This window comes from Pantherophis guttatus, chromosome 2, assembly GCF_059756535.1.
Source record: "Pantherophis guttatus breed Tessera chromosome 2, ASM5975653v1, whole genome shotgun sequence".
NCBI classification, from domain to species: Eukaryota; Metazoa; Chordata; class Lepidosauria; order Squamata; family Colubridae; genus Pantherophis; species Pantherophis guttatus.
The window spans coordinates 138,886,331-138,939,784 of record NC_142064.1 but is presented as its reverse complement, the minus strand read 5'-3'; the positions used below and the strand labels follow the sequence as shown (position 1 = coordinate 138,939,784).

General features: G+C 36.9%; 1 protein-coding gene and 1 long non-coding RNA gene across 2 annotated transcripts; one reads left to right on the top strand and one right to left on the bottom strand.

Annotated features, from left to right (window-relative positions):
* Positions 1-3,647: 3,647 nt before the first annotated feature.
* ACVR1B (activin A receptor type 1B) lies at positions 3,648-46,412 on the top strand. The gene is made up of 9 exons (XM_034412407.3): positions 3,648-4,079; positions 22,649-22,888; positions 24,879-25,127; positions 28,923-29,153; positions 34,388-34,555; positions 35,631-35,787; positions 36,591-36,715; positions 39,013-39,143; positions 40,553-46,412. The coding sequence occupies exons 1-9, from the start codon at positions 3,980-3,982 to the stop codon at positions 40,676-40,678; spliced, it is 1,527 nt and encodes a 508-aa protein (XP_034268298.2). The 5' UTR covers positions 3,648-3,979; the 3' UTR covers positions 40,679-46,412.
* On the bottom strand, positions 27,203-29,138 carry LOC148115354 (uncharacterized). The gene is made up of 2 exons (XR_015732439.1): positions 28,864-29,138; positions 27,203-28,093 (listed from the first exon to the last, which is right to left on the bottom strand). It is a non-coding gene; the product is annotated as an uncharacterized LOC148115354 (long non-coding RNA).
* Positions 46,413-53,454: the final 7,042 nt, after the last annotated feature.

The window sequence follows — 53,454 nt, the reverse complement described above, 5'->3', positions numbered from 1 at the left end:
TGCATTTGCTTAAATAGAGAAGCCTGGATTGAATAGATGAAAAAGAAGTTCCTCCACATATTAATTTGGAAATCTTAAACCAGTATAAGTCTAAGATAATGGTCAATTTGAAAAGTTTCAGGTGTGTGTGTGTGTGACTTGGGATCCTCTGATATCAGCACATACTTGTTTGAAAGGCTAGCCTTATAGCGCTTATGCTTAAACTTCATGCTAAGGCACAAAGCAATATAATTTGTTTTCTTTTGGATCCATGTGCTATGTGAATCCAAATGCAGCTTATACAATAAGCAAATATTGAAATAGCAAAACATGTGAACAGTCCAAATTGACTCCTCACTATTTCAGAACAAGCTGTTTTTCTTAAAAAAAATTGGAGGGGAGGGTAAGGGATCTGGTTGATGTGATTATTTGGAAATATTTTCCCCAATTTCTCCTGTCTTTCTTCACATAGCATGCTTCTTTTTCAGGCATCCCTGGTCTGCAACCTCAGAACCTCTCTTGGCAGGAGTCGTACAGCTAGACAAGCTCTCTGACTTAACTTTGGAGCTCTGGCGTAACTCTGTCCAAATGCACGCAGACTACAAATTCCACAAGTGAATCATGAGCTGAGCTTTCAGAAAGAATTTAAGATAGGGATTTTCTAGAAGGCAACTGCTCCAACAGCACATCTGCTTCCCAAGGGACCAGCAGTAGCACAATATACAGGAATAAATGTGGAACTCCAGGTCTCAAACAGAGCAAATGCATTCTCAGTGCTAACCCATATGGATATATGCGTTTCTGAAGAGCCACCAGTATGGCTTGAAAGACTCAAAGACCAAGGAGCTCTCTCGAGTCTATCCTCCTGACTTTAGCACAGCTCCCTGATCAGTTCAGAAGTTGAGTATCTGAAAATAGCTCTTCAGACTTAAGGATATCCAATGTCATTGTGTCTGCATTTTACACACCATCAACTGTTCATGAAGCACTAAACCACTGGCTTCTGAATCCCACTCAGCACTATTCTAATTTTATGACCATTAATTTTATTTGAAATTGAAATCATTTTCAAGCACATAATTTAATGGTAAGAAAACTTATTTACACAGTGTCTTTATCCATTAACATATCAGTTAACATAGAAAAAACAATTACATGCTACCTTTAAACATATGACAAACTACCTATTTTTTGCAAAAATTACACATATATTGCATTCTATCTTTTTTTTTTTCATGTAATAAGAGCTTGATATTCTGTAGTGGGGGTCTATATACCATGCTAAATTGTGGTTTACTTTAACAATTGCGTATTAAATAAACTACAGTGGCTGAATTCATTCATTAGACTTAACAAATAATTCCAACAGAAGATGTATATGTAGCTCAGGGTTGAACTCTGGAGTCCTTGGTGCTCTCTGAACTTGGTTGTTTGCTTACAGACATTGCATTAAACAAGGAACAAACTCCACACTCAGTAACACTGATGGTGTTATCTAGTCGGGTAATGAAACATCTACAAGCACACAGTCAAACTCAAAGAAGCACTAAGGATTCACAAAAACAAATGAACTTTATGGCTCAGCTCCCTGGTGATCCCAGCCTATTTCTATAAGCAAACACAATTTTTTTTCTCTGTAGCTGAATTCAACACGCAGCCATAAAGCAGATCCAAATCATTGTCAAATACAATAATAAATATGTTTGCTGGATGCTACAATTTTCGGTTAACATTTTCATACCCAGGGAATGTGTTATTTCATTATTTCTTGACCCCTATCTAGGGCATGCAATATTTCACTATTTCAATATTTCCTGATCCAAAACATAAAGTTCTTCACACATGCCTCACCATGTTTTTCAGTCATATGCCAAACAGTAACAATTTGTACATGTGAATAAGCAAGAATGCATAATGGGAATGGTATTCAGTGGAGTTCCACAGTGCTCTATCCTGGGCTGTTTATAGTTTTATTAGTGACCTGAATGAAAAAGTTGAGGAGACAGTTGTTAAATATGCAGATGACACCAAATTATGAGCAGCACCTAGAGAAACAGAAGACTCTAAAAGGCCAAAATGAACAGATGAAATCTTGCAGGTAAAATATATATTTTAAAAGTGAAAGGCACAAGCTTAGGATATGAAAACAGTAATACATGTAAGAAGGATCTGGGTGTTTTAGTAAATCACAAGTTAAACAGGAGCCAGCCATGTAATGCAGCTGCCAAAAACGCAAATACTATATTGTGATGTATTAACAGGAACACATTCATTTTCATTCGTAAGAAAGCACCGTCCCACCCTACTCTGCGTTGGTCAGGTTCCACTTTGAATAGTGGGTCCAGTTCTTGGCCCCACATTGAGAAACAAGTACGAGGTCAAAAAAGGGTCACCAAGATGGTGATGTGGTTGGAAACCAAGACCTATGAAGAACCATTAAGAAACCAGATATTTCTGGAACAGAAAATTGGGTTGGGGGGGGACAGATGCTACCAATCAGCAGACAACTAAGTGGTTGTCACAGAGAAGAAAGGAAGCACCATTGTTCTCTTTTGCTCTAGTCTAGAGGGCAGGATGGGAACCAGTGGGCTGAAATTACAGGTTAGGAATCTCCTGACAGAAAGAGCTGTCTACCACTGGAGATATTCAGACCGAAGTTGGAGAGCTATCTGTCTGAAATGCATTGGTGATTGATCCTCTTGCACCAAGTAAGAGTTTAGAAGTATCTGCAATTGTAGTTGTGCCTGCAACTATTTAATTAATGTTATGGTACAACTCTAGCAAAACAAAAAAATTATATAATACCAGATAACTAAACAAGTCTACTTTTTTTTATCATCCCTCATTGATTTGATGAGCTGGCTTGACAAATTATTTCAAGTGAGAAGAGAATTTCAGATATTTTCTTGGGCTGTGGTGGTCTTACACTGAACAGTTACAAAGTGGCTAAGTTGTGCATGAATATCTTTCTTTATGCAGTCATGGGGGGTGGGGGATACCGCCTGACTTCCCATATTTTCATTATATCCCAAGAGAGGACATCATGAGGAAGATCCTTGGAGGGGGAGCATTGTTGATAGCAGCGTTTGGCCACTGCGAAGGACTGACCATTCAGCCTTGAAAAATCATTAGAATTTATCTTTTTTTCCAGGGAAATCCAATTTTTTTTCCCCAGGGAAATCATCCACCCAATTTCTTCTTACATATTTGGTGGAGAAATATGAAAGATCAATCACACCCAGCATTACTGTGTTATTTCGCACAATCATTAGAGCAACATTTTTTTTTTTAACTGAGCCGCCTGATACAGCAATGTGGGTGTCTGCGGGCATAGAGAGCGTATATGAACCAAATTTTATCACCGCCAACCAATCGTGCAGAAATCTATCTCACCAAAAGGCATCTAAATGTCTTATTAACAATAAAATATGCTCTGCGCTGTCCCTCGGATGGCTTCCGATCTGTGAGTGAGCGAAACGGACCCCGAGACACCAGCTCCTACTCGATGCCTTCGAAGCCCTTACAGGATGCGCTTTGGGGAGATCATCACTTCTCTAGATTCCACCATCCGATGTACACACGCACGTAAAGCAATGATCTCCATAGGCACGCACCCAAAACAACCCTGTACCCGCCTTCCTCATACTCTGGGCACGCCTCGCGCTCTTCTTTGTGTACCGCCACTGATTTACTGTCGGAGGATAATTTACCATTCCGCTCCGCTCCGCTTCCCTCCCTTTCCTCTCCTTTAAAGCCCCAGCACCACATCCCCTTTAAAACCCGGCTGCCTTGTCCTCTGTTACAGCTCGCTCGCTCGCTCACTCGCGCGCGCGCTCTCTCTCTCTCTCCCTCCTTATGTCTAATTCGTCTCGCGCTGCCGCTGCCTTTGCCGCCGTTGTTATTCGCGTCTCCTCGGAGCCCGCGTGAGCTCTACAAGGGGCGAGCGCGAGGCTGTTCTCTCTGCCTCCGGCGCTGCCGTCGCCGCCAGGGAGCCGTTGCCATGGCGGGGGGGCTGGCTCGCGCTGCTCTCCGCGCCCTCCCCCCGCCCGTTGGGCTGGCGCTGCTGGCGCTGGTGTTCGGGGGCCAACGGGGGGCCCAAGGTGAGTGTCGGTGAGGTGGGAAAGGAGCCTGAAGCCAACATGGCGGCCAGTGCTTCGGCGCCGGGCTGGGCGTGGGAGGGTGGGGGAGCCCCCAGCCCCGAGCGGGAACCTTGGGGGCACCTTCCTCCAGGTGTGTGGGGTGGTGGTCTGCGGGAGGGTAAAGGTGCCGCCGCCATGGCTTCCCGGGCCTGTGGGCGGGTGAGAGGAGTCGACCGAGAGTCGGAGGGAATGAGGAAGTCGTCTCCCTTTTTCTTTCCCTCCGTCGGTATTCTACTCCCTTCCTGAAGCCTTTCCCCACAGGGTCGGTTGGGGTTGGGGGGTGGTGTCCCATGCAGAGGTGCTCAGGACTGAGGTGCAGGGCCCTCGCGGGCTTGAGGTAGCGAGGTGCATGCAGGGAATAGGGAAGGTATGGCGGATAAAATGATGGAGGTGTGGGGGAGGAGAGGCTGGAGTTAAGGAGTATTCTGGTAAGTGCGGGTGGCATAGAAAAATCTTGATTTGGCAAGACAACCATCAGAATGTGTGTGTGTGTGTGTTTGGCTTTTGTTTTATTTTGAAGCTGAAAGAGAGGTTTGCTTTGATCCTTTCGTAGTCTTCGGTTCTGTATCTGGGATGCTTTTGATGGGGTTGATGGAGGTCACGTGGCCACGAAGCCAATGAGACTCATTGTTTTCATGAACTGTTGCAGATCACATCTTGTAATTAGTTTTTTAAAAAACACCCAGAAATGGGTACCGTAGCATTGAATTAATATCTATATGAAACTCAGTAAACAGAAACATGGTACTAGAAAGATGTATTAGATTTGAATTCTAAACCTTTTAAATCGGCTATAAGCCTGAGTTCACCCAAAAGCCTGTTAAGCCTAATGACTGAAGATTCCTCTTTGCTGTCTCAAAAGAAAATATCCTCAAATAAGCAAAATTTAATTTTGTGTTTGCAGACTTCTTTGCTAATATTTGTTTATATATGATATATTGTTTATAATATAAAATATATTTCAAAAGAAAAATGTAGGATATTGCCTTAGAGGACATACTATATATTAATAAAGCTTTTGATGAGATATCTATCGATACTTCCATTAGACAGCTGGAAAGCAAAATTAAGAAAAGTGAATGGCTAGAATTCTATTATAAAACGGCAGTCCTGTTTCTGATACGTTAAAAACCTGTGTTGAATTTAGTCTGGGTGAGTTTTGCCATATGGTAACCTGCCTGACTGAATGCTTCAATATGTTCAAATTACTTGGTCAATTTGTAATGAGTTAGTCTATTTCTCGCTGATAGCATGGATGACCAAAATTATGATGAGTGCACATATAGTCATTTAAAGTAATTGTGTACAGTTAATCTGAATGGAAGATTATCTGAAATCTACCTAATATATGCTGCAATGTATTTTATTTTGGGGAAAGAGTGTATGAATCAAAGCATTTAACCAGTTTTCCAGTAACAAAAGTAAATATGATTTATATGTGGAGTATAGAAAATGAATGGGGAGAAAATACACTCTCATGGACATGCTGGGATTATCAAGGAAACTGAGGATGGAAGTTTCAGTCCAGGCAAAAAAAGACATGCTACCTCACACTGTGCAAAATGAGGAGCAGCAATTTGGATAGGTTAATTCACGGGGGGGGGGGGGGGGGGGAGGTAAATAATTTTTGTTAGTCAGTGTGACTAACAGAAGATTTAAAACTGATGCCGCCTTTACAGTGTACTGAGAATATATAGGAATATTGCATTTATGCTTTATATGGGCATCTGACTGGGTGTTGTAGAAATAAACTTTTAAACCGAACCACTTTTGCATGCTTATGCTTAGGACTGGGGAAGGTCTGTTCCCCTACCAAACAGTGCATCTTCACAGCATTATTTTCACTTGGTCATTTACCCCATACCAAGGTGTGCACACACACAAAAAGAACCCCAGTTCAAAATGAAGTAACAAGAAGCAAAGAAAAACAGGTAAAATCAGTCACATGATTTTCACTTAGTGATTGCTTCATGAGGACTACCTCTTATGAAAAGAATAATGCCATTTTAAAAAATAAATAAATTTATATTATCTAAAATTGTTTAAAGACAATAAAATGTCAGTCTTGAATATGTTGGTTCTACCAAATTCAGTACCTGGGTTCATACATCATCCTAAAACATAGTTTAACATTTATTTTTTTCCATAGGTCACTGTTGACACACAGTACAAAGTCAAAATCAGACTTCTAATGTTATTTTTTAAATTGAAATCTGCTTTTCTTACAAATATGTCAAAATAACCAGCAGTTTAAAAAAAAATCAATAAAATCAGCAAGAGGGTCAGCCACAAATAGATTAGCTATATAACGGATACAAATTCAGTTAGTATTAGAATATTTAGGATTTCATCCTGAAATGCTTTTTTAATATGGTAGCAGTTCTTGTGAGCTTGGTAAACAAATTAGCATTATGCTATCTTGTCTCTTAAAGATGAATTGCTAGCAAAAAAATTTTTGAAAAAAGCTAAAAGTTATAAGAATATATGATATAATAAATTCAGACTACAAGATATTCATAATAAGATTTTGGGGGTAGTGACAGTAGTCGTAACTATCTAACATGGAAGGTAAAGATTTTTTATTTTTTACTTTATAGTATTTAATTCCTTCAGTAGCTGCCTACAAGAATGGCAGAGATAGTTAATGTTCTCTTTCTAAGGAGAACTAGAGCTAAGATACTCAATTGTTATAGATAGGATATCAAATAATTTTTAATTTTTAACTTTAATTACAGATAGGTGCCCAACAACAGATGAAAGTGAATTTTAGAAAATTATTGGTGCATTTATAGTTAAATAGCTGCCTATGAAAATCCTCATGCAGATGAAGAAGCTTTTGTCTTTGATATTTTAGACTCCTCTGAAAAGCTTATATTGATTTCCTTGTAATTTATGCTTGTTCAGAAAAATAAACAGGAATGGGGAAATTGACTTGATTATTCTTTGATGGCTTTGTTTGGGTAGATGATTACTAATTTCCAGGAAATGCTGCTGCTTATTTTTGTAATGTTTCTTGATAAAGTGTCCATGTGTTTCTGTAATGACTATGCAGGAGTGTAAACTATGCAAACAGAGTTTGATGTATTTATCAGTGAATGAGATCAAGGAAGGAACTAATTCTGCCCAGTTACAGGTGAAGGGTATCAGTAAGTGAAAGTTATTTACAGGACATATAGCAAACAGCAAGAACTATGAAAGCTTATTCTTTCACTTGCCTGTTTACAGGCAGAATGTGTTTTTTGTTCCTTGCAGAGAAGGGCAGTTTTTAAACTTGTTCTGGTTGCCCTGGATATGTAAGGTTTTTTAAAAGTGTAAATTTAAATAATCTCAATGTACAAAATATAGTTCAGGTTGATGTTTCCTCAGTTTGATTTCACATGATGTTTCCTCATCATATGATTGAGGAAGCTTTATGATGAAAAATTACTCATTTCTTAAAGAAAAAAATAAAACTTAGTATATTGTAATCTTAGTAATTCTTAGAACATGGATGTACATAGCTCAGATTGGTTTTGAATACAACATAATTTATGCTTTATACCTTTCCAAGAAAGGTACCATTTAAACGGAGGCTAAGTGCACTGTCCCAAAAAGCACTGATACTTTAAAAACAACAATAATTCAGCTTGACAGGTAAAATTCTATTTCCCTGTTTCTGGCAACCGGGCAGTCTGTACACTATTGTGAATAAAGTATTTGGTGGGAAACTGCTTTTGCAAGTGATCTCAATTAAAACATCTTACAATATTCAGGGACTGACAGTACAGAATTTGATTACCTTCTGCATAAATCAAGTGGGTTTATTATCAGCGTTGATTCTGAGTTCTTGCATGTCAAGAGGGCAGATAATAAAGGGGTACCTTCTATGAGACCAGCTAAAAGAAACCTATTGAAAGGCAATGAAAACTGAGGTGACAGCCCTATAGTGATTCTGCTGGGATTAAGATGCAATAATATTAGACTCAAGAACAGCAATACCTGTTATTAAGCTTGGAATACTTGGTAAAATTTATTTTAAAGAAAATAATTTAATCATCCAAAAGATTACATATGTAATTGTGAATCAGACCATCCACAGATAAGACAATCCTCAGAATTTCAACTGAAATACCATGAAATATGTTTCATTCACATATAAACTGATCTTTGAATTTTTAACCACAATGACAGGCAGGAAACGTCAAACTGTTACATTATCATTTACAAAATTGCATTTTTAGGCTGTGATGGGCTTTAAAAATCTGAACTATGGTCCGCAGATAAGACGCCCTCAAAATTCGGTTCGCATTTTGGAATCTAATATTCTTGCTTATCCACGAATGTGTTAAGTGTAAGCAAAAAATTATTGAGGTTTTACTGTAGACAGAATATGTATAGAAAAGAGAGTAATGTTTTAACATTGTTCTGTGTTGTATTTTCTTCTGACTGATTTTGTGTGTGTGTGTGTATTCAGGAATCCTGTTTCTACTGATTTTAGATTCCAATAGATGCTTTTCGGTTTAAAAAATAAGATGAAGAATGCTGTGTGAAACTTTGCAGATTATAAAGCTACATTAATCTGTTTGTACATTGGTTTTAAGTTTAAAAGGGGGAAATCTAAAAGTTATTTTAAAATAAGGGATTAATGTAATTCACACTATTAGCTCTGAAAGCTAACAGGTGCATATAACTCTACAATTCAGAAGTATTCAGAACATTCAGAATCCAGATTGAAAGGATATGCTTTTGCTTTTCATGTCCCACTCTTCACAGTTCTGTCTTTATAGATATTGGGTACTGCTAAATTAATTTCATCCTTCATATTTATAAGCTTTAATCACAGAATGTTTTAAGTCTCTAATATAAATGCTGAGTGGGCTGCATTTAACTTGACTTCCTCTCATGAGCTTTTATTGGAGATTTGCTGCCAGATGCAGTTAATAGCTTAGAATGTTGCTTAAATATTAACAGGCAAATATTTAAAGAACAGCTAAAATACAAAAGTAATATTCCAGTAGACAAATTATGTAGACCTAAAATGAAGATGCCTGGAGTTATTCAAATGAATAGATATGTTGTAGCAAGCTGTGGTTCACTTGTTTCACATAGCTACACAAGTCTAATTAGGAGGGGATGTGATTAGGAAGGGATGTGAGGGTGGAGGTCTGTGAAGAGGAGCTGAAAAGATGGATGTACCTGCTCTTAAATGAAACCTATTTCTGTTTATTTGAGCCTGCAGGAGTCATTTTAAAGACCCCTAAAGATGCAATCTTATATCAAGTAATTGTGGGTAAGCCCTTTTAAACACACTGGTAATTTATTCTCAGATGTATTTGCCTTTATCTAGCATTAGAAAGCAGAAGATGTGTACTCTGGTTGACACCAACTTGTAGTATTTATTTAAATTTGTTCTAGTTCCCAGTCATAGTAACATTACTAAATCTTGGACGTGGAAGAATATGAAGGTTTTTAAGGTCCTCTTGCCATCTGAAGCTTAATACTTGGCAACCAGAAAAAGAATGCATTCTGTCACAACTAAATTCCACTCCTGAAAAAGGCTTATTAGGCAGCAGGGTGGATAAAAATCAATGATTTTTAAAAAAAAAAAAATAAAAAAAAAATCAGTTTTTTTTTTTATTTAAATCGGATTTTTTTGATTTAAATCAGATTTATTTTAATAAAAAACTTTTGGGGTAAAAATCTATCGTAAGATAGTTTTCTATTTAAGATACATAAATAATTTAGTTTATTCAGCATGAAATGGAGCTTAGTTATGTAGCACGAGGCTGTATATTCTGCAACACTGGGACTATCGGTGAGTCAACAGTGGGTCAAAGGAGTAGCAGAGATGACAGTTGCTCTTTAAAAATTATGATTTAAATTTACTAGTGATTTAAATCAAGATTTAAATTGTGATTTAAATCAACTCGATTTAAATCAAATCCATCCTGTTAGGCAGCAATATGTTTGGCATTGTGAAGGATATTTTATCCAGGTATTCCACAGTGCCTTGTAGCTGATTTTAGTCATGTGATGATTTAATTTTAAACTATTGATTTCTTTTGAGTACTTTTGCTGAATATTTTTTTACTGAAGTTTACCGTATTTAAAATAACATGGTATTTTAAAATTAATGCAACTCAGGCACTTTTTTTTACTGGACCGATGGGTTTAAATGTATCAACAAAAGGCACTTGTTTTGTTTATTAAAAAAAATAAAGAGAAAAAGGTGAGAATGGCCTTTATTTCCCCACCCAAATTTGTGTCATAACAAGTTGGTGTTCTGTCTGTGATTAAAGTACAGTGTAAGTTCATTTCAGCAAAAATGCATACCTTGTAGATCTCTTGTACAAGAACAAAGCTTTCATTCTGAGGCTCTGAAGCTTAATGTTAAGCTTGTTTAAACAGCTTCTTCAGGGGTTGGGTCTGACTTGCAGCAGAATGTCAGACATAAGCATGCCAAACAGATATAAATACAATTCACAACAAGCTTGTCTTGCACCTTTTTTCCAGTGCATCTTATCAGAGGTGTAGATAAAGATCTTAATCAGTGAGCTTTCCTTATGGTATCCAATGAGAAATTTTCTTTTATTTAATTATATTAGATTATATACTGAGGACCTCTACCTCCACCCTCTATTTAACTGCTAGAAAAAAGTATTTTTTGAATTTTGCATTTGTGTAGGGTTTTTTTTTAATGTTGGATTTGCTCAGACAACCTCAGCTGCAGTCTGAATCATTTTGTTAAAAAAAATATATACTTGCCTCATACATGGTTGTTGATTTATGAACGTTCTCCAAGCTGAAATAATTGGGAGTTTGATTTTAATGATGCAAAAAGATTCATTCTCAGTTACTACGTAGAACTTGAAATGCCAGAATTGTCCCAATGCTTTTTTAACTGGTATTTGCTGGTCATCACTTCTTCCCTGGAAGGGTTGAAACTGATTTAGCTGATTGCTTCTTGTACTGCCAGTATAAGATGTTGTAGACAAAGGAAGAAATCTCATTACATTGCCAGTTTGGGATATTTATTATTTAGCATTTCTTAAATTCCTAAGGTTGTTGTACAGAAATTAAAAGATAAGATGGTATCTGTCCACAGCTTCAGATTCTAATAGACATAGAGCAGAAGGAAGGAGATGAATATATATATTTTTTTTGGAGGAACCACTTCTTCACGGATCATTCTTCCTGGGTGACAAATGGTGCTTTCATTATCCTTACCAGTGCTTCTTACCAGCGGAGAAGTCCAATTCATGCACTTATCTTCTGTGGAGGCTTAACATTTTGCTTTCTGTTAAAAATCCAGATACATTATGGTAGGCAAATATACTTCAAAAATAGTTTTGGAATACACAGCAAACTTTCCATTCTGTGGTTCATTCTATGCATGTTAATTATTGGAAGTGGCATTCATGGTGCTTGGGGATCATCAGGTTATGGGAAGACTGCTCTAGAAAGTCTACAGGAAGTCCTCGACTAACAACCACAATTGAGCCCAACATTTTTGTTGCTAAGTGAAACACTGGGTAAGTGAATTTTATGACCTTTCTTGCCACAGTTGTCAAGTGAATCTCTGCAGTTGTTAAGTTAGTATCGTGGTTGTTAAATGAATCTGGCTTCCCCATTGAGTTTGCTTATCAGAAGGTCACAAAAGGGGATCACATGACCCTGAAGACACTGCAACCATCATAAATATGAATCGGTTGCCAAGCGTCCCAATTTTGATCACGTGACGATGGAGATGCTGCAATGGTTGCAAGTGTGAAAGGCAGTCATAAATCACTTTTTTCAGTGCTGTTGTAACTTTGAACCGTCACTAAATGAACTGTTGTAAGTTGAGGACTACCTGTATTGTTTTTAATTGGCATCTGCATAATATAATTTTGACTCTGAGGAAAAGTAAAATGAAAATAATAGGAAAAGGGTACTATTTTTATCAATCCTACCTATAGAATTATAATAGGAAGGCTATCCATATTTCTAGTGTAGATATCTTCTCATCCTAAGAGACTGTTTCAATGTAGAAGACTTTTTGTACTTGTGGGTGCAGTGGTTAATTATACATGACCTACCCCTAATATGTGGACTGTGGTGATGTGTGTTTTTTTTCTCCAAATTATAGACTATTTTTTTCAGAACTGATAAGTGTATATTGTTTCTCAGTCATTGGTTACTAGACAAAGCTCTGGTTAATTACTAGTGGTACTTTGAGTTGCATTTGTGCCCCATCTCATTTTCAGTATGAAATCTAGACTGGAATAGTTTTCTTGGTCACTAAAGATGGAGCCATCAGAAAACATTTAACTTTACCATTTCTAGTTAAAAGGAACAGCTTGGGTTTTATTCCTCTTCTGTGGAAGAAACCCTTCTTCTTTAGTCTGAATCTGTAATACTGTTACAACCAGTAGTTTCTATTGTTTTTGATCCTTAAATATATTCATGGATTTCCAGAAACCACATTTTTGTGTGTGTGTCTTGGGCTTTCTATTGTTTCACATTAGTTTACCTTATTTCTTGATTTATTTTCAAATGTGAATATTTTTTCACACATTCACATTTTATATATAATTTAAAACAAAATATTAGGATTTTTTTAAAAAATTTGATTTATATGCCGCCCTTCTCCGGGGACTCAGGGCGGTTTACAATGTGTTAAGCAATAGCCTTCATACTTTTGTATATTTATACAAAGTCAGTTTATTGCCCCCACAAACGGTCCTCATTTCACCTACCTTAGAAAGGATGGAAGGCTGAGTCAACCTTGAGCCTGGGGAGATTCGAACTTACAGTAATTGCAGACAGCTGGTGTTAATCACAATGCTTCTAGTCTGCTGAGCCACCAGGCCCTTAAAAATTCTTAATCTCTTTTCTAAAATATTTCTAAAATTTGTTAAGCCGACCAAGCAGTATTAAAGCTGATAATTTTTTTGTAATGAAATTTGCAGAATTATCCATAATCTACTAAAAGATACTTTCAAGTCTAATTTGATTCTTAATGATTGAGTCCATGCAGTTCTTGGAAGTGTTTTGTAAGTGATTTGCCATTATTTTATTCCAGTCAATATGTTTTTCAAATTACCAAACAACTTTACAAGACGTCTGATCCAAGTATAGCCAGCATTGTTTGGCTTCTGAGATTTACTATGGTTAATTAGATTGTGTCATTTGCCAATAGCAAAATATGGCTGGAGAGTCAGTTTGGAATATTGGTTAAGGCATCAGGCTAGAAACCAGGAGACCATAAGTTAGGCACAAATCCAGTTGGGTGACCTTGGCCAGTCACTTTGTTTCAGCCCATGAAGGACGCAGTGGCAAATCACTTCCGAAAAAACTTGGCAAGAAACTGCAGGGACTGTCCAGGCAGTTTCCAAGAATTGGACACAATTAAATACCATTTTATTATAAAAATGGTTCAATTGGGGAGATATAAGATAAAGAATTCTATGTTTTTGAACTAGAGAGATCACATAGCCCATCCATACAAAAATGAACTGTGAACTATGATCTGAGTTAATAACGTAGAGAGCACCATTTTCATTATGTTAACCTAGTAAAATACAATGAATTCAAAATGGTAGGGAAAGAAAATCTTTATAGCTGTGCTTTGGATTCTTGAATTAACCTTCTGTATATTTAACATATGTCTCACACCTTAAAAATTGTTCTGGTGCAAAGCGATGTGAGTTTAAAGTTGTTGCATCTCACTTTTACAATGCGAGTTACTTCTAAACCTTCTTGCAATACTGTATTGCTGTTCATTTATTTTACCAAATAATGTATGCCACAATAATCAGGGATTCTTAGCAGCTCACAAATACAATTCCTAAAATACAAGATAATAATAAAAGGAATACAACATAACTAATAAAAGCTCACTTAAACCCAAACAACAAAGCAATCAGTTCCAATATATCATCCTTTATGTACCAAAGATGCAACAAAACCACTGTCTTAACTGCTTCCCCAAAGATAAAAATAGAGGAGATTAGACTAAATTTGAGGGGCTATGTGTTCCATAAGGCTTGTTTCTGAACCTACTGTAACTCTCCACCTTCATATGAGGGGGGAATCCTCAACAAATCAAACAGGATTATATGTGTTGCAAAAGGAAGGACAGACTGGAAGCCAAATAGAGCATATAAGTCATGTGATAGCTGATGCTTATCATCTGCTGCCTACTGTATAGGTATCACCCAGATTAAATCATCTGCTAACATATTTTGAGGATAAGCAGCCTGTTTATGTTTCTGAAATTCAGTTTGAACTTCTTTTATCCCATCCAGTCCCTCACTCCTCCAAATGCCAAGTTGGAACCTCCACTACATCTCTTTGGAGATATTTAACAGGATATCATCAACATATTGATGATGCTTTACTCCAAATTAATAAGATGATAACTCCTAACACTTTCTTACAGATGTCTAATAGGATAAGAAGAAGGACCAAGCTTTGAGATACTCCACACAGATGAATGGCCAGTTACTTAACTTCTCATTCCATCTCATCCCCACCTCCATTACTTACAACAACCTCCTGCTTAGGAAAGAACAAAACCATAATACAGTGCCTCTAACATCCAATCCTCAGTAGATTGGAATAAGCACTCCAGAATAGCATGATCAGTGGTATATAAATGCCACAGAAAGCCTGGTAGGACCAAAGGCTCACATTTGCTCTGGTCAGATTCTACTCCGGATCCTCACAGGAGTGGCCAATACAGTTTCCCTCCCTTGCCTAGATCTGCAACCAGACAGGAAGGTATCTAAATAATCTACTTCATTCGGGATCCTCTAAATCTGACACTCTGTCGTCATCTTCACAACATTCCCCCCAAAAGAATTGATTGGAATCAAGCAGAAGTAGTTCAATGCAGCTGAACCATCAGAATAGTACCATTGGAAGGCAGCTGGCATTGATATGTAGATAGTTGTCAATTTACTACTAGTTAGAACTGGCAACTTGGTTGTTGAGTAAAGCAGTCATTCAATGACATGCCTACATGATGGTCTCACACAATAACCACAATCCTGGCTCTCCCGGTTGCAGTCATTAAGTGGATGGAGGAAAAGAGCTGACTGCCAAACAAGGGCAGACAGTTCCCCTCTGTGTATGAAAGAGAATTTCAGCAGGGGCAGAGGGGAGAGGTACTCCTGTGCTGGGCTGGAGAAAGGAGGCTCAGATTTTTGTGATCTTTGCAAAGATTGTAGAGATTTGAGCTTTAACTCCTGCCTAGCACAGGAGTTATTCTTCTCTCCCTGTGCATAAATAAGAGAACACTTGTGGGGTGCAGGAGCAAAAGTTGGGTTTTTGGAATCCCCACTTTGTTTTCTCCAGCTCAGCATAGAAGTTCCTCTCTTCTATATGCACAAGGGAATACCTGAATTGGGCTGGAGAAATAAAGCTTAGATCTTCGTGTTCCACTTAAACTTATTTTAAGATTAATTTCTTAGTTAATATAGAGTCAGCATAATGTTATGACCAAATGAGAGGAAAACTGCTCAAAAACATACTCCTTATCTTAACAAAAATTTGGGGGAAGTGCCTACTGTGTTTTATCCAGTTTCTTTGTATTTTCGATAAGCTTTTGACAGACTTATTGTCAGAAATACATTAGCTTAATAACCCATTACACCCCAAACCTTAAATGGACTGTCTGATTCTTTTTCACAAAAAAATAACATTTCTCCTTTATTGTGGTTGGAATGCATACCATCTCTCTATCTTGGAACACTAAATTCTATTTATTCAGTTCCTTTTTTCCCCAGTCCACAAATAGAAAAGATATCTGCCTATAGCAGACAGCAAGGTTGATGTATTAACCTATGTTTATTTTTTGTAAGCTATTTCTTATAGGAAACCATGTTTAACTTTTTTCTTTAGTTTGTAGATTGTCTTACATAGACAAAAATCCACATTTAATGAATGATATATTTGCTATCTGATAATGTAGTCACTTTCCTGCAGCATATTAAAGCTATATGAGGCGGAAACAAAGTTGGAGATGTAAAGATGAGATTATTCTAATAATAATCACAGTAGCCAATAATTACTTGTGTTGATGGCTAATTTTCTGCAAAGATCCCATGATTTATCAAGGGTCTATGGTACTACACTAAAGCTTTTGCTATAGTGGTAATATTGAGAACTACATTTCTTGGTACCACTGCTTCTTGTAGTATCTAGAATATTTCCTTTCAATTGTTTTTCCAAAAAACACTTAACTTGGCAAATATGTTTATTGCTTCAAATCATGTGATGACTCTCTTTTATTATTGTTTTGATGTTATAAGAATGTGTCTGTTTCAGTATATATAAAGGCAAATTGTAGAAGGCACACCAGTGTCCATAAAGAAGCAATGAACTAGTACTTCATAGCTGCAGATGTTCACAGGGTGTGTTTACAATTCATGAAAGTATATAGAAGACCATAATAAACTCTATTGAGGATGAGTTGTGAAGAGATATGATGTAATCCTGTGATGTTCTTGATTTATAGCACTTTCTTGTTGGAATGGGGAACCATTTTTTTCCTTTGTTTAGATAAATCTAACTTTTTGCATTAAGCTGTCCAACGGGTATGTACATGCTCTTTATTCCTTCTGGGAAACAGAATCTGCTGACTATTGTAGAAAGTATGTTATGTTTCTTAGGTTCACACACCTTTTTCCTCGACATTACTAAATTTATCCTCACTGCTTAGATTTAGCTTGACTGTTTTTTCCGTATACCTTGACAGAGAAATGATTTTTGTTCAAAAGGTGAAATTCGATAGCTGCTTTGTGTTTGATTAAAAAGCAGAATGTAGTTGTTTTCCAGTGACATAGCAAGTGGATATTGACTTGTAGAAAGCAAGTGACATTTCACAACATTTGAACTGAAATTATGTGCAGTGTTGGCAAATATTTGTTCCCAAGCCTGATTTTTCTGGCATTCAACCATTGGCAGAGGGGGGATTAATTATTGCTGTGCATATTAATTTTTTCTGCAAAAATTTTCTTCTCCTGCCATTAAGTAGTGTTATACCAGTCAGATTCATTTTCTGTTTTGGAGGAAAGCTGGAAGTTATCACGATATCTAGGAGCAATATCGTTTAGGTGGGAGAACTGAATATAGAAAGACCAAGCAACCCTCTTACAATTCTCCTGTAAAATTCCTCCTCTTCTCCATAACTTATTAGCAATTCTTCCTCCCTCACACATAGGTTTATATTATGAGGGAGAGATAATGGTACCAATTTTTCTAATATAGTTCTCCCTTTATATGAGATTTTGTAAAAGAGGATTAGCATAGTTTAAGTTATAATTGCTGGTGTTTTGCTTGTAAGCTAGCACTCAACTTACAACCACAATTGAGCCCAACATTTTTGTTGCTAAATGAAACACTTGTTAAGTGAATTTTGTCTCATTTTACAACCTTTCTTGCCACAGTTGTTAAGTGAATCTGTGCAATTGTTAAGTTTAGTATCATGTTTATTAAGTGAATGTGGCTTCCCCATTGACTTTGCTTGTCAAAAGGTCACAAAAGGGGATCACATGACCCTGAGATATTGCAGCCTTCATAAATATGCATCAATTGCCAAACATCTGAATTTTGATCATGTGACCATGGAGATGCTGCAACGGTTGTAAGTGTCAAAAATGCTCATAAGTCACTTTTTACAGTGCTGTTGTAACTTTGAATGGTCACTAAATGAACTGTTGTAAGTTGAGGACTACCTGTAGCGTTTTTCTTTGGTTTTTTTGTGTCCTCCAGTCATTGTTGCCTCCTGGACAAATATCTGCAGTTTTCTTGGCAAGGTTTTTCTGGAAATGGTTTGCCGTTGCCTGTTTCCCAGGGCTGAGAGAAAATCACTGACCCAAGATTATCCAGCTTCATGACTAAGGCAGGACTAGAGCTCATGGTCTCCTGGTTTCTAGCTTGGTACCTTGACCACTATCCCAAACTGGCTCTCTGTAATAGCTGTTATGACTTACTAATTTATTTTATTTATTTATTATTTATTAATTTTATTTCTATATCGCCCTTCTCCCGAAGGACTCAGGGCGGTGTACAGCCTGATTAAAAGCACAAAGACAGACAAAATTTAAAAATAATTAAAATTATTAAATGATAGGCTCAATTTAAAACCCCAAATTTAAAATCCCATTTTTAAAAACACAATTAAAATCTTTACCTTGATAGCCCAGCCTGGCGGAACAACAAGGTTTTGAGGGCACAGCGAAATACACGGAGATCAGAGATTTTACAAATTTCTGGGGGCAGCTCATTCCAAAGGGCAGGGGCTCCCACAGAGAAGGCCCTCACCCTGGGTGTCGCCAGCCGACATAATTTGGCCAATGGCACCCTGAGGAGACCCTCTCTGTGGGAGCGGACTGGCCGGTGGGAGGCTACTGGTGACAGAAGACGGTCTCGAAGGTATCCAAGTCCAATGCCATGGAGCTCTTTAAAGGTGGTAACCAACACCTTGAATCGCACCCGGAAGACCACTGGGAGCCAGTGCAGCTCGCGCAGGAGGGGTGTCACGTGGGCACAATGAGTTGCGCCCATAACCACCCGCGCAGCCACATTCTGGACCAGTTGGAGCCTCCGGGTGCTTTTCAAGGGGAGCCCCATGTAGAGAGCATTGCAGTAGTCCAGTCGGGAGGTGACAAGGGCATGAATGACTGTGCGCAAAGCGTCGCGATCCAGAAAGGGCTGCAACTGGCGGATCAGGCGAACCTGATAAAAAGCCCCCCTGGCCACGGCCGTCATGTGTTCTTCTAAAGACAGCCGTGCATCCAGGAGGACACCCAGATTGTGAGCCCTCTCTGGGGGGCGGGGGTAAAGACTCACCCCCAATAGTCAGCGATGGCACCAGCTGACTATATCGCGACGCCGGGAACCACAGCCACTCAGTCTTGGAGGGGTTGAGTCTGAGCCTATTTCTCCCCATCCAGACCCGCACGGCCTCCAGATAGCGGGACATCACATCAAGGGCATCGTTGGGGTGGTCTGGGGTGGAGATGTACAGCTGAGTATCATCAGCGTACAGATGGACTCTCACCCCAAAACCATGGATGATCTCACCCAGCGGCTTCACATAAATGTTGAACAGAAGGGGCGAGAGGACCGACCCCTGCAGCACTCCCCATGCAAGGCGCCTTGAAGTCGACCTCTGCCCCCCTGTCAACACGAACTGCGAGCGGTCGGAGAGGAAGGAGGAGAACCACTGCAAAACAGTGCCCCCTATTCCTAACCCCCTCAACCACTGCAGCATGATACCATGGTCGATGGTATCAAAAGCCGCTGAGAGATCTAACAGGACCAGGACAGAGGAGCAACCCCTGTCCTGAGCCCTCCAGAGATCATCCACCAACGCGACCAATGCTGTTTCTGTGCTGTGCCCCTGCCTGAAGCCCGACTGGTACGGGTCTAGATAGATAGCTTCATCCAGGTGCCCGGGCAGTTGTCGTGCCACCACATTCTCAACAACCTTCGCCACAAAACGAAGGTTGGAGACCGGACGGTAGTTGGCTAATTCAGCCAGGTCCAGGGAAGGCTTCTTGAGGAGGGGCCTCACCACCGCCTCTTTCAAGGCAGCGGGAAAGGCACCCTCACTCAGAGAAGCACTTATAATCCCCTGGAGCCAGCCTCGTGTAACCTCCCAGGAGGCCAGTACCAACCAGGAGGGACACGGGTCCAATAAACATGTGGCGGCACTTATCCTACACAGAACCCTGTCCACATCCTCGGGAGCCACAGGATCAAACTCCTCCCAGATAGTGTTCTCAAGACCTACCCTCGTCTCCTCCCCCGGACTCACCCAGTCGGAGTCCAAGCCTTCCCGAATCCGAGCGACTTTATCATGCAGGAATTGCACAAAATCCTCTGCTTGACCCTGCAAGGGATCTTCCCGCACTCCCCCCCCCCAAAGAAGGGAGTGGGTCACCCTAAACAGAGCGGCTGGGCGGTTCTCTGCAGATGCGATAAGAGCGGAAAAATAGTTAGATTTTGCCGCTTTTATCGCCACTAGGTAGGTCTTGATATAAGTCCTCACCAGTGTCCGGTCGGAATCGGATTGACTAGTCCTCCAAATGCTCTCTAGGCGTCTTTTCCGACGCTTCCTCTCTCTCAGCTCTTTGGAGAACCAAGGAGCCAATTGAGGTCGGCATCGGGTCAGAGGCCGCAAAGGCACAACACGGTCCAAAGCCCCGGCGGCCGCACTCTCCCAGGCGGCCACCAGGTCTTCAGTCGAGTCGTGTGCCAGGGTCTCAGGAAACGGCCCAAGCTCCATCAGGAACCTTTCGGGATCCATCAGGCGCCTGGGACGGAACCATTTAATCGGCTCCGTCTCCCTGCGGCGAAGGAAGCGGCAGGAAAGTCCAAGCGAAGAAGAGAATGATCTGTCCATGACAAGGGTTTAATGTCTAAATCCCCTCTACCAAGATCATTCAACCACTGACCAGAGACGAAAATCAAGTCTGCATTACTAATGTATGCAGAAGTTAAATTGAAGTACAGATATAAATAATAAAAATGTCCTTGAATCAAGATTGACTCCTAATCCTTCCATAGATATGTTCATGTAATTTTCTAAGTAACAGTCTGGAAATTGTTTGTCAATGCCATCTGCTGAATTTTTCTAAAGACTTTCCATTTTAGCTTACAACCTTGATATTTTCTGATAGTTTCCTATCCAAGTATTTAACAAAGACTGACCTTACTTAGCTACCAAACCCAGAAAAAGTTAGCTAACTGCTACCATTTGCTGAGACACGTAAATAATAATATTCATACATAAATGTATTGAGTTATATTTACATGCATATTTATCAAGAAAACAGTAATCCTTCTAAACATAATGGGGTTTACAAATAACTTTTATAGATTGTATTTTAATATTTGAAGATTTTTTCATACTGTTCAGATATTGCATTCACTTCGCTAAACCACATGCTATAGGATAAATTTTGTTTTCTCTTTACTACATCATTTTCATAACATGTCTTTATCTAACCACCATTTGCTATGGCATTGAGTCAAGCAAATTATGATTGCTGTTAACCTCAAACTGGATTAAAGTGGTTTTGTGGTCTACAATTTGAAATTGTTACTAAGAGTAATTTGGTCAGTTAAGATATAAGTATAGTTGGAAGAAACTAAAATACAGGAGAATACTGGTGTTTGAGAAGAGAGAGGAAAGTGAGAATTTTTAAGTATTTTAGTAAACCATTCAGATTTGCCCTTAACCAAATAAATCTTTAGCCATGCTCTGTAAGATAAGCTAACATCAATATCAGTACATTCATAGAAATGCCTTGCCATTGCCTTCTTCCAGGATTTTTTTTTTTTTCACTTTTCAGGATCGCCTACAGGACAAAGATTTCCTGGTGATCTTTCATCCAAGTACCAAGTAGACCTGACTCTGTTTACCTTTCTAAGTGAAACCTTTGTAATATAAGTAAAATCACATGAAAAATAGTATAAGTTACAGATAGTTATGACAAAGCTAGAGGCAAAATTGGCTGGAATTTGCACTATTTCAGAATTGGATAGCTCTTTGTTTCTTTCTGCCATTTCACAAAACAAGCTTGAATCTACAGCATTTTTCTTTGTTCTTTGGCCCCAGTAAAATAGAGAGGGAAGAAAATACCGCTGTGTTTGTTTATTTTGTTTAAATATTTCATGTACTTGCAAATTATTAAATATATTAATTTGTCTGCATATAGCCTTCATCATTTTTAAAAGAAGGAAACTTATTTTTGTTCTAGAGAATTGATGGTTGCCTTGGATAACTTTGCTGAATCTTTCATTTCAGATATTCAGTTGTAATCCTGTTTGGTCATTGATATTCACGCCAATGTTTGAACCTTCTCTTTTCAAGTGGAAGTTCAGTGGAAGTTATTTTGCGTGTTTGTTACAGTAGATTTTCATTATTCCTATTAAAATTCAGCTCACTTACCACAAACAGAACTGCATCTATAGACTTGATGCTTTCAATCTTTAAAAAGTCAGATGGAGCAGAAACAGTGCTAAAATAAATGTATTACTGGCCTTTGTCCAACATAGGATTTTTAATAGTGTTGGTCCTTCATTGCAATAAATGGAATATCTTTGAGTTATTCAAAAATACTTTGTTTTATAGCTCAAGTGTAAAGAAATTAAGTACCTACTTCTAATATCAGATTTCCTTCAAAACTGAATTGACAGAATAACCTTGAAATACGAATCTGCATTCTGTAGAAAGCAGCTGTGCATAAGAGAAATGGGCTTGTCTTATTCCATGGGGACATTTAAACATCAGAACTATAGCGAATAGACATTAATTATTTTGTTCTATAGGCTTCCCACAGAGAGAAAGCCTGTGGAATAAAAACATTGTTCATATAATATTGACCTAATTTTGTTCAAAATATTTTGCAAATGTCATTTGTATTACTTTAAACTGCTAATGGCTCAATTAAAACTTGAAATAATATATAGTTTCATTTCAAAGGTAATATAATTCCAATTAATCCTTCTCATAAGTAGTTTGTCACACAGAATTATTTTTCTCCTTAATTCAGCTTTATTGTGTTTGTGCTCTGACTGCAATCAAGCCAATGCCACATGCGAAACAGATGGTGCCTGTATGGTCTCAATAACAAATGTGAATGGAATGAAGCATCACACCCGGACATGTATTCCTGAAGTAAAGTTGATTCCTGCTGGAAAACCATTTTTCTGCCTTAGTTCAGAAGCTGTACGCAACACACATTGTTGCTACTTTGACTACTGTAACAAAATTGATCTTATGGTACCCAGCGGTAAGTACAATAGATTGAATATGAGAATGTTCTCTGAGTCTTTATAGGCAATTAAAGCAAGCCTGATTATTTTTATGCTGTAGTGATATCAGCCTCAATATATCCTGGTAGTTATTTAGTTATTATTTATCTATTTATTCAATTTAAATAGCTTCCCATCTCAAATTCATGACTCTGAACAACTAACAGTGTTAAAAGAATGCAAATTTAATTAAGAAGACAAAATAAAAATAGAAGCCATTGTAAAAACAAGCCATCAATCACAAGTCAACATAAGCAGTATATGGTATCAACTCCAATTTCTGATCCCTAGATTTAGTGATAAAACTAAGTCTTCAAGGGCTTACAAAACAGTTGATAGGGTCCAGAGCCATTTTAATCTCTATAGGAACTATATTCCAACAATAGGTCAATGAAAAAGAAAAAGCTCCCTTCCTGGATACTCCCAAATGGTATTCATTATTTTATATAATTATTTAAAATTTCTACACTACTCATCTCACCCAAGTGACTTGGGTGGTTTACAGCATCTTAGATAAAAAGCATAGTAAAGCGGCTGATTTTTTTTTAAGTATCAACAACAAAAACTAATTTAATTTTTTTTCCCCCATAAGAGTTTGTGTGCAATTTTCAGAAAAATGTTTTATTTTAATCCTTGAATTCTCTGGGAATATCTAACTGGCCTGAGATATTAGAACTGGATTTATGCCAATGAAGATTGAATTTTAAAAGCTGGAATTGTATTTAATGTTTAAGAGATTATTTGGAAAAGTATATTACTGCATCTGTTTATGGTATCATTTTGTACCAAAACTAATAAAAATTGGTGAAAGTAGAGCCATATGAAATAATCAGTTGAACTTCTAATTAAATGTCACTTTCCATCATATTATAAAATCACAAGCAGGTTTTTAAAAGCCTATTCATTAGCTAGGTTGCAATATTAAATTCTATGGCAATGCTATCAGTCTCTCTTTATGTGTAAAAAGTAAGAAATATTGTTGGAGAAGGGTTTGACTCCCCCTTCTGGCAGTACATTTCATTGCAGCATGCTTATTTTTAGCTAGAGGTTAAGACTGCATGAATGATTTCAGAAAAATAATCTGCTTTTAAAATATGTGGAAATCTTTAACAAAAATTACTAATATACTGTATGCTGAATAAAATATTTCACAAGATTATTCCTTAATCAGTTAGGGAAGATGAAATGGAAAATTGAAAGCAATGCTTAATACTATTTAAATAATCTTTGGAAGTATAGTGGAATCTTTTGTCTTCCGTATTGAACGCTCAAGCTGATCTAAGCTTAATTCTGTTTCCATAAACTATATTTTCAAAAAGTTTCCACTGACAAATATGTTCCTATTAGAGGTACTCAATCTTGCTTTTATTATATTTGGGTATATCTTCATATATATTAAATAAAAGCAGTAAGAAGAATTAGTTTCAGTGATGAAATAATAGTGTTAACTTTCAACAGGAATATAGGACCATGAAAGAAGATAGGTCTATTTTCTTATTTTGAGACAATGTTCTGTTTATTGGCAATATGGGGAAATGATAGGGAGAAACTTTTAAACTACTAAAAACATTATTTCACCTTATTTGGTCTTTGCTGTTTGCAGTTACTTGTTTATATATAATGCTAAACAGAAATTTCATGTTTTGAACATGAATCCTGATTTCCTGTTTTTGGTGCAACAGCAATGGGGGAATAACAGAAATATCTACTTCTACTTTTTTATGATTTTGGTGTAATGGCAAGCTTCCATTTTTAATCAGTAAAAATAAATGTTTCTTATTTCATTTTAGCTGAAGTACATGCATCCCTGAGACTCCAAGTCAGTGTCAATTCCTTTAAGTGTTTACCCTTACTTTTCAGATATATGCCTTCAAATCTATTAAATGTAGACCTATTGATTTTTTTTTAATCCTTAGATATATACTGGGTTTGAATTTGAAGCTTTTCTTTCTTGTCTTCCCTTTCCAGGACATTGGAAGGATAATGAAACTTCTTCAATCTGGGGACCTGTGGAACTGGTGGCTGTCATTGCAGGACCTGTCTTTCTTGTGTTCATCATTATGATTATACTAGTTTTTGTCTTCCATCACCATTCACGTGGATACCACAATCGTCAGCGATTGGACATGGAGGATCCATCTTGTGAGATGTGTCTATCCAAGGACAAGACTCTGCAAGATCTAGTCTATGATTTGTCTACTTCTGGCTCTGGCTCAGGTATAATGTGTCTTTAATATAAAGATATTTAGCTTTATTTTATTATAAACTTCAATATAAATATATAAATAATCTGTATTGTTAACTTAAAAATACCCATGCCTCCTAGAGTTTTTTGCACAACTTCTACCTAAATGGCTATCCAATGTTTTATTTGTACTGGAGTGTTTGCCACAAACTGTAGCTGCAAGGTATTAAAAACTAAAATTACACTTCAGAATAAATTAATTCATTTGTCCCCAAAGCATGCAGTTCATGCTTCCTTTAAATAAGCCATACAGAGCTACAGGTAACTGTATTTGAAATTAAAGGGATATAGTGTTCTATTAGTACTGAGTCTACTGAAGTTAGTGATAAGAATGCTAACAAACAAGATGAAATATTAGTAATTAATAACTTATTCTTTTACAAAACTATTAAGTTTCAATAAATGAGAAAATACAAAAGAACAAAACTTTAAGAAAGAAAATGGGAGAGTCAAGAAAAACTAAGAATACAGGAGGAAAAATATAAAAAAACACGGAAGAGAATAGCTTCTGGCTTTCTTTGATATAGCTATAAATATAAAGTATGGTAACCTTTTACTCTAAATTTCACCATAATACACTTGTACTTCCATAATTATAAACAGTTATAATCATCAGATCCCAAAATAAAAAATTTATTCCTTTCCGTTTCAAGTAAAAAATCCTAAACTGGTTTCCAAAGAGAAACAAAGCTAGATAAACTCCTCTCTTTGATCAAGGCATTCAATTTTGCCATTTCCTTCGATTCCATTAATTTCACTGTCTATTCTTCTGTTGTAAGAATTTGTAAACCCTTCCACCTCTGCAAGCAACAGTTTTGCTGTTATCTTATATAAAAACAAAGTTCTGTTTTCTTTCAGTTTGTCCATCAAACCTAAAAGGAAAATGTCTTATTTCAGTTGTATATTTATTTTAAGAATTATCTGAATTTAAGTACATAATCTGATCCCAATTTTTCTTAGCTTTCTTATAAGTCTATCAAAAATGATAAAAAGTACCTTCACTCTGATTGCATTTCCAACATATATTTATATATCTTTGACAATTTATCCAGGATTAAATACCAATGATACATTATCTTCTAGAAATTCTCTTTCAAATTATACTTCAATGTAATTTCTTTCCGTGCATATATTTATTACCAGTATTTTTTATCAATGAGAATAAAATACAAAACAGAAAAAAACAAATATCCATCAGTAACAAGAACTTGTGTACAAAAAAAAGAAAAAAGACCGAAACATCCAACATTAAACATAAAAAAAAAAAATCTTGGATTTTATTTTTCTTTTCAGCATCCAATCAATGTAATTTCAAACTTTGATTTACCTATTTCCCCCACTGATCAAGCATTATATTGTATCAAAATTGTTTTATCCATGTAATCATATAATCTTTAATCTGGTCAACTTCCATATAAATTTTTATTAAGTTTATACATCTTAGCAACAGCACGTTCATCATTAATCCAGTTCAAAGTCAGGTTTCTCATTTGCAAAATCATACTTTTTATCCAATTTAAACTTTTTTATCACTGAGCATAAGCACTGACAGGTATGAACTTCCTTTATCAATTCTTCTCTTGAATTTAATTTAGATAAATCAACCAGTTTCATGTAACTATCATTTCTGTTTTGAAAAAGCCTTCTTGAGGGACAACAATAGAGGAATTTTAGGGGAGTCATTCTTGGGTTATACCTATTTCAGACCCTCAATTTGGCATAACGGATAAGTGATTGGGGGAGGAGTGCAGTGACGAAGCAGTTAAGACACTGGGCTTGTCAACCAGAAAGCTGACAATTTGAGACCTAAGTACGCATGATGGAATTATTCACCCCAGCTCCTGTCCACCTTGCCGTTCGAAAGCATATAGACACGTAGTTAAAAGGTACCAATTTGGTGGGAAAGTAACGGTGTTCTGTGCACCTCTGCGTATAGTCATGGCAGCCACATGACCACAGAAGCATCTTCGGATAATGCTGGCTCTTAGGCTGTGAATTGGAGATGAGTACTGCCACCTAGAATCAGGCACAACTGGCAGAGAAAATCTTTTATCATTTTAATAAATATTAATATCAGTATTGTCTGAAACAAAAATAGCATCCTGAGTAAAAATTCATCTCCAATACAGGAATTATACCCAACAAGAATAGCTGTATTTGTCCCACCTCAATAAATCTTCTTTAATGTCATTCCACACTCTCCCATAGTTATTCTGAAACAGTATGCAATTCATATTAGTCAATGTAATCCCCAAATATTTAACATTCATCTTAATTTTAAAACCAGTGTTTTTCTCTTGATCTTGTACACTCATTTTTTTAATCAACATCTTTGTTTTTTATTTATTACTGCCTTTCTTATACTTTTATCAGGGTTTTCGGGAATAGCTCTAAGTCTTAAAAAATTTTCTCTCTATGTTTCAATAACATAATATTATCCAGTCTTTTATCCAGCTAAGCATCTCTAGGCCCCATTCTATTTTCCAGAAAGTCCATTTTGTCATTCACTTGTTTAACTTCACCAGTAATTTTATTCAACTTATTGTCCAGTTGTTTTTCCAGCATCTCAAATGTAGTTCCTATAGATTGTGTCATTTTTATTGTAAATTCTTCAAACATAGTCCTAAAGAATTCCAACTCACAGGTCCAAATGCTGTGATTTTTTTGAGCTAGTCAATAATAAACTGATTACTTAAGAGCCGTGGAGGTGCAGGCTAGAATGCAGTATTGCAGGCTAATTCTGTTCAGTTCTCACAGGCTCAAGATTGATTCAGCCTTCCATCCTTCTGAGGTGGGTAAAATGAGGACCCAGATTGTTGGGAGCAACATGCTGACTCTGTAAGCCACTTAGAGAGGGCTGTAAAGCACTATGAAGTGGAATATCTTAGTGCTAGTGCTACTTACAAGTTGATCTGGGCACTCTAGTCAATAGCACCATCTAGTGTCTAAAAATAAATATAAAGGGAAAGGTGTCAGAAAACTTCTTAGATTGCTTATGAGTCCATTTCAATTAGCACAGAATTAAATAGAAAAACGAAGTGTTCTCATGAAAGCCCACCACAAATTGTCCAAGTTCCAAATCCACAGGCATAGATTTGAAACAGTAAGTTTTAATCAATTTGAAAAATCCCCATGTTTCTTTAAGAGAAAAGCAACCAGTAGTACTAATGTTCAGAGACCAATATCCAGGTCCAATTTTTAAATTACACTCAAAGAAAAACTGAGACGCTTCTAAACGAAATATTTCACAATTAGTTGATGAATTGAGTAAAGAGGTAGGGCTTATATCAAGTTTGAAGGTGTGGCGTACCTGAAAAAAAAAACCAGACACTAAAACTGACATACACACCCATTCATTTCTAAAATATCTTATAATCTACTTTTTAATCTAAGAGAGGTCCCAAAGGTGCTTTTTCAAGAGGCAACTGGATTTTCTTGCTTTTCTTTGAAGATGTTTCGCTTCTCATCCAAGAAGTTTCTTTAGCTCTGATTGGATGGTAAGGAATGAAAGGATTTATACTCCTTGTAAGTCATTTGCATCCTTTCAGAGAGTCGTTGAGGCCACTTGGAGGTTTATCTGTATCTTCAGGGTCACCTGAGTAGTGCAAATGTTCCCATTTTGGGGGGGGGGAATGTCACATTGATATCTAGTATAATTATATCAGATGTGTGTGTACTTGAAGGATAATAAAATCAAGGTGAACTTACTGTTCTTGTCATTATCTTCTGCTTTGTCTCTGTTTTCATCCTTCATTCTCTGCTTTCAGGCTTACCACTGTTTGTCCAGCGTACTGTGGCTCGAACAATTGTCCTCCAGGAAATCATTGGCAAAGGTCGCTTTGGGGAAGTGTGGCGTGGCCGATGGCGTGGTGGTGATGTAGCTGTGAAAATTTTCTCATCACGGGAAGAGCGATCATGGTTTAGAGAAGCTGAAATCTATCAAACAGTCATGTTGCGCCATGAGAACATTCTGGGATTTATTGCTGCAGACAACAAAGGTATTTTTTGCTTTGATAAAATAAACAAACAAATGCTTCAATTGCCTTTGAAGCCTAATATTAAGGTATGATAGGTTCATACTTAAATCTAATTTTCCTTTTTTAATGTGTGATTTAGCATGTACTACAAAAGAGGTCACCTTGAAATTAAGACTTATCTCTTGGCATGATCTGTGAATATGCTTTGAGGTTTGTGGCTTCTTGGCTTATTCCAAGTTTTCCTCACCCATACTTACCAATCTGCAGAATATGGCAAAACAGTTTTAAAGCTAAAAAAGGCAGAAAATGCAATTATTACCTTTGCTTGTTCATATGCTTGATTCTGAACTGTTTACAGCAGTGTTTAAAACCACAACTAAATGTGATTTTGAATTCAGTTATTGTGTACTAATGATATAGCAATAGCTATTATATGCTGCTCTGAATTAAACCCAATTAATAGGCTGCATGATTATTTAGCAATAGTGATAAAGTTTGTATATCTGTTGGCTGTATTGATACAATATCATAAAATATTATAGATGCTAGGAATCTAGAAATAGTAACAGTTTTGGCAGGTAATTTTGGGGGAGAGGAGCTTGGATAGAAATAAAAATTTACATTTACTTAAGAAGTGGAGATGTAAACATTGAAGAAAAAAGGAACAATGTCAGATTTAAGAGCAAGAGGGAATACATATTGACAACACGAAGAGGTGGCTGAGGGAACACGAAACACTGGAGAATTATCAAAAATCAAAGGTGGTAATGAATTGGAAGTTCTAATGTTAAAGTTTACATACAGGAGAACAGCCAGGACAATTTTCTGTCATTACAATAGACTGAGATGATGTATAATTAAAAAATTATCTCTTGTGGATTTCATAAACAGTAGGGATTACTTTATTACCCTAACCTAAAATATTCAAGAATGTTAGCCCTTAGGTATTTAAATAAATTGAATTCCAAACATAGATTTGAGCTAAACATCTATCATGGAGGAGGAAAGAAATCAACTTTGGACCTATATCCAAAGGCCTCTTAGAGCCTCTTAAATAGAGGCTCAGTCAGAAGTGTGTAAGAAATTGGAATGATGAATTGTTAATCTCTCAGTCTACTCTCACCATCACAGAGACATCTTTATCCAGGAAAAATACAACTGCTATAATGGCTTAGACTGCAGGATGCAGTGAAAACCGGCACTTTGTTTCACTTCCTACTTTTCACATAAACTGCATGAACAGTTTTTAGCTTCTAGTAAGCAACTATTATAAGAAAAAGAAACTGGTAATTCAAGGTATGATTGACAATTTCCTGTCTAGAATATTACATTCTTCCTTGAGATGGCAACCAGTTCTTGAAGTTTAATTGATTACTTTCATAAAAGTACTTTTTTTATCAGATCTACATTTGAAATTGTGAATATTCTTGAATGTGAGACATTCTAACAAAATATGTTTGATGATAGTTTGGTGCTAGATTAGCTCTTAAGATTCGCTTCCTTTACTCTTCATTGCATTTCCATACCTGGAAACATATCCAGTCAAAAAACAGAAAACAAAATTGAGAAACTGATCTGATCTTGTGCAGTTCATGCAAATGTGTTAAGTTTATCTGGAAACACCTCTGAATATCTGCTTGGCTATCAGTTATTTACAATGTTCACTGTGTGATGAATTCAAGACTGAACAATATTAAAATAACTTGGCAATCTAATTACATTCAAGTGTATGCTGTGAGGCACAGTTAACATCTATAAAAGTATCCAGAAAAGCACATTATTCTGAAGCTCTTCAAGCTTCAATAATCTAATGCTGTATGAAATGACAACATTCCTGCACATTAGTTTTTAACTGCCTTCTAATGGAGCAAAGACTGACATACCCAAGAATCAGCTTTTCTATTTCCATCCCCTAAGCATTATTATTCTCTGCTTTTACGATAAAACAAGCTATATTTTCTGCCTTTTATAGGCACAAAAACAGTCCGCAATCACTATTCTGTGAAGAAAAGTATATAGGCCTGGATTAGTTAGCTGCATTGTACAATGACAAACTTGAACATAAAAACTGGTACAGACTGACTTCCGGCTGACTTCGCAGCGGTATCGGACATGAGGAGCAGGTCTCTGTGCTCCCACACCGACTTCTTGTTGGAGGCTCCAAAAGGGGCTAAAGCTACCCTGTAGGGGTGGTGAAGAAAAGAGGGGCACCCTGTAATTTGGGGAGAGTAGCAACTCTTCTTCTGGACTCTGGGCTTCTTCCCTCTCCCTCGATGAAGAGGCAGCCATCATGGCTGCCACGAAGCTGGGATAGTCGAGGCAACAAAGTAATGTGCAGGAGCGGTGCAGATTAACAGTGATTGGAGCTGGGGAAGAAGATTCCTTTTTATTTAGACCCTAACCTTAAAGAAAAAAAAAAGAGGAAAATCCAGGAAAAGAGACTCTTAGAACTATTTTTTAAAGCAGCAAACTACAGTTGAGAGAAAAATCCTAGACCCGAAAGAAAGGAACTAAGAGGAGAAAAGCGAAAAACCTTTTAAAACAGAAAATCTGGATTTTTAAATTAGGTAGGTGTTGTTTTGAAAAGTCATAACAACTCTGGACTACCTACTTGAATAATGGACTTTGTTCCCAAAAAATGAACTAAATTTGGATTAATTATATTTATAAGACTTGAAACAATGCTGAAACTTAAGCTGAGGGCGCCATCTACTGGTGAATGGAATATACCAGACCCCTACAAGTTTAAAAGAAACTTTTTGATGAGAGAAATAACATAGATCTGGAGGATTGTGGTGACACCTACTGTTTTATAACTAGTTACTTTATGATTACTGGAGATCCTATTAAGAGAATAAGGAAGACTTTTAAGTAAAGCAAAGTGATTTTTGACTTGTGGAAGCTTCCTGGACTACTTAAATGGAATTGATTAACAATAGTCCTTGATGTAAAGGGCTATGATTACTGAACTTTCTGAGGAGTAACATTGGACTAGAATATATTGCTTTTGGATTTGAGTAAGAGTGGGACTTATTAAATTAAGAGAAGATGCTTCATCAGGGGAAAGGAGTGAGATTTCAAGAGAAATGGAATGGATGTTTCAAAGCATTAGGAGCACTATGGAAAAGAATCATAGAGAGATAAAGTACCTAATGCAAGGCATACATGGGAAAATAGAAAATATACTACAACTGATGATGAACGAAGAACAAAGAGTCCAGGAAAGAGAGGAGATAGCAGAAAGAATGGAAGAAAAGACAGAACGGACAAATCAGCAAACAAAACCAAAAGATGGGAAGGAGATGATGATAAAGTTAATAATGACTATTGAAATAAACTAAGGGGAAAGCACTGTCAAGCCTCACAGCACGCTCGACAACGCTACTGCGCGATGACAGCATCTAAGGACATACATACATACATACATACATACATACATACATGGTGACGGTGGCACTGGGTGCAGGCGGTCGTGTGCGGGGTGAGGGGTGGCGGTATCGTGTGCAGCGGGTGTAGGGCATTTCCTAAACAACGCTACGAGAGTACGTTCCAGAACGCACTGATGAGCCACCGCGTTATGAAGAAGGGTGTGGTGGTAATCAACAGGGGCGTGGTATTAAAGGAGGTAATGAACGGGTGGGCTATATAAATGCCCATTTCCAGAGAACCATAGCGCCGATTTCGTTCGTCTTTGCGAATCACAGCGTGTATCTGGAAGCCGACGTGAATAAACCAGCGTACTGTAAAGAGCTGAACTGTGTTTACTGCGTTTTGATTGCGTCTTGCCCGGAACTACTGAGAAGCACTTTAAGAGATTTAAAAATGGAATCAGATAACTGGGAAGATACTTTTGAAAGGGAGATAGGGGTGTGGGTGGATATTCTGGAGATCTGGCAGTTAAGGAGGATAGAGATGGGAGAAATATTCAGTCTGAATGGTGAAGATACAGATGTTGATAGAGATAAAGATCCAAGACAGGAATATGGGAGGCAAGCCAAAAAACGAATAAGAATTGAAGTATTAAAATGGGCAAGAGACAATGGATAGAAATTATTATAGATTATTTTCTTCTTTTTTTCCTAATATAATGATGGCCTGATTATAAATTTATAGAGGAAGAAATAAGAATACACACCTTTGTGTATTAGAATTAGTAATAGTGACGTGATTTAGGGGGAATATTAGCAGATATAATTTTTCCCCTTCCTTTTTATATAATAGAAGTAACAATTTGATGGGAAAGACTAGAGGGTGAAAGATGGTATTACTATGTACGTTTATAACACTATTGGCATTAAAATGGAATATTGTAATATTGAATAATTACCTTAAAAAACCATGTATATAAATTCTAGGATTATATAAATTTGATTAATACAATAGTTATTATGATTATCATTATTGATGTTTGTATCAAAATGAATTATACCCAGGGGCCACACTGTTCATGTATTGATATTGATGTATATTTAAAAATAAAAATTTATTTTTAAAAAACTGGTACAGACCATCTGAGATATTCTTTATAATGTTTATTAAAATTACATAAATATACACAAAATAAATACAAACTAAGAAAAAAGGGGTAAAGTGTAAAGAAAAGGGAAAAATATAAAAAGATATTCCCTTCATCAAAACAAGTGCAATTTCAATAACTTATCACCTTTTCTGTACTACAACAAAAAATATTCCCATATCTCATTGCTTATCTATAAACAAAATTTAAAGCCTTTTCATTTAGTCCTAATCAGCAAAATCCATTGTTATGAGAAAATAACAATGTATATATTTTAACATTAATCAAATAAACCAGTTTCATATTTCTTTCCTTTTAACACAATTCTTTATCACTTTTTCTGAAAATATAACAAAAAATAGGTTGTTCCCATAATTTTATCTCTTATCTATAAATACATATTTAAAAATCAATTTGTCATTGAGTCCTGTTCAAGGAAAATCCATTAAGAGCTAAGTCAACTTTATATTCCTTCCCTTTTTTTAAAAAACATACAATCTCTACCATAATATTTTGATTATTGTGAGGATTAAACTGGAAAAGGAATAGTACAAACTTGCATTAGTATAAATCCCACAATAAATAGTTACACAGATACAGTTAAAATATAACATGTTTCTGAACTATGCTAAATAGCAGCAAGCAGTAATGAATCTGCTGTTGTTCAATGACATCTTAAAAAAAGACCATTGTTATTTTCTTGTTTAAGTATATTTTCCTTTTTTTGTATTGCCAACAGATAATGGCACTTGGACACAATTATGGTTGGTCTCTGATTACCATGAGCATGGCTCTCTGTTTGATTACCTCAACCGATATACTGTTACTATTGAAGGGATGATTAAATTGGCTCTGTCTGCTGCCAGTGGTTTGGCACATCTGCACATGGAAATTGTGGGGACTCAAGGTAAGGGGTACTAATGTACATTTGATAATGAACAGCTGGAAATTAGACAAACTTCTGTTATTATTGATAGACATTAGTTGAAAAAGAGAATAAATTATTTTGATATAAAAGAATTAGCAACAATGTCAGCAACAATGATAATTTATTAAATTTGTGTTCTGCCCAACTCTCAATGACTCCGGATGATTCAATTTTTTTTAAAAATGGCAATAAAATCAATAAAAAATGCCAAGCAAAACAGACTAGAACATGAGTGTCAAACTTGCGGTGTCAAGTTGTGACATTTATTCCCTTTCATGGAGCTGGGGTGGGCGTGGCCTGCATATGGGCCCCCAGTTTGACACCCCTGGACTAGGAGGAATGAAGGAAGCGATCTCATTCTCACTTGCTAAAGGCCTGGGTGAAGAGCCAGGTCTTCATAGCTCCTCAAAATAACAGCAGAACGGAGGCCAGCTGGCTCTCAGGGAAAAAGCATTCCAAAGAGTAGAGTTCGCTACAAAGAAGATGCACTTCCAGGGTCCCAATTGGTCATATTGTTTAATGAAAGGAACCTGCATTATGCCAACCTTGCTGGATTGAATTAGCCTATAGGTTAATATTGAGAAGATTTAGAAATCTGATATTGTTTATTTAAGAGGAAGAGATGTATAGAATATATGGGCTAGAGATTCTGTTTAATGAACTGATGTTAAGCATAGTTTCTCTTATTCAAAGTAATGAGGAATTGTACTTTAAAATAATCAGGATTAATGTGCTAAGGAAGGATATAAATGAGAATAGATAATTCTTGTTCTTCATCCTACATTTTAAATGGGGATTTAACAAGATAGAAATAGTATATATGAACTGTACTATTGTCTTAATCTAGGAGGAGTTGGCAGTAGAAGACCCATTCAACTTACATTGTTGAAGTCGGACAAAAGATCTTGCTTTCTTTCCCTTCAGGATAAATGACAATTTCTAGATCTCGGATGAACATTATCATGACTTAGCCAAGGTTTTTACATGGGACTCTTTTTTTGTTTTTTCTTGATCGAAGTGTATAAACAGAACTCATTCTCTCATCCTTTGTTAGGAAAACCTGGGATTGCACATCGTGACTTGAAATCCAAAAATATATTAGTGAAGAAGAATGGGACTTGTGCCATTGCAGACCTTGGTCTAGCTGTCCGCCATGATTCTGCTACTGATACAATTGATATTGCCCCTAATCAGAGAGTTGGAACAAAACGGTGAGTAATTATACCTGAGCTGACAGGGGTGGGTATATAAAGATACAGCTGGTAATTTTAAATGCTTCCTTTCTCTGTAGCCTGTTGGTTGCTTCATTTTTAGAATTGTATTTTCTTAGCCATTAGCTGTTAACTCTAATTAGTTTTTTCCACGTGCATCATTAGGATTGGGTATTTGTGAATCAATTAGAGCATTAAATTACTTCTGAAATTTAAAGAGTTTCCCAATAAGATACTTTACAGCATAAAATATTCTTTAACAAAATCATGTGCATTAGAAACGTAATTAACGTTTCTATAAACCTGAGCAGTTCATTAAATGGTGAATTGTAGAAGGAGAATAATAATCTTTAATGATAGCTGAACACATATTAATTAGGAAACTGCCTTTTATCTATATGAACTATATACTTAAAATTTGCATTGTGTTTTAATATGTTCTTCTTTCAAATCAGACAAATCACTTGACAAACGAGGAAGTTTTGTAGAATGATTGCTTATGTTTCTATTCCTGCTTCACCTTTCCTGCCAAGAAAACCTTTACAGTGCTGCTATCTAGCAAGACAAAATTATCATTCTTTTTAGCTTGATTTTGTTGGTAAACATTTTAAAAATATGTTAACAGAAAGTCAAATAATATAAAACATTCTAAAATATAATAGGCTTCCTCAAAGTTGTTGAATGAATTTTTGTTCTTATTCGTAATAGTAGACAATAGATGCATGATTTTCTGTATAAGTGGCATAAGTGAAGCATATGTGTCTCAAATAGTTGCCATTAATCTGATTGTTCTTTTGCTACAGTTATATGGCCCCTGAGGTTCTTGATGAAACAATAAACATGAAGCATTTTGATTCATTTAAGTGTGCAGATATCTATGCCCTTGGCCTGGTTTACTGGGAAATTGCGCGCAGGTGCAACTCAGGAGGTAATAGATCTCTCTCTCTCTCTCTCTCCCTCCCTCCCTCTCTGTCTCCCCCTCCCTCCCATAAAAGTTAAAGAGTTTTCTATTGGCTTCAGATTTTCCAATTCAATACATTTTAATGCAAAGCAAATAAAGTTGCTGACTCAAAATCTGACTTTCTTTCCACTCATTTAGCATTGTAGTAGGACTTTTCTTTAATATGTTCAAATGATAGTCATTGGTTCAGACCACAAAGCTACAGTTCAGGATTAACATTAAATGGTATTTTCTTGTTCTCTTTGGTATATTAATTAACAGAGGTGGTATGTCATAAAATATTAAAAAAAACATTCCTCCTTAATCTGAATGACTGCAGAATGTGTTCCAAAGTAAGGTAATTTTTTTTACTATATTTTTATTAACCAGTTATCAGGATTACAATTCATTTTTGTCATCAATTGAAAAACAATATTGTTTATTAAATGGAAATAAGCAGGAAGCAGAAAATAATCATAGTTACAGTCTATGCTTATTAAAAGTATTATTTAAATTTACATAAATGGAAAAGAGGAAGGACAAAAGATAAGTAAGAAACATAAATTTTCCAGACTCAAAATTTTCCACTTCTGGAAAGTCTGCTAAAAGTGCATTGTATCTGCATATTACTGTTTCAACATCTCAATAAAACTACATATGGCAAAGTTTTTAAATGTCTATGCATGTATTGGTCAGATCTCATTAAAATAAGTTAAATTTAAATTTATAACATGAAATAGTATAATTGAAATGCTTACCCAGACTGTAGATATTTAAATGAATATGCTAATTGGAATTATACTCATTTGTATAAGAAAAACTCACATTTAATGCTATATAGCAAAAAAAGAACACATTCAAAGTTAAATTAGACAAAAAGAAGGTCCATGACAAAGAAGACAAGCCTTATAGAGTTTAAAAAATGAATTGGATGTAATGAAGAAAGATTTTGCAGTCAGACAGCTTCTAAATCAAATAAATTGAACTGAATTAGGCAACAAAAGACAACTTAAATATAATGAATCAAAAAGTACTCTTTTCCATGGTTGAGTTTTTAAATTGCCACACTTTAAAATAAGATAAAATAATTATTCTGCCACAGACTAATAACACAACTCTTTAATCTCGGGGATAAAACTAATAATTTTGATTAAAAAGAAAGGATTAAAATATAATTGAAATGTTAAAAAGCTAACTCAGATAACAGTGTTATTAGTACTCTGTAAAAAAGTATTGAAATCAGAATTTTGAAATAACAAAGGAAGTAGTTGTAGGAATAATCTTGCTAGAGCAAGTTCCTGTTTTTAAAAACTGTCTTTTTATATTATACAAATTAGGTATTTTTTAAAAACATCCGTAGATAAGAAATAGTAAATTTAAGAGCATTTTTAAAAATCTTGTTTGTTTACTTTTTATGCCATTCCAATCACCAATGTAATTCTAAGTGGTGTATATAATAAAATAGGCAATTAATCTCTCATTGAAGATTTTTGTGCAAGATACAACTGTGTAGTAGTTGTTAAGTATATGTCTTCTTTATTCAGGAAAATCACTGGTTCCCAAATACAGAAGGTGAAATGAACATAAACATGTTTTGAATTTGTGTTTAAAAGGAGGGAAAGAGATTTTGGTCATTGTTATCATGATATGTAATATTGGAAAATCGTTTGGAAAAAGTGATGAAATAGTTTGGAAAAAGCTGTGGTAAAATCTAAAATGATTCTAATAATTTCATTGCAAGAAATCTAAGAAAAATAGTTTCATATGGATTGGATAGTATATTCTGTATATTGGGCAAGCCCTTAATTACCAAAACTGAAAGATTAATATATTACTTCTAGGTTTAACTTGGCCATTATTTATAATCTCCTTAGGAGAAAAAATATTTGTAATGCACTGTTAGAGTTAAGAATACAATAGTGGATAATAATTTTCTTGTTTTTTCTAGGATCATCAAGAGTATTTTTCATGTAATATTTGCTGAATATATATAACTCCTTTTTTCTTATTTTCTATATTGTTTTCTATTTTGTTAATAAAAATATTAAAGAAGCAGGCTACAGACTTTTCCTGCGCACATATTGTTGTTATATAATTATCATTTATTATTATTGAAAACCAATTTGCACACAATATCAGATATCAGCTTCACTGCTAAGTTCCATGTTGTATGATACTTCCTGCTCCTTTTGCAGGCTGTTCATCCTATATCATTAATGCTATTGTGCCTATGTAAAAGATACTTTCATAAGAAATAATAGCTTGTTTCTCTTTTTTCCTTTTAGGTATTCATGAAGAATATCAGCTCCCATACTATGACCTTGTGCCCTCTGACCCGTCCATTGAAGAAATGCGAAAAGTGGTATGTGAACAGAAACTACGACCGAACATTCCCAACTGGTGGCAGAGTTATGAGGTACAGTTGATCTTGAAAACTAAAAAGCATGCCATAAAGCATAATTCTTAATATAGTATTTGTCATATTAGCTAGACGGGCAAGGAAAGCTTCAGCAAACTGTTGGCATGAAATCTTGGTAGCAATTGGATAAAGAACCCCAGTTATCAACTCATCCTCTCTTTTTAATATTTTGTACTGAAGAATTTTATTCTGGCTTATTGAATAAGGTCTGTGCAATCTATAGGTTAATACACACATACAAAAAAGAATTTTCTATGAAATATATTAGAATTCTGGCTTTGATTGTAATTCTACGCAGTCAGTTAAAACTGGACTAGGTCAGTGATGCCTAATGTTTTACGTCACCGCGTGCCAGCCTGCGTGCCGGAAATGGCACGGAAAACCATCCCACCTGGACCATGTGGCCCCGCTGGCCTTGGCGTGCGCAGGAGCTCCGATACCTGAAAAAGCGGCAGTCCATCGCGCATGCACAAGCCGGCTCCTGAACGTCCAGTTTCTGGCATGGACATGCACCAGACGAACAGCTGGCCATCACGCTTGTGCGCAATGTGAACCCGGACATTCAGGTGCCGGCTTGCGCATGCATGACGGAACACTGCTCTTCCGGGTTTTGCCACACGTGTGATGGTGCGTGTGTGTGCACAGGAATGCGGAAGAGGAGTCAGTGAGGCCTTACATTCCTCGCGGGATGGTCCTGGGTGCCATTTCTGGCACACGTTCCCATAGGTTTACCAACACGGGACTAGGTTATACATTGCACTAAGCTAAGATTTGCATAATTGTGGCACTTTGAATAACACACATTATATTCACACATCACACATTTCAAGCCAAATCAAGCAGGACCACATTATAGCCAAACATGGTATTTAAACACAACCATTTTTTCAAATTTTCTTTACTTGTTTGAAGAAAGATAAAAATGAATAGTTTATATGCAAAAGACAAAACTCAAGTGGAGATTTCGGCTTCAAAGTATTAAAAAGTTGGATTGGCTCTGCCTTGGTTTTCATATAATACAAAGCAAAAAAACCTCCAAATTATAGCATAGTGATTGATTAGTATGGAATATTTAACAAACCATAGTTTTTAAAAACAACTTGAGTTCTGTGGAAATGCAGTTAGTGACAAAGAATTGTCTTTTTCATGATTGTGAAAGACAAATCTTTGCTTCTTTTAGGAGGCAATTGGCAAAAACTGAATTTTATTTTGACTAGATTTTTTTTAAAAAATCCTAATAAGAAAATATGATGCCACTGCAGTTTTAAATGCATACTAATAAAAAAGAATAAGCACAAAGCAGCATCACAAGCATAAAAGCAGCCTATTCTTCATGGATTTAAAAAAAATGGATTCGATCTGTTGAAAAGAGATTTCTCCTGATGCCATTCTCCCCATGTTTCCAGGCTTTGCGAATTATGGGAAAAATGATGCGAGAGTGCTGGTATGCCAATGGAGCAGCACGGCTAACAGCTTTACGCATCAAGAAAACTCTTTCTCAACTCAGTATCCAGGAAGATGTGAAAATTTAGACTGCAAGCACCATCTTGAGGAAAGTGCACAAAAAGCTGCCATGCGAGAATTGATGTGGTGAAGAAGGCCTACCTCGTCTTTGTATTCAGCCTGCTGCTATCAACTGAACAGCTTGGCCTGCAGGTGGCCAGGTGAGGAGGATCGACATTAGAGACTTCACTCATTTCCTCATTCAAGAGTGAAACGCATCTTTTTTGAATTTCCTCTCGAGAGCGTTCTGAGGGGCTTGTATAGGAGAATGTCAGTCACAATATAACCTTGTTTCTCTTATGGAAATCCCTGTAAATTTGAGTTATGTGCTGATTAGGGAAAGCCTTATGGCTTGGGAGAAGATGATACTTTCTTGTGGATTAAAAAGTGTGGCAAGGGGAAGGTTTTGAGGACTGACATGTACACACAGGCACCTTGTGTGCACTTTGTCTGGCCAGATAGTGGCCCTTTTCTAGCTCAGTAGATCCTAAGCCAGAACTACAGCGTGTGCATGTGCAAAGGTGTGCATCCCTTTGCCCTGTAGGTGTGTATTGTGTCTGCTTGTGCTCCTGTGCATGTTGAAAATGTAGAGTGTCCTTTTGTGAAGTGCAGGTGCTAATTCCCTATTTCTCACTAGCTGATAATTAGCTGTCTTCTCACTAGGAAGGAGTAGGGTTCTGCCCTGGTAAATAGTAGACTTTTGGGGGGCACCGTACAAATGGTTTCACTGCCATTCTACCCCTCTCTTTTTTTAAAGCAGGGAAAATACTTTGATTGTGCGTGTTTGTTTTTTAGTTTAAAATTCTCCCATAATGGGTAGCAATGATTACCTAGCAAGCAGAAAGAATTGTGGAAGAATTGGGTATCTGCTGAAATTGGTGCTTTCCTAGTTAAAGAAAGACAAACAAAATTGACCATATAGGATCATTGCCCTTTCATTTCTCAAGGTACCTTTGGCAGAACAACTCTGGTGTTTTACATTTCTCTGCCGAATGAAATGGCTATGGAGAAATATGCACTCAGAGACTTCCTAGCAACATTTGTCCTTTCAAGGAACAATGACTGCAAAATAAAGCGTGTGTGTGTGTGTGTGTGTACGTACGTTTATGTGTATATAGATAGATAAATATAATATGATCTCCCTTATTCTGGAAGCTACTTTGTGTCACTTGGGCGTGGGGTGGGGTGGGGTAGGGAAGGATTGGGAATGGATTAACTGCATGCATTTTGTTTGAATTAAATGATCAGGGCATAGTAGAACTGATTAGGCTGTCACATCTTTTTGTGGGGGGGGCGGGGGGGGACAGCCTGAGATTGTATTGTGATGCAAATAATGCATTAGAAACTCCATTATGTGTAGGTTGGGTGTTTGAGAGAAACTCCTGAAGCCATAACTTTTAACTGGAGTGGTTTGATTAATTTTTTTAATTCTTATTTTAATGGAGGGGCTGGATTTTAACTTTTTTTACTATTGTTTATAAAATAGATAATTACCTCTCATTTGTTTATAAAGAAATCACTGCAAAAAAGAGAAAAAAACTGAGAAATGCACACAGCTCAATTTTACACTGGAACTGTTTCTATATAAACCATGAGCCCTTGACTACTAAGAGGAGGAGTTATCCCTTCTTGGACAGGGGATTTTATAAGAATATAAAGCATTCTGTATTTGTTGTTTGTCAGAATAGGCATGTGTTCGTCTTTCCTTCTCTCTCCCTTAACCTTTATTGTGTCTTTGATTGTATTATATACATTGCAGAGTTGCATTGTGTATTGGAGTCAATTTGACATCTTCATTTAGGTCTGTAACAAGTTGTAGCTTCCTTTAATGCTGTGTTTTGAAAATCTCAGGCGCTTTTGTTTGTAGGCATTTGTGGGATTTGTGCTTCTGATTGTAAAACTTGCCTTTTTCTATTATTTTGGTCTGATCATTTCTGAGCCAGAGACCACCACAAATCTCTAGCAAAGGGACACCATTTACTAAAATCTTCCTTGCATTTCTGATCTAAAGTAAAAGGCACCTTGAAATTTATGTTAATCATATATTTTCATAAATAAGAAATGGCATCTATGATTGCTGGAGTTGGAATTGAGAACAATGTATGACGAAGATTTACACTTGGAGCTCAGGTAATGGAAATGTTCATGTGTATAATTTACTGTCAAATCCACCTCCAATTAAAAAGAGCCATTTGATTTTCATAGATAAGTTGAAGATTTTAAGTGATAGACATGAAATTAACTTCAGGATAAAAAGTGTGTACTTCCCTTAAACATATTTTGTTTCAAAGTATTCCTTAGCGATAAATAATTTTGCCAAAATGTGTGTACTATTTGTATTGCATACTTCTTGATATTTACTCCTAGATCTACGGTTTAGAGGCAGATAAACCTGTTTTGTATATTCAATTTAAATTGGAGTAGAATTCCCCCAATTATGCCTTATGGTAATTTGCTATAAATATTACATCAGTTGCTTCCTTCTCAGAATAAAGCAGTTCTAGTTCTGCATGAAAGGCTATTTATTTAATAGAGCTTGTAATCTGCTCAAATCCCATAAGAAACTGGATTGTATAACATCAAAACAAAAAATCACAACCTATAACAATAGTCAAATTCAAATACTTATCAATAACAAAAAATAACTAGAGAGAGCAGAAATAAAAAGATAAGACAGTCATCCAAGATCAAAAGTGCACTGAAATAAAATAGCTTTAATCTGTTTACATTAGGTGGGGACTGCATGTACTTTTGCGGGGAGAATATTCCCCGAGTTGGAGGATATTGTAAACTTCACAAAGGGAGTCAATTTTCACAGATCCTTTCTTGATGACTAAACCAGTGAACACTGTTATAATATTGCCTGTATGTGTCCCACCATGTGCCATTTAGGGCTCTGTTGGCTAATGGCCAGCACTTTGAATTGGCCCAGAAGTTTACCACCTACCTATGCAGGATCTTTAACATAGGTGTAATTCTGGCTAGATGGGGCTGTCTTGCCAATAATCTTACTGCCACATTTTGTATCAGGTACAGCTTCCAGATTGTCTTCAAAGGCAGCTCATTGTAATACACATTGCAGTAGTCAAGTAGTAGTCAAAGTCTGAGTTATTGAAGACAAGGCATCCTGTTCTATATAGGATTGTAAATAGTTCAAAGCCACCCGACCACAGTTTCCACCAGTTATTTAGGTAGGAATTGTGAATCCATGCAGATCCCAAATTGACAACCACATCCTTCAGGGGGAGATAATGCAGTCCAGAGTGGTCTACTGACCATTATCAACCCTGCCTTGCAGAATTTGATGTTATCTTGCTCCATCCAAACCTCATCGATGCTGGTTCAAAATGTCCGTAGGATTGTGAAGTATAATTGAGCATTGTTTTAGAGTTCATCTGTGGACACAGAGGTGGTTCTGCAGTCCCAGTCTAGCACACAGTGGGAGCAATGGAAGTCCATTGTTGTAGTAAGCGTGGGTGTTATTCTCTGCTGCTGCCCAGGTTTTTTTTTTTTTTCCAGTTTTTGATGGCGCCTTATTTTCAAAGCTGGTGAAGACTTCATAGCACAGGGCTTGCCAGCATGTTCTGTCATTAATTGTGGCTTCTAGTTCCCATGGTTGGGTGTCACAGTGGCATAGGGTTTCATTCACATGTAGAGCTTGCATGGTCAACCTTGAAGTCTCTTCTCAAGCTCTAGTAGAGCAACTGGCAAGGCATACAGCAGTCATCCATGCTGAGGACATATCCCACCCATCTCCAACCACTCATAATTAGGGACTCAGTGCTGGTGGACTCCGCATAATCCAGGACCTCCAGATTGGAGACTGTGTTGCCAAAGAATGCAAAGGGTTGATTGGAGATGTGAAATTTCTCCAGTTTGATGTATCTTTGATGCAGAGTCCAGGACTCACATTTATATAAGAGGAACAGGCTAAACACAGCTCTCTAGACTTTTTGCTTCATGGAGATATGGATGCTGTATTGATTGAGCACTTTAGTACACAGCCGTCCCAGTGCTTGACTATCCATGCTGATCCTGGAGTCGATTTCTTTCTCCAAAAAACCATCACTTAAGATGATGCTTCCAAAGTATTTGAAGCTATTTATCAGCTTAACTTGAGCCAGTAAATTGCCTGTTCCACCAGTTTCATATAGATTTTAAACAACACGGAGCCCTGAGGGATCCCACACTAAAGCTTCATGGATTTAGGTGCATCTCCCACAAGTCATTGACTGACCACACTCTCAGGTAGGAGCAGAACTACTGTAAAATGGTGCCTCAAACTCCCTGTAAGGACCCCATGGTATTCTTGATGGCATTTGTACACTGCTTAGTTCTGATAAAACCAAGAGGGGCTTTGTCCCCTCACCCCATCTGCATCTGAAGGAAGTTTATCTATCAGGAAAGCCAGTGCCATTTTTGTCACAGGTCTGGATCCTGACTGAACAAGGTCCAGATAATCTGCTTCCTCTAGGATCTTCTCTAGCTAATTATCTACTACTTTGCAACACCCGTTCCTAAGAAGGGTAGACTACATATAGGGCAAACTTTTATCAAGCACAGCTGAACCCAGGTTTTTCTTTTTCAGTTACTCCCTTCAAAGCAGGCAGCATCAGCTTCTCTCTCAAAGAATCATAAATAACCTCCCAGATCCGGCTGATCACACCCTAGCCAGCCACCCAAAGGAATACAACATAATGGTGGGTGATCAGACTACAGAGGATTCTGTCTGCTTCCTTGGATTCCACCAGCTCAAAATAATCCAGATCATATCTGGTGGCATCCCAGGCCCCACAATAAGCTCTGCCTTCCTGGCATCCAATCCAGAGAGGACAAGAACCATTTTATTCATAAAGAAGCCCTCAAATTAATCCAGCAAAACTGGACTCTTGAGATTTATTTATTTATTTTGCATTATCATGACAAAGTAAAAATGACCAAAGAATTGCTTTTCCTAAATGGAAAACAGGAACATTTGCCTGATTTCAGACTGTAGGCATCTTCAAAAAAGGGCCCTCAAATTGCACCATTTTAATAAAGCAGAGTTGGGTGGTGTTTTAAGACATTTCTTTGATGTGTCTATATCACTCCAGTGACGTGGTAGTTAGCTACTGCAGTTGGCATCTTTGACTAAGAGGAGCAAATATTCTGTTTAATGTGATAACAATAGCATTAATGTTTCTAACCATTCCTTCATAGTTACTTAAAAGTAAAACTAGTAGGAGATTCCATTACAAATTAAACCAGTAACTGTCATGGTACTTCGAGGTTTTTTTCATGAAATTTAATCCAGTGGCCAAATAACCCAGCTATGGGGTTACAAATAGCAGGATAGAATCCCCATGTTAAATTCCATTTGGGGAACATCAGCCAACTTTATTAAAACAAACACTAAAGAGTCTTGATATGAAATTTCCCAAGAGAAAATTGCATTTGCAATGCCCTTAATCTTTTCCAAAATTTGTATGGTATGACTTACAGTTGGGGGTCACACCGGCTTCAGAATAGATCATTCTTGGTACTATTGTCTCTTCTGTCTTTCTTGTCCCAAAAAATTATTCCTTCTTGACTTTTATATTTGTTTCAGGTTTTATATGTTTTACTAGAGAAAGACTGTAAAATAGCCACTTAGACACTTTATCTCCTCAGTATGCAAATGTAAATAGATGTAATATAGGAAAGAAATCTTTTGTTTTAATATAAGAATGAGGCTGTCAAATTTTTGGTTGTACATTATTAAAAGTTTGTTTTTATTCACATAAACTCTTATGACTTTTTATGTTTCAGTTCTGACTTATCTATACTGTACTTTACACGCTTGAATTTTAATATTGGCTAAGAGAATGGAAAGAAAAATACATAAAGATAACTCAAAGATATAACTGAGCTACATGAAGCTATGTTTCTAATAATTGTATAAAAGATTACTATAGGAAAAAATTACGTTGTCGATACTATTTGGAACTGTGCTATGAGAATAAAGCAAATGTTAGGGCTTGAATTGGATCAATTTCAGAATACAGGTAATCCTCATTTTATGACCACAATTGAGGCAAAAATTTCCCTTGCTAAGCAAAGCAAATGAATCCGGCCAGATTCTATGACTTTTTTGCCACGATTGTTAAACAGATCACTGCAATTGTTGAATCGTGATCATTAAACGAATTGGCTCCCACTATTGACCTTGCTTGTTGGAAGCTGGCTGGGAAGGTTGCAAATGGCGATCACATGACTGGGGGATGTTGGAATTGTCATAAGTACATGCCGGTTGCCAAGCACCCAAATTTTAATTATGTGACTATTGGGATGTTGTGATGGTTGTAAGTATGAGGACTGGTTGTAAGTCACTTTTTTCACTTTCACAACTATCACTTTCACTTTTTGTAACTTCAAACCATCTCTAAGTGAATAGTTGTAAATTCAGGGCTACCTGAATACTTTAATGGAGTTCTTGCACTTCAGGATTATTCATCTGTGAAAGAACTTCTAGGGAAGTTCTGACTTTGCCCAAAGAACCAGAAATGTGAAAGAGTTAAAAGTTCAAGGTACCTGGCTTTCTTCTTTTTGTTTTGGTGCAACACATTCATCCTGTATAATTGCTTGGTAACAAGTGTCATTCATCTTAGTAGAATTTACTTGCATGTAAAGCATGGGTAGAATTTCAGTGTTAATGAAGTTCTGCTTAATGGATTATCTCACAAATTTGGGATTTTATTTTCTGAGTTATGCTTTAATCTTGCCCTAAAAAAACATGTTGCCAGGACATGACGGTTGTGCCCTGTACAGCTGTGGGATTGGCCAACTACTAGTGCCCTCTGCTTTCCCCCTGGAGTGCCAGAAGGATGCTGAACAATCGTCATGGGTTAATCTACTGTACATTATTTTTTAAAACATTCTTTTGAGGATTTTTGATTTACTCTTTATCCATTTAAGAGATTAAAAAATGGAGAAAGATGGTTAGATATTGATCTACAGATTTTGAATCTATGTCAGGTCCAACAATCTGGAAAAGAATTCCCAGTAAAAACATTCTAGAATGTACTTAAAACAGCTCATAAAGGGAATAATAGCCTTAGAATGAGAAAATTATCACATCTGAATCAACAACCAAGCAAGGACAAGCAAATACTATATAGCAGGACTGAACAGTTTTATATTCTCAAAAATATTCTGCACTCATCTGGAAGAGGATGATAGGAGTAGCATACAAAAAAACCTCATGACTGAAATGGACCTTTATTTTTTGCCAGTGTTGTAACAATGTCACCTTAAAAATGGGTGCAACAATTACACGTAGGTTAGGGAATATTTGTGAATTGATTATTATTGTTGCTTGTACTCTTCCTCTGATATGTTTTTATCAACTCCTCTGTAATAAATCCTTCAACTTTTAAATGGTATAAATGTGGGATTGGATCAATTTGTCAGCTTCAAGGTTAATTCCATGTAATTACACTTTGACCCAGGCAGACTAGTAAGGGATAGGGGAAACTAAAGCTTACTCTAGGGCAGTGTTTCTCAGCCATGGCAACTGGAAGATGTAGCTGTAGCTGAGGAATTCTGAGACTTAGAAGTCCTCAAATCTTCCAGCTACCATGGTTGAGAAACACTGCTGTAGGGAGATAGGCGTATTGGGCATCTAATTTTGTACCATATGAATGAGGAGCTTTGTGCCTTCTTATTCTGTTCAGAGATGTATGGAAAAAAATGGAATAATCAAGTCTGCTACAGTCCCTAACATACATCACAAGCTTTCTCTAAAACAAGTCTACACTTTCACTACTGGTGCCTTCAGATGCAAATTCTAAGAATTGCTAATAAAAAGATATTGAAATATGGAATTTACCCCCTTTCTGGTAGCTTTTTTTTCCTCCCAGCAACAAGAAGAAGAAGAAAGCACAGAATAATACTGGGAACTGCATGATAACACCCTCATCAGAAGCCATACAACATGTAGAGAGCAGCAATTATAGTTGCATATTTGGTTGATATTTTAACAAATAGATTGAAGTGTGACCAGTTGACCACAATTTTTGTAGAACCTCCAGTACGACAAGTATGCTTCTGAGTTGATGGATGTGTTAACCTATAACTCTGAGGCTAGGATAAATTACGAGTAAATCAGAGTTGATCTGGCAGATAAGCATATAAATGAGGTGTGTTTTCCAATTTTTGGCTTGTTTTCCTCAATTATCTGTTGATGCCAGAAACAAAAGTTGTAGCTCTGGACTCAAAACAGGATTATGATAAGTCAGTTGTTCTAACCATGACCTTGTTCTAATTTCCAGATATGACTTGCTGCAAAAACAATTCATGGTTTATTTCTTAAGCTGGTTTCAGACATCGTACTAAACCAAAAATAAACCATGTTATTTCTTAAAGTTATGTATGAATTAATCTGCTATAGGTGTTAAATAACAACGGACTATAAAATGTTACAATATAGATCACATGGAAATCAGTCTCATGATTTTCATGTGATCTATATTGTAACCCTTTATAACCCTCTGAATATGATTTGGACATAGAACATATAAAATATGGAATAAGGTAAAGTTGCAGGATTAGGCAAATAGTCTCAGAGAAATTATAGGATTTAAAATTCAAGTAAATTTAAATTACTTTGAGAATGAAGACATTTCTGAACATAAATGTTTTAAAGCTACTGTATATATATTAACTTCTGAATGGATTTCAATCCCTAAACTATAAAAATTAATGTTATCTGGGTTTCCAAAATGAATTCTGAAGAACTATTTTATTATGGCTGTGCACAATCCTGATGAAGATGTTTATAAGACATCACTCTGCCCTTTTATTTCTCTTCCCTATATAATATTTGTAAAACAATCAACAGTAGTAGACAGAAGTGGAACATAAGGTGAAAAGGTTCCATAGACTTTCTTACCCATCAAATCCCCATTTTTACTTCATTTTAGTTTCATTACAGAAACATTATCAGGCACAGTATCAGAAGCCAAATGGAGAACTAAATATTTCTAAAGACTTTCTGCAAATGGATTTTGAGATTGCCAGTCACCCGCATACCCTCAACTTCCCAGCAGCAGCCATCTACCTGTCTGCCAGCCTACTTGTGAGCCACCTGGGTCTTGCTGGCTTCCCTGTTGACTTTGTTTATTGGAAACTGGCAGGAAGTTACAAGGTGGGCTTCACTTAATGATCTTCAGTCCTCATTTCAGACCAACAACTAAGAGCGCCAGAATTACTGTTGCTAAGTAATGCAGTAATGTGATATCCTAAGGTGCATCGCTAAACAATGGAAATTCTTCTTCCAATTTCCATTGTTAAGCAAGGGCTACTGGTAGATGCATAACCGACAAACAATGTGGTTTTTCTTTTTCAGATAATTTCTTTGAGAATGGATGCTTTTCCATTGTACTGATCAGTTCCTCCAGCTATTGTAAATCTTGGCACAGATAATGATTTGGATTCCTTGTACTCAATCTATGTACAGTATTTGAATTATTGAAGTGAGAACTGTTATTCAAAAAGCTCTTGGATTAAATTAATTAATTTTAAGTCCATCTTGGGCTCACCAAAAAGGTTTTCTAGCCATCAAGCTTTTGCATCGTATTAATACACATGACCTTGCACTAGGAATCTATTGCCTCACTTCTGCGTAAGAGGACAAGCAAGGAGATCCCTCTGACTATTTTTGAAAGGACAGATGTTCCAAACAACAACCCAAAATGAGAAATCCATGTATTGCGCACGTCAGTCCTAAGAGGAGTTCCAAAATACAAAATATTCGTCTCTCGAGTGATCTTTCCACAGCTGCTACACTCTTGGGTTTGTCTTACTTCCCATTTGGTTGCTGTTGACTTCTTCATTCCTTTCTGAAAATTAAGATCAGCTGTGGAGACCTAGCCCAGAACTTGTTCCATCTAAATAATTGCTGGCCATGCCTCATAATACAACAAAGCTCAGCTATCCACATTGTAATAATAGGCTAGGAAAAAATAAACTCCTGCTTATAATTTTATCCTTTCTGCTGTGCATACATAATAATATGATACTTTGTTTTTTGTTTTTTATTATTTTTTTGTTTGTAAATTGTATGGAAAGCAAACCAGTTCTTCCTTTTTTGTTAATACAATGATTTTTTTCTTTCTAATATTTTCCCACAAATGCAGGATGTCATAAGCCAAAATTCAGATTTAGATTCTAACTCTAATTCTGACAACGTTCCAACTCTGTGTATTGTTAGCCTCAGGAATCTTCAAACCATGATTCATCTGAGGAGGCTGATCAATCAGGCATCTCCTGGTCAGCTAGAGCAGTCAAATATCGAGACCTCAAACCTCAGGTCTCAATGCATTCAATGGCAAGCACAGCAGCTCCATTCACTGAGTTTTCTCGCTAGACAAAGGGCGAATTCTCAAAAATTGTAGAATAATAATTTTAACGAAGGCAAATCTATATGTCCCAGGCTAGAGAGAAATTCCCTGAAGATGGGCTCCATCATGAGTCCGAAAGCTCGGGAGACAAAACCTCTGGTCCCGGTGTACTGACTTTGATTGGATCCTACAATAATTTTCATTATTAAAATCAAATGTGCAGGTTTCATTGGATTAAAAAAAATAAAACTATATTGTCAAGCTCTATATTCATTAGCATCGAGATAAGTTACCAATTTTAAAAAGGACACTGACCTCATCTTCCCTATTGCAATACTGAGAGAAGATTGTACATGCTTTAAGGCAAGGGTGTCGTCACGGCTTCATCAGGTGACATATTGCAACTTTTTTCCCCTTCGCTAAACCGGCCGTGGGCGTGGCCAGTGTGTGACACATCTGGCCCACGTGCCGCATGTTTGACAGCCCTGCTTTAAGGCATTTGTCCATGTTTTAATGTTTGGAACGGGTGATTGAATCAGCAGGAACCAGTCAGAAGAAGAGGAGTCAGAAATCCCAAGGAGTCAGCAATGGATCAGCCTCTTGGGGGTGGATCTAACCAGAATTCCAGCACTATCAGCCTCAGAGCCAACAAGGAAGTCTTGGGTATGGAAAAGAAATCATGGGAAAGAAAGTTGTTTCTGCTGCTTTAGATTTATTAAGGCTGGATCACACCTGTAACTTCTCGGAGCAAGCTGTAGTAACTTGATGAATTTAAGATACTTTGAAACAAACTGTCATACGTAAAAACAGCTCCAAAGTGATTCAGTTTTAGGGGAGGGGGAGCTGGTTTGCGTCAATCCTGCCTGTAGGCATCAATTTTTTATTTTAATACTGAACTTCTCAATCATTTCTATCTCACTCATCGTTTAAATGCTTTGTTTCGCACACTGGTATGATATCTTGTAGCATAAAGCAATCAGAACAACAACAATGGAACACTTGAAAGATGTGTAAACTCACCAGTGGAAATCCAAAAACATTACTCAGCATAGGCACATTTGCCATTTCATCATTTCCAACTTCTTTGTGAGATTACAGATTGATAGATTAGAGAGAGGGTGGGAGAGGGAGAAATATATACAGTCACACACACACACACACACACACACACACACACACACACACACACACACACAGAGATTTAGGATGGAGGAGAGCAAGAAACCAACACCCTGCATTTCATTTTCTTTATCATATACACTTCCCAATCACAGTAAGATTTTCAATATTCTAGCCTTCCATTGCCGGGGAATGATAGGAACTGCAGTCCGTGGGGACACTAGGCTGGGAAAGACTGATCTGATCTCTTAATGCTATATGGTCAGTCTAAATGCTTATACAGGTAGTCCTCAAGTTATGACCATAATTGGGCCCAGAATCTTGATCATTTAGTGAAGCAGTTGTTCAGCAAGACACCCATGTGACTGCTCAACAATTTCAGTCTCAGCTGCCCCAGCTGTGGCTATTAAGCAACCAGTAAAAAACCTACCTGTCTGCCAAAGGAGAGCAAGCAATTCCATTCTATCCACGGAATTGGGCTATAGAGAAATGAAGTTTGGACCCCAAAGATTTCTACAGCCTGAGAAAGGATTCCCTAAGCACAGGGGGGGGGGGGTTGTTCTTCAGCAGCTTGCAACTTTTTCTGCTGGTTTCCCCATTGACTTTCTGGGGAAGCCAGCAGAGAAAATTGCAAATGATGATCACATGGCACTTTCCAACCAGTTGTTAAGTATGCACAGGTTCCCAAGCTTCCAGATCACAACCACATCACTGCAGAGGTGGAGGGAACAGCATGATGTTTTAGAATGGCCAGAAGTGTTTTACTTTCTGAAACTTCATATTTTTGAACAGTCATTAAATAGCCAGTTGTAAATCGGGTACAATGTAATTGTAATAATCGACTTTTAACCCTAGCGCTATCTATACATAAAGGACTGAAAAAGCAGCCTTTTAAATTCTGAGAGATGCTGCAATCTTTCAGTTCAAACAGCACCTTTTCTTTAGTTTTTCCTTGGATTGAAAGTTTGTGATGCTCCTTAAGACTCCTTTGCATGTTACACAATTCAGCCACGTTTGCAAACAACTACACAGACATGCAAGTAAGGTTGCAACAATCAGAACACTTGCAAGAATCTGTGCAATGGCTCATCTTTTGCACTTATCCTTTCTTCACTGTGAGATTTAAGAAAGTGAGATCCATGATGTCCCCCCAGATGTCATCTAATTATCCATCTCTAAAAACCCAGGTGGAATAGCACATTTATTTTCGAGGATTGCAGCCTGAGGGATGAAGTAAAGGTTTCTGTGCAACTCCCCTAATCGGAGAATCTGGGAAATCGTCCACAGATCAGGCTTTCTCAACCTTGGCTACTTTTAAGACATGTGGA

Bases quoted from the DNA above. Each gene is read 5' to 3' on its own strand.
- ACVR1B (XM_034412407.3), top strand. From the start codon at position 3,980: ATGGCGGGGGGGCTGGCTCGCGCTGCTCTCCGCGCCCTCCCCCCGCCC. The intron at 25,128-28,922 runs GTATAATGTGTC...CTCTGCTTTCAG, and splicing joins TACTTCTGGCTCTGGCTCAG to GCTTACCACTGTTTGTCCAG. The intron at 36,716-39,012 runs GTAATAGATCTC...TTTTCCTTTTAG, and splicing joins GCGCAGGTGCAACTCAGGAG to GTATTCATGAAGAATATCAG.